Below are 71,722 nucleotides of genomic sequence, written 5' to 3'. Positions count from 1 at the left end.
ATACCTGACGTAAGGTGACCCAGGCTCCCTCGGGGCTGTACCCCTATGCACACCATGCACTGGTGCAAGGAGCATGATGTTTGTGCAAGAAACATTAACTCACTATGATACTCTATAAGTTTCTTTTCCCCCTAGGACATGAAAGGGACGTCTCCAATGTGCTGCTGATATATCCCAAGTCATGTATTGTCTATGTATACTTATATCCCGTGCGTAGCAATGCATGAATGTTGAAATGCTTGTTGATACAACCAATAAGTATTTAATCGGGCCAGACCCCTTTTTAACCTTAAGCGCACAACAGTGGATGGCGTCATTATTAATCAAACGCGTTCGAGAAAAATAGATTACAAAAACAGCAAATCCTTAACGTTGTTTACGTACTGCGCACATAAACTCACAGGATGCAGCTACCAAAATATGACTTCATGTAGTTTGATATATTTGATGACTTGCTAGTATTTGCACTTCATCCCTATGCATTTATCCTCATGATGCAAAAGCAATGGATTAAATCGTTGCTTCTTTGCGAGGGTTATTCGAAACTTTTTTGTACAACTGCATTTTTCTCTCATATATTTAAACTGGCACTAGGCTAATGCATGCACGCACACCTCATGTATTCACTGACATGCCTTTAAACTTTCATCGGTTAAATACATTCCACAGTTTGACATATTCAGATGCGACACGATATAAATCCTGCCACTTTGCAGGAATGTCGCCAAAGTGTAAACGTGCTGAACGATGTGCCCATTGCTCACAACTTTGATTTATAACGCATCTTATAAGACGAAAACCAGCCAACGGTAACTAGTCTTCAATGCCCACTGCAGCTGAACTTGAAAAATTTGCTTTTATCTTACAGTGAGAGGTCTTAAGATGATTGCTTTCGTATGGAACAAATGTGAATGATAAGCAGATTTTATAACACCTTGATACTTGGGGAGCTCTTTCAAGAAATGAATGGCTGTGTATAGTGCCTTATGCATTTGTGTGAAACTCTGATTTGGGCTGGGTAGGGCAGGTGTAATTTTAAACGCATGTGAGTGAATACGTTGTATATGTGTGCCTTGCATTAGGTCACAGGAGGTCTGAGTGCATTCTGATCAAACGCAAGAGCCGGGAAAATTCTTGAGAGGTTTAATAAAGAATGTTATTTTATTCAAAGAAGTGTCATACCATGAAAATTGTCTAAATGCACAATTTAAATTAGCTGTGATCGCTTGCTGCGCGCATATCGAGGTGTTTTAACGTACATGCGTTTTAGAGGGAAAGAGAGAGAGAGAGAGAGAGAGAGAGAGAGAGAGAGAGAGAGAGAGAGAGAGAGAGAGGAGAGAGAGAGAGAGAGAGAGAGAGGAGAGAGAGATGAGAGAGAGAGAGAGAGAGAGGAGAGAGGAGAGATAGAGAGAGAATGAGAGAGAGAGAGACGAGAGAGATGAGAGAGAGGAGAGAGAGAGAGATAGAGAGAGAGAGGAGATTGAGAGAGAGAAGAGAGAGGAGAGAGAGAGGCTGTTCCTAAATTACGTCGTTATTCAATGTTGTCTGTTACGCCTTTGCCAAAGGAACTGAGCTGGTTGTTACGTCCTATCATTTTTGCGTTGACAAATTGCTGCGCATGTGTAGTTGGATTAAAACTTCTGTCGAAAGTTATTAGTATGTTTAAGGAGTGTTCTAAGGTACACATTACATTAAGTACGCATAAGGTCATCTAAGGTACACGTAAGGTCATCACATCAAGCAGTAACCGATTAATCAAAGTCGCGAACGCTCGCTGTGTGAGACTCCTATCATGTGGGGGGGGGGGGGGGGCAGGAGAGGGGTTCAAATAAATGCTGTCCCATCGTCTCCACCGGTAACCTTCTTGAGGTATTCAAAAAACCTTTTATAACGTTTTGAATGGCAATGCACTCCCCTCTGGACATCGAATTGGCAAAATTCCGTGAATGAGGCATCACAAAATTGCCGTCTTTTACAGAGGATGTAGGTATTGTGATCAGAAATGAGATATCGTTACCCAAACATGGACATTATCATTTGCAGCTCGTGGATTACGCTAAATTTCGGCCAAGTATAGGTGCCGGAATCCTATTGTGCGAGAAACAATAAACTAACGCACACATACAATTCCAGGCTACGTAAGAACTGACTTAATGACTACTATGTATAATCCTGATGAGGAATGCGACATGAAGAAATATTCCTAACGGACAGCATAACATCAGACGAGCGTTCAGGCCGGCTTTTTTTGATCCCTCTAAATACTTGCGTGTTATACAACAGGTCCATGTGTAAGCCTGAAGCCTTGAACAGGCCTTTAAGTCCGAAGGCTGCAGGCATGAGACGAGAACAACCTCTCCGTTGTGCAAGACCTAGACAACGAGCTGCCGTGGACGGGTCAGCAGCATCCGACGTGAACAGGTTTGACGGCATAGCAGTCGCGCGATTCATTTGGGTCGTACGCCCTGCGATCCAAGGACAGTCTGCAGCTTCATCTCATAGCGAGCTAATGACGAGAAGCGATAACGTACAAGCTGTCCCACGTCGCCGAGCCGTAAGCCCGCGCTCTCGTCACATCCGCCATGCCGAGGCATGAGTGCTTCGTTTCAGTTCCACGAGTAAATAACGGATGTCATGTAGCGGTAAGCGGACTTGACATTCCAGCGCTGCACGCTCGAGCCGGCTCCGACCGCCTTGCTGGTCCCACCTCCCCGATGCCGCCGCTTCGGAAAAGTTGACCGCACGCCCGCGGGTGGGCCCCAGCCCTGCAGCACCGGCGCCGTCTCGTGCTTAGGCAGGGGACCCGTACTGGGGGCTGATCGTGCGGCGCCTGCGGCCGGACCGGCTTCGTGATTGGAGCACGAAAGCGAAATGGCCATCTCAAGCGCTGGGTCAATCGACTCACGCGCTGGCAACTTAATCAAGACGAACAGTGGCCCCCCGAGTCTCGGCCGCAGTCACAAACGGCCGCGCCGCCCGCCGTCAGTGGGCTGAGCCCGGCGTGGGGCCTGACTGACTGGCGGCGCCATGAGCCAGCCATGGCACGACCCGCAGTCGTGACGGTCTGGCTCCAGGACTAGTTGCCCGCTTTGTTGTGGTTTTTCCGCCGTGGTCGCCGCGATAGACTGCAAAGGTATTGCTCCGAGCGGTAACACCCGGTGTAATGAAGACAGGTGGAGCAGGCGAGGGCCGTAATATTCGACCTCTTTTCTTTTCATGCAACGCCACGAAATATGGGGTTAACAGCAATATTTACTATTTAGCATCAATAAAGCTCCTTGTGGCATGTGATGAGCCAGCTGATATCAGCGGTGAACGGTTTCAGCCATCATTTTATTACAATCATTACGTTGTTGACGTGAATTATCGCACTGTAGATGATGCCAAAGTGTCACACAACCGGAAACCTTTGCGAACTTATAGTATTGTGCCTGGTCAATGCCTTAGAAATTCGAACCTTCACACGATAGTTCAGCAGGCAGCCGTTCACTGACGCAGCGCCTCTGCGCTAATTTCACACATTTGCATCGTCTGGAAATTTGCCCCGCATGGGAGCATGGTTATTTGGCCGTGGTAATTTCAATGAATCCCGAATGGATCAACTTATAACGCTTTACGGCCTTAGTGAATCGAATGGAACCATCAAATCATTAAAAAACACACATGTTTTGAGGTGGATAGTGGTCACAACGATTTGACCTAAACGCATGTGTGTCTGCCATGGGTCGGTATCTTGCTGTTCGGGTCCAAGCGTCTTGTATTCGGGACTGGTTTCGACAAGGGTGGCATTGATCGCTTTCGACCGATTGTCTATCGCTCATGAGTCGGACATGAGTCATGAGTCATGAGTCGCTTCGTGGCATTCGAATGTGCATTCGCCTGCGTCGTTACCGTCGCTTGTGTCGACGTTGCCACGGATGGGGTCAGTGCGGACGAACCCAGTGACGTTTGGGAAGATTGACTTTCTTCACGGTTTGACGCTAACGGCGTCAAACCAGATCGAACTCTTTTAGCCGTAAATTTAACCACGGCGCCCCTTTCCGGAGGCGCCGTGGTTTTCCCTGTACACAACCAAAGCGCATTGCAGCGCTTGTGATCTTCCTTAACCCGCCTGCATAGCCGATGTGTACATAGAACGTTGCTTGGTTCGAGTCTAATGACATCTCCAGATTAGTAGGGGGTGTGGACGCTCCCCTTCGGTGCCAGAGATCAGTGGCTTACCCCGCCTCGCTGTTTGTGGGAAGAACGCGCACTGGTGCACTCTAGCTCTCAATAAACACTCTCAGACTTCGGAGGTCAAGGGGGCACAACGTTTCTGCGGACCGCGGCAAGATCAGAGGCTCGCACGTGATTACGCTGAGAAGCCGTGGCAAGAATCCAAAGTTGGAGCGCATATCTATTTCGAAACCATTTTGTCTAGCTAAACCATGAGCATAATTCCATCTACCCGAAAGCTACTGGGGCGCGGACCCACCAACCCCAGCTGGCGGTGGTTACGCCCATGGAACGCCCGCTGGCGGTGGTTACGCCCATTCCATCTACCCGAAAGCTACTGGGGCGCGGACCTACCAACCCCAGCTGGCGGTGGCTACGCCCATGGAGCTTCGGCTGGCTCCGTCCCTAGCTGGGTCCATGCCTTGTCTATGGCCGATCAAACGCCGCCTCATGGTATGGAATGCCGTCCGACGGGGGATCGGTGTGGAGCCGCCTCCTCCGACCCACCCCGGGACCTGCTCCCCGAGGAGGGGGGAGCGAGACGGCAGGCATGTGAAGAACGGGCGCAGGACAGGCAGGCCGACCTTCTGCTTCTGCTGGTAGGTCTTGCGATCGTGCCTGCCTGATCCTCAATAAACATTTGCCAGTAACAATTGGCCGCCACGGTGTTAGCTGTCAAACGCGCCCCCTTGCACTCCACTCTCCTCCACTCCACTCCACTCCACTCCACTCCGCTTCATTCCATTACATTCCAGTCCACTGCACTCCACTCCACTCCACTCCATCCCACCCATTCCATGCTCGCTAATGGTGTCGCTGTATGCTGCGCCTTTCACCCAATGTAGCTAATGCTAATGGTAGCTAATGCACATACAGCATGCCTTATGTTCTTGCTCTTGCATATGTAGGACAGCCAAAAAAGCAGACAGTAGAATTAATTACTTTTTGTTCGCGTTGCCTGCCAAGGACCCCTTTACTTTCCCTGGCCATGGACGGCCGAGGCCCGGGCCCGTGACTGTTTGTGACCCAGGGCCCCTGAGAGCCGCCGCTGGCCTGAGACCTCTGGGATCTTTTCCGTAACTAAAGACCCCTGAGAGCCGTTGCTTGAAAGAGAACCTTTGGGATTCCGCCCGTGTCCAAGGTCTCCCTTGCCACCCCATCTGTGACCAAAAGTCCCTGAGAGCTCGCCCGTGACCAAAAGCCCCTGAAACCCCACCCGTGACCAAGAGCTCCCGAGACCTCGCCGTGACGAAGAGCCCCTGAGGCCCCGCCCTTTGCCAGGAGCCCCTCAGACCGCGCTCGTAACCGCGGATCTCCGAGACCCCGTTCGTAACCGAGGACCGCCGGCCCGCTACCCCAGCAACGCACTGGACCGGGCGTGGCCCTTCCCATGGCCTTGAGGTCGAGACGGCCCGGCCCGGCCCCGCGGAGCGGAAATGTGCGGCACAAGCCTTGGCGGTCGACCTCGGGCCGGCCTCACCTGCGGCGGCCGCTGACGGAGCGGGGAGGGGCACGAAACCGGGCCGGCTCAAGGGGGGGGGGGGAGCGACGCCTGACCCGGATGGGTGGGCACTGGCGGACACCGGCTCTGGCACGGAGCTGGACGTGCTTGAGTCGCGACTCGTTTTCGGGAGGAAGCTGGTTGTCTCGGTCGTTACAGTGCTGCGGAGGGACAGACGGCGGGAGGCACGAGACATCGAGCGCTCTTCAAACATAATGTACGTACTGTGGACGTGCCCTTCCCAGCCGGTCTGCATCGGACCTGTACGATAAAGACAACCTGTGTTGATGCTATTAACTGCTCAGGTGTTTCGCGGCAGACGAATGGCGATGCACGAGCCCTGTTTTCGTGGCAGACGAAAGGCGATGCACGAGCCCTCCCAAATGACATGCGACCTGAGTCGTGTCGGAGACCAGGCAGCGAGTAACAAAGCGGGGCAAATGCGACGTGCGTGACACGAACGAGAGCACGACGGCGACCGTTCGCCGCTGTCGGCGGTTATAGGGCGGTGAGAGCGAGCCAAGGCTGCCCGGATGACCGGGCTCCCGAGCACCGAGACCGAGGTCACGGTGTCAGGCCGGTCATGATGGGGTAGACGGCGGAGAGGCCCCGGCGCTTTCGTTCGGGAGTAAAGATGGTGCTGCGTCGGCGTTTGTGTGTGGACAGGAGGGACGGCTTCCATGCCAGAAGCGGCAAAAAACTAAGTCTGGAGGGTTAGAGTGTTTGGAGAAGGTGATTATAAAAAGCATAGCTGTGTTTGGCAACAAAACGACAGGCTTCAAAAAATTGTTATTTACCCGCCAGTTCTCCTGGTGTGTTGGCGTTGTGTATACAGAATCGGCAGACTTACGTAGTTATAAATGAAAGGCGCGCAGATCAGCGGAGGGGAAGTACATTAGAATGAGGAGTGCTCCTCAGACCTGCCAAACAGAAGCCTGATTGCGGGCAACCCCCATGAAAAATGCTAAAAGCATGTGTTGCTCAATGCTCCTTGTGTTCTGATTTTACGACAGCTATATTTTTTAGTGGCTGTTTGCGGTCAGTGTTTGCATACAGATGCGTGCATGACAATGTTTATTTTTACATGATCGGTTTAAGACAGCAAACCATTTTCCAACGGTCCGCCATCCCGTCCGTTTCGTCGCAGGCAGCAGTCCTCAGAGAGGGGACTATACTATAATCAGTAAATATAATCAGTAATAAACTATAATCAGTCCTCAGACCAACCACGCTGAGCCTGCCACCCTCCGTTTCAGTGTCGGCCGCGCGCGACTGGCGCCTGCCCCTTACAGCTTCGGCCTGTTTCCGTCCGGCGACGGGTGCGCGACTACTTCGTCAAGTGCGCGTACGGCGACGGTGCAGCCGGAGCTGTGTCCCGAGGGGCTGGCCTACGACGAGGTCAGCCACTCATGCAACTGGCCCGACTTGCTGCCCGAGTGCTCCCCCGGAGATGCTGAACGTAGGTGGCAGCACGAGCTAGGCTGTTTGATATAGGTGGCAGCACAAAGACGGGCTTGCTGGCACCGGTACGCTGTTTTTATCTGACATTGTTCGGGGTTTTCATGCGGCAGCGGCAGCAGACCAATTTGCAGTGGTGGGAAAACCATTTCGAACTATAAAACTATGAATGCATTGGCAATTTTACGCTCCACTATATTGTGTCAGCGGAGCGATCACGCTGACCAATAACCACACCAGCTAGCGTTTGAACCACGTCGTAAAATGCACCGAGCCCGCCGCCACGCCGGCTGGGTCATGGAACTGTCCCGCGACTAAACCCCCCCCCCCACCCCGAACAGAGCTGGTGGGCTACTCCTGCCCCGACAAGATCCCAGCTGGCTCTGCGTCGCTGAGGTTCGGACCTTTCCCGCGCTTCGTCACCGGCCAATGCGACCGGCTGGTGACATGCGTCAACTACTTCCCACGTCTCACCGTCTGCCCCCTGGGCAAGGCCGTCGACGAGGCGTCGCTGACCTGCGTGGATGCCGAGCTGGTGCCCGGCTGCGGGTGAGAATGGGGAGAGGGCTGCGGGTGAGAAGAGAAGAGGGCTGCGGGTGAGAAGGGGAGGACCGCGGGTAAGACGGTGAGAGGGGGAGGGGAATGTTTTAGTGCGTCCGGTACTTTCCGAGATCACAGCGTTGGGATGTGAGACTTTTCCAGTGTTTGGAAATGAGTCTCGATTCTGAATGAGTCATGAATGCTGAACGAATGGGTCTCGGCGATTTCTCTTTGGACGCGAGCATCAGTTATGTGATGTTTTCAGTCAATATTTTCAATGTTTTGTGTACACCGTGTGTTTTTTTTCTGTAGGCGGTACTTGGTGAGCAAATTAGAAGACTATGAAAACATTCAGATCGAAATATTTGGCACCTCATCGTCTTAGAAAGTTGCTCTCTGGGTGCCGGCACGAACCAGGTACCTTGTTCAGCACACAACTAACCAAAGCTCTTTTAATGTGTCCGAAGTTATCAACACCCAGCGTTTAACATGCTCAATCGTTTTCAGGTACGCCAAGTAGAACACAAGGGAGTGATCACTTCTAGAAGCAGGACGATTGGGGGTTGGATCAGCAAACCGTCCGGAAACGGGACTCTGGGTGCTATCAACTTATAGCACTGGCCACATCCGACCGTGCCAGCTGTGTCCTGCGCTAGTTTCAACTCTGGTCCGGTGTTTTGACGTAAATACTCGTGCGTCCTGCGTTATTAAAATCCGCGATGTACAGCATGGCAGGTCTAGGTGGTGTCACCATTGATAGAAGCTCGTGACCATCAAAAACGCTGTCTGCCAGGTCAGGAGGACGGGATGCGTGCAGATGAATTCCACTCCTTCACAGGCCTTGCCGACTGCGGTCATTCTGGTGGTTCGACTGCTTCACCGCTCCAGCCTAATAGACCAATACATGTACATTATTGAAAACGGTGGAAGCACAGGTTTGGAGCTGTCTGTTTCTGTAAAGGAAAATGTTCTTGGTGACGATGGTTGGCTTTTAGGTGTACTCAAGTGATAATGAACTGGTGTAATACACGTTGGTATAAAACAAACGTCCTATTCAGAACGGAAATTTGAAAACGGCAAACTCAGCAAGCCTGCTTAGTACGGGCTGAACATTTTATCACGGAGTGACGGTGAAACAAGACTTGTCAATGCTCCAACAGTGAAGCAGAGCGTGTGATTTTGAAACACACCCTACGTGTTGCATACCGGCTGCATGTGAACAAGCCAACTTTTCATATTTGCTGTGCAAGCTCCACCGCACCCAGCAGGAATTAATGATTACAAACATACGGTTTCTCCTTTCTCCCTCCGCTTCTGGTGTCGCGACAGAACAAGCACGATTCGTATCGCGAACGAAACCAACTCATCTATATCGCAAGTCTGGTCCACCGCGCACTGCTGTACTTTATGAATCGCATTACAGGCGCGCCACTATTTGCTGATTGGGTCAGGCACGCGGAACATCACGCCGACTGTGCGCCTGAAATCAATGGTGCAGCCGTATAAAGGCTGCGATTAGGGGCCAGGCCGGCAGTCGCGCCCACCACCTTTCACGAGGAGGGGGTGAAACTGTCTGGCATCACCGCACGCTGTCATAGCATCAATCCAGAAGAAGTGCTTAAGTCCCAGGGCGCCGGCTTCACCTGCCTCTGGTTCCACATATCAAGAGGTGGGAGTTGCACGGGTGATCGTCTCACTATGCTCTCAGTTCCCTGCTTCTTCGATCGGTCCAGTCTGCTGGTGGTCCTCGCCTTCCTCTGGACGGTCGAGTCCTGCTCGCGGACAGCCTGGAGCAGGGGCCATCTCGGCCCGTCCGCGCTCATCAACATCACCGTGCCCCCGGGCGATGACGGCAACTGCGTCTGTTGCGCCCATTGCCACCAGGACCCAGCCTGCGCCAGCCTCAGCTTCAAGCCATCCACCAGAGAATGCCAGCTGTACGGCAGCGTGGCCAGCTATGCCACCCTGATGCCGACGCTGAATGAGGACTGGAGGTACTTGATCATGCCGCGGCGCTCGCAGCACGGGCAGTTTTGCCTGCGCGACTCGGACTGTCTGGAACATGGCGATGCCTGCCGAGGTCGCGTCTGCACCGACCTGGAGGCCGTCACCTGCCGTGTCATCTACGAGACGTTCGGCGCCGCTGGCAGGTTCGGGGAACTCATTTATTATGTGTTCGGCTGGCTCAACAACAAGTCACTGATAATGGCGTGCAGGATGTCCACCGACATGCCCGGCTTCACTCTTCTGCTTAGTAACCAGAGAACCTTCGTCTTCGACCGCCAAACCGTCTTCTCCTACAACACCGGGCAGAACCCCGACGTCTACGCGCAGTCCATATTGGGTCTGAGAGACAACATCCGGTTGTCTGGCGACGGTGCCGCCTACCAGCTCAAGATATTCTCTCTGAACCCAGAGTATTTCTGGTACTTGTACGAAGTCCCTCGCAGCGAGCCGGTGATGGCTGCAGAGCCACGTACTGGCGTTGCAAACATCACTCAGGGAGGTAATAGCTCCTTTTCCTTCACACGGTCCATGCCGTACATGCCAGCGACGGGACCGTCTATCATTACCATTAACGGGGACAGCGACGCTGCTAAAACGGGGGCTGTGGTGCGAGAGGATGGCGACATCTTCTGGCACGCAGATGTAACCGATTTGTCCATCTACATTCGGGAATAGTCAGGCAAGCCCCGCACAGCCCTGCGGACTGCCACCTCGCTCTGCTTCTCCTCTCGCCTACGCGTCTTCCGCGCGTGATCGACACGGCCCTGAAAAGCGCACGAGGAGGCCACTTTCAGTGGCCAGGGTGCAGCGGTTTGGCATCGCGCTCGCATGTCTCTGATTTCACCCGCGCAGCACGAGCAGTTCCGCCAACACTACTCTGCCTGTCTAAATCCAGTCAATGTCGAGGTCGAGCCAAGGTCAGTCAAGGTCCCGTCAAGGTCGCGTTTGCACTGACCTGCAGACAGTCACCCACCGCGTCATTTACGAGACCTTCACAAACCAAGCCATGTCTCGGATAGTCGGCGCCGACGACAGATACGCTGTCGCCATGGATCGTGCTTACGGCTGATACGACGGCCAGCCGCAAGCGTTACCCTGCTGGAGAGACGCCACCAAAACGGCCCGCACGCTGCTGCTTAGAAATGAATCACGTGGTCCTCGGCGTTCTTAGATTTCGAGGTGCCGTGAGACGAACCTGTCCTGGCCGAGCCCTCCCCCCCTCCCACAGGTGTGGTGGGGGGGGGGGCTGCTCACCCGCCGAGGCTTCCGCGAGCTTAAAACCAACGCCAATCCAACACCCGACGGTTTCAGATGGTTCGGGAAGCGGATGGCCCTGGTGTGTCAGGAGAAGCTAATCAAGCTGGGCGATGTAGTTCATCTATTTTTGCTCGAGTGGCCGATCACGCATGATGCATTTGCAGGTCATGCAGTAACAAACTGGCCGGATACCCGGCTCAAACCGACGTTGTCCAGATACAGCCTGCTGCGCTCGCTTCTCCAAGCTTTGCATAAAACGTGTGGGTTTTTGGTCAATTCGTAATTTTGTGCACCCATGATTCACAATGCAGGTATCGGTTTTCTGTACCAAATACATTTTATTTGGAAACCTGTGTTTTCTCAGAGCTTGCGCATGGGGACCGGTCACTACAGTTAGGAAATGAATGTATGTCTGGCACTTGCCATCATTCAACATAGCTGTCAGCTCCCAGCCTACAATGGTTTGTTTCAACTCAAAATATTATTCGCACCTGCCTACCCTGAATTGTTCTGCGTATACAGCCACATGTTCAACACTGATCAAATATATGCGGAAGCTCAATGCTGTACGCCTAGAATTACTGCTATAGATCTCATACGATGGTGTAGGCCTTCAACAGGTAGCAGTTCCTCAGGGTGCAGGCTTTCAATGGCATTGCAGTCAGCGAAACAGCTTCCATCAAAACGAAATTCTCATGAAAATGGATACAGTCTTGCATACTTGTTAGCTTTACGTCCGCCAACATGCTAGGTCGTTATGTCACAATTTTCATAGTCATCGGAACGACTAATGAACGTTGATCAGAGGCGTTGGTCGTGAGGCAGGTCAAGGCTAGCCGAAGCCGAGCGTCACTCTTGGACGTCTTGGACGTAAAGCCGTGCGGACTGCGGCTTTACCATTTATCTGCTGCTGACCACGCAAACATATCTTACTGAAAGCCACTAAGCAAACAAGTAAGGAATATCGGAATGAGATGCCAGCGATGGCGTAGTCGTCCTAGATTGGGTATTGGAGCACGAAATGCATCGGTGACTGCTGGTTATTTGCGAATGCCCCTCTGCCCTAACGCGGCGAAACGTCCACTCTTTAGCATATTCGACGACAAATCAAGGAGTGACAGTCACCAAAACAATAGATTACATGTGACTATTAAAACACGCTCAGGCGGGGGTTAATTTGACCTCCCCAAAGGTTTTTTTCGAAACGATTTCCAAACGGTTAGGCGTATGCACGTAAACTTTGTTTAGCTGTAGACAATTAAATATAGAATTGTTTGGTACCAAAAGTGTAGGTATGCCATATAAGGTCACTGGCCTCAGGCAGGTCGAAGTCTGGCCGTGGACATTCTTCAGCGAAGACATTCTTTAGGGAATCGTTCAATATGACGCAATAACGGAGTGTTGGACAAAGCCATATACCCCTGTGACAGTTTCGTAGGCAACGCAACAACTGAGTTAACAAATTTCGTTGGGGTAAGGTCAGGGGCGAAGGTCAGACACAGGTCAAAACCAACCTCTTTTATTACTTTAGAGCGTGCTGTATTGGATAGCTTCCGGTGCTTATTTTGAAGTTATTGATAACAGGAGCCGCATTACGCATGCTCCTTTTTAAGGGCAGAAAAGGTCACTAACTTAAAATAAATTGGGCCAATAGTTTTTTAGGAACATGCTGTCTAGCGTCTTCCTTAACGCTTATTCAAACACAAAAATCAAAGCAGTCTTGTATGATTTGGGGCACCATAACATTCAAAAGGACACAAAGGGCCACTGACCTTAAATTAGACCCTGCGATTTTTGCGTAAAGCAGGCATCCAGGTCCACGGTAGTTGAATAAGAGGGTCGGTGTGCACTTTGGACACCAATCTGAAGTTTGATCTTGTTTGACCTTATAGGTTATAACCTAGGAATCTATAGGTTATAACCTAGGAAGGTTATAACATATAGGTTATAACCTAGAAAGGTTATAACCTAGGAATCTTGAGTTGTGACACAGGTGAATTCGAGTGCAGGCCAAGCACCCTGCGAATTTGGTATCTGTAGTTCTCTTAGTTTCTCAGATCTCGGAGGGCCCCCCTACTTGAGCGAGAGGAATTCGACCGTCCACCCAGGCGCGTGTTAGAAGGTTTCTCTATGGTTGTTTTCATGCGTTCAGCCGTACAATCTTCCGAAAATACAAGCAACAGCTAAGGAGGGGCAGATAAAATATAAAGCAATGCCACCATGCGAAAGAGCTTCTGGTAACTTGCGACTCAGTGATGAGTAACTCCAGATGCACGCAGCCATGCATCACTAAACTTGCAATCATCCAATGCATCCTTACTCTGAGTATGCATAACATTGGTATGTATTATCGTTTATGTTATTATGGATCAATGTATTTGTGCCTTTTCCCGTTCATTTCAAAACGTTACCAGGTACTTAAGGTAACGTAACACCTTGTTACCTTCGGGCCACCAATGCTATTGAAAATACAAAAGCTCAAGAGCCATTTTGCATTTTCAGTAAAACTCTCCAGTCCTTGAATCTTCCTTTCAAGTTTGCACTGCAGGACCAGTTTTACCCTGAATTTACCAGCACCGAGAAAGATGTTTGACTCACTGGAAAATGTAAGTGTTGTACAACCTGAACACTTCTCGACTTCCTTTGGTCCCTGGGTCTCAAAGCACATTATTTCATATATATATATATATATATATATATATATATATATATATATATATATATACATAATTGTGTGTGTGTGTTGCGTGTGTGTGTGTGTGTGTGTGTGGTGTGTGTGTGTGTGTGTGTGTGTGTGTGTGTGTGTGTGTGTGTGTGTGTGTGTGTGTGTGTGTGTGTGTGTGTGTGTGTGTGTGTGTGTGTGTGTGTGTGTGTGTGTGTGTGTGTGTGTTGTGTGTGTGTGTGTGTGTTGTGTGTGTGTGTGTGTGTGTGTGTGTGTGTGTGTGTGTGTGTGTGTGTGTGTGTGTGTGTGTGTGTGTGTGTGTGTGTGTGTGTGTGTGTGTGTCTGTGTGTGTGTGTGTGTGTGTGTGTGTGTGTGTGTGTGTGTGTGTGTGTGTGTGTGTGTGTGTGTGTGTGTGTGTGTGTGTGTGTGTGTGTGTGTGTGTGTGTGTGTGTGCCAGGAGAAAAGGAATATAACTGATTTTAAATGTTTTAATGGTGTGAGTGCCTTCAGCGCCAACCGCTCGTTAACCTCTGACGACCAGGGGTGTTGATTTGCATGCTTTTTTGAGTGCCCTGTCCGCTGCCCGTTGCTGACTTGGGTTTCCCACTGCTGTTTTGGGCCGTACAGTGGTGTGGCTGACGTATTACAAAAATTAGTCAAATATCAAACAAAGATTACGTGATTTGGGCATCATTGGATGACCATGACTATGCCACTATTTGTGAATGTAGGGGGACAATGTAAGCAAGATGCAGAGATAAACAAAATGAATTACTGTCAGCCAAACGTAAGTTCGATAACTCTGTTGAGAAACATATTTGGGGGAGCTCAGAGGCTAGAGCAATGTAGGGGAATGGACGATAGTAGTAGATGGGAATGTCAGGAGAGTGAGCTGGCAAGGAGCACCCTCTCCCATGAAGGCGGCAGGTGCAAACCTAGATAAACAGGTGGCCAGACCTCAGGTGAGGAATTTACGGACCAGGTGTTTTCACGTGACAGAATGGGGCCATGTGCCTACGTCAAAATGAATAAAAACAGGCCATCAGTCGCGGAAAGGGAAAAAGCAGAGCATGAAATGCATAGATTTACGTGGCCAACAAGAGGTAAAGCAAATGCACATGAGCCCAAGACAGCAGTGAACAGCAACGACACTGCAATAGATAACATTCCTACTAATGAGTGGTTGAAACGTGTATCATGTCAAATCCAAGCCTCGCAACACCATGTGCTTAAGGCGCCTTTAGAATCACGGCCTGGCTAGCTGTGTCAGCTCTGGTTGGAGTTAATTTAATTTGCTTGATGTGTGCCCAAGTCATCTTTTGCCCGCGTTGAAATGTTAATTGATTAATTCTCAAGTTGATGTTGGAATTGATTCGCTAACGTGCATCTGAGGTGACTTCTTTGTCCGATGTTAGGGCTGTGACTAAGAAAATTATTAGCTTTGTCAGAAGGTTGGCCAGCATCCAACGTTGTCTTCATTCGGAACAGCTGATGGTATGACTCCGTTTGTTCCGCTCAAGGCTGTTAAAAGTCATTTGCCACACCCGAGGTGTGATCGAATTTCCTCCGTTCACTGATTGCCTGGGCACTAGCGTATTGAGGTGACATGTAGGGCACTCACGACCCACATGATGACAGAAGATGGCGAAACATGCGTGAAGCGCGACAGAACAATGCAATGGCCTGTAGCTTTGGCCACCAGTTGCTGACGTGATCATCAAAATGAATACAGAGATAACAGCGATTGGCTTAGGTTGTGCACCTTGCGTACTGGTCCACTTATCCGAACATAGCAAAAGATGACAGGAAAAAATAAAATACGCCCATGGGCAATGCCCTTATACACTCCAATCGTGTATGGAAGCGATACAGAACGCACGATTTTTCGGATGCTGTTTCGGACCTGGCCTACTGGAAATGTCCGCGAGGTGATCCGAAGGTCTTTGTGTATCGATAGTGTGGTACGTTAGCTGAGTTACAAGAACCCGGGCCAAAGCTCAAACACTCTCATGTGTCGATCACCACAAATAAACAAAGCATGCTGCCGTCCATTGAAAACAGCATTGTAAGTTCTACCAGAGCGGAAAACACAGTCCCAATCAAAAACTGCCTTCTACAGCCTGCTGATTGTTGACAAACAAGGGGTATTTGGTAAATCATGGGCTTAGGTGGCCACGCGCTTTTCTCAGTAATTTGTAACTGCAGGCACTAAAGAAATTGGTTGGATTATCGGATAATTATTGTTGGAAAAGCGCTCTATGATAATGTTACAGTGCGCAGGCGTATCAGCTCACTACAACATTGTTGCCAACGACTTGAACGTAAGACCATAACTATGATCATGTTTGTAGCAAGTCGCAATAATAGCCGTTTACTTAGATTAATCCGCGCAGTAATTGCTACGAATGAAGTCATTGGCCAGTGGTTTCGTCAAAGTCAACAACAAAAAATGACATGGAAATATGCAGTCGACGTACGGCTTGAGTAAATTACACATTTGTGACAGCACGAAAAACCCAACACGCAAAACAGGCCCCAAGCGTCAGGAATGAACCACGTCGTAACCTCACCGCAAGAGGGAGACAGAGATTCGCACTGTCAGCACGGCAGCACGGCCGAATCTGTGAGACTGCGCTGTCCTGCTGCCAGAGCAGCCGGATCTGTGAGACCGCGCTGTCCTGCTGCCAGAATGGCCGGGCCTGTGGGACTGCACTGTCCTGCCGCCAGAACGGCCGGGCCTGTGAGACTGCGTTGGCCTGCTGCCAGAGCGGCCGGGCCTGTGAGACTGCGCTGTCCTGCCGCCAGAGCGGCCGGATCTGTGAGACTGCGCTGTCCTGCTGCCAGAGCGGCCGGATCTGTGAAACTGCGCTGTCCTGCTGCCAGAGCGGCCGGATCTGTGAAACTGCGCTGTCCTGCTGCCAGAGCGGCCGGGCCTGTGAGACTGCGCTGTCCTGCTGCCAGAGCGGCCGGATCTGTGAAACTGCGCTGTCCTGCTGCCAGAGCGGCCGGGCCTGTGAGACTGCGCTGTCCTGCTGCCAGAGCGGCCGGATCTGTGAAACTGCGCTGTCCTGCTGCCAGAGCGGCCGGATCTGTGAAACTGCGCTGTCCTGCTGCCAGAGCGGCCGGGCCTGTGAGACTGCGCTGTCCTGCTGCCAGAGCACAGCGCGAGCAGGGGCACTCCTGCTCGGACCACCAATGCTCGGTGGGCGCCCGCCGATCGACGTCTCGGAAGCTCGAGCACTCCGTCCGCCGCGGCACGGGCCTCTCTCGGTGACACCTGAGCACGCCTAACTAATATGGCCATTTGTTCAGGAAAATATACAGTCAATAATTCAAAAAATATGGGCGTAGTGGCGGCGGCCGCACAGATCGCATGCCGCACGTTATAGGACTTAATGCGGTACTGCGCCGGATGGTTGCACTTGGTAGGGTGGTGACGGCCACTGCGACCCCATACCATCGAAGCCCATAAATCTTTGCGGGAAATGGGGTCCATATGCAAAATGACACGCCATGGCCACAGCATTTGCAATAACAAGACGCGTTACATCAGTACTCCAGGCTTAAAACCAGTGGGCAGTATTGTCTGCCTGTGTTTGTTCAGCTACCGGTACTGCTCAGCCTCCTATGCAGACAAAGAAGTCTAGCATTATGTTGAGGAGCCATAGTGGAGGTAGGCGGGAAAGGATCGCAGACTCGGCCTAATCATTGGTGTAATTTCATCATGACAACTTAGGGAAAGGTGCCTGAACCATCCTGCTTACTCCTTTTGTGTGCAGAAGAAGCGTTCTGAGCCCACGAGCATAGCATCGGTTTTTTAAAAAATATCATAGCTCATATCCGATCTGGTCGACGCTCAGAGAGATGCGGATCACTTTAAGAAATGAAAGTGGCCACGGTAGATGAGGCTGCCGTTTCGTTTACATTGTTTGCAATGACATCAAGCAGTGTCATTTCATTCCTGATGGCGAGCTCTCATGTGCTTCGGATGGGACTGTTGTAAGCTACCAGCCTTGCTTCGGACGGGGCTGTTGTAAGCTACCAGCCTTGCTTCGGATGGGGCTGTTGTAAGCTACCAGTCGTGTGCAAGGTCCAAGGACGAGGAGACCATGGGGGGCAGTGGGGGCAGGTCGTCCCCCTTCCCCCCGCCCCAAGAGGGAGGGCTTGTGGAGAGCCCATTTTGGAATCAAATGGGGCCATTCCGAAATGAAAGTTATCCTGAGAGCTTGTAAAAGTCCACTCTGACCTGTCGGGGGATTAACTGTAATCTATTTACGCGCACATTCTGACCAACAGAGGACGCTGCTTTGTCTACTGAGGGTTCAGAGGGGCTGTAGAGATCCCATTCTGATCTGTGGAGGTTAAATTGTGACCTGTAGAGGACCCAGTTGCAGTTTTCGTAAAACCGAACGGCATTGGCAGGTGCAGATAGACCCATACGGCAGGCGCCGACGCGCGAGAACGGCCGACGTGAAATGGCACCCCTAAAGCCCTTTCAAATCCAATTAATGTCATTTCAAAATAAATCTCTGGCATATATTTCACCTGCGCTATTCTGAAGATGTTCTCTAACATATAAACGATTACAGGAATACGAAAAATATAGGTTATATCTTTGCTCTTCCATTTCCACCACCACCAGACTCGAGCTTCATTTTGCGATGCTGTAAATGCTGACCTAGTCCTTTTATCAATCTAGGAGTCCCACTGGTGAGCTAAACGTGAAAATAAATGGCTTAAAGCGTTCAAATGCGTTTGTTCGGATGCACCGTCATTTTCGTCAGTACGGTTGTCGCCGCCTGGGTGGGCCGACGTCGTGTACCGTATGGAGACTACAACGCCGGTGGTCGGTTATTGTTTCCAAGACTTATGAGCGCGCATGCTCGAAATTATTTCCATGATTGTTGTGGTGATCAATTCGGATTGGAGGATTGTCGTCTCCGTACGTTAACATTTACGTCATGGTGGGTTTAGATGACTGGCATTAATCAGACATTTCCAGTTGCGTTGTACCATAAAGGACGCTGCTATCGTCACTACAGTTAAACTCGAAATGTAACTTTGTGTAACATCAGCAGTCCTAGTCATATGTGCTACTTACTGATAACGGAACCATTTCATTATGTTACCCGAAACCATTATTACTTATCAAAGGCTGGCGCTTGTCGGTTCAGGCGTATCTGTAGAAACAATTTTCCTCAATGTGATAGCCGCTAGCAATCACACCTCGAAGGCATCCTCGTAGCCTTCCGTCAGCACGGTTGTCGGGCATACTCGAGTCAGGTAGGCCCTCTCGACGACCACCCTAAGCTGAGCTTCCTCGGCCACTGACAGTGGAGCAGACAGGCCCAGGATCAGGCAGCGGTCGGGCGAAAAGTCAAATGGGGCGGAGCTTACCGCTGACGTCACAGCGAGGCTCCGCCCCCTTGCCCCTTAACCTACCACAGGTGAGTTGCCCTGCGCGTTTTCTAACGTTACGCGTGTAAAGGGAGTTCCTTCCATTTGCGTTTGACGTAAACTAGGTGCAAGAAAAAGGTACCGGTTGCCTCTAAATCATCTTTTGCAACAAAAAAACATGCTTTCTGCCAGCTTGCGGGTTTGAAAGCTATCGGCGAAAACAAAACAGGTTCCCAACCGGTTTGCCACTTACGGCGGGTAAACAGCAACACCAAATAAGCATATGTACACTGGCATTAGTATAGATTCCTCTAGTATAATGCTGATGAATGTGGTGTTGATAAGACTGAAGTCTGAACTTTGATTGCTTATTCTGCCATTATGCTGTGAAATTTATTCGAACTCTTTCTCGCAACAACTCTCGCCGCTCTTCCGTAAGTCCCCTCCGTAAGTACAAATTGGGGATTGTGTGCGGTGGGCAAAATATCACGGCTGAGATTTTCAGATATAGGTAAATTCAAATGCAGATGTGGGGTTAAGAGGGACTGACAGCGTAACATTTCCCAAATGTTTGTTTCTCAACCGATTCTATTATTGTATTTTTTTATTGTATTTCGACCGACAGTATTGTTTGCATCGTATATCAAATATTGCCTTATGTCCACATAGCAATAGTCATGTCTATCGAGTGATGCCCAAATAACTTTGGCTTTTTACCATATCAAGCTTACCCCTCTGTTTTCTTTGAATACTCCAGCAACACCAGTGGATGGGCCCAAGCCAACAGCGGAAAGCCCCAAGTCAGCATGGAGAGGGCGAGGGCAGAAGCCTCGTAAAACAATGCAAATCAACACCATTGGCGCACAGTAGTTGACGTTGCCTCGACAGCATTAGAGTGCTACCCAGCGTTAAAAGGTCTGACTCAACACCCATTGTTTCGCCTGATGAGAGGGACCTATTGGCCTTCGGCCGAAGTGCTCGCGATGGCGGTGAATCCTCAGAGGAGGTATAGGGACAGGCACCATCGGCTCCTCCTATTTGATATCCAACGTCAGTGTAGGATTTGGGTGTTAAGGATTCAAAACGCTGCATTCTTTCTAGATTTGTCCCGACCAGGGTGGTGAAGAACACAGCCTAAGCGAGGGCGGTTTCCAAACGAAGATACCACATGCTAATCCAATTCAGAATGGTAAAAGGTAAGAGTGAAATATTGTTGTAACTGCTCCAAAGGACGAATTTGATCTCTATGACAATTACTGGTTTCTAGAGTAAATTACAAATGTTCATAAGGCTAATCACCTGCGATAGCATACAGTGAAGGCTACATGACTGAAAACTGTCAATGCTACCTTATCATTGGACGAATAACTACTGGGTCAAGCAAGGATGCAGGGTTGACTGAAATGACACGCGACTGCTCCTGATAGGACGTTTAGATACCAAGGCACCTCATCTTCACGGAGGTACTTAAAGCGGGGCATTTCAAGTTGCATGACAGGAGACAAATGTTGATTGGTACCTGCTGTCCTCTCATAATTATGGTTTAATGACTAACTGCAAAAAGGGCCCTGTGTCATAGGCGCCTCAATCCGACACAAATGCGTGTCGGGTGTAAACCGTACCTCATTTTATAGTATAACTGTTCCATTTCGATTTGGTGATCAATTTCATCGTAGCACTCGACGCTGCTCAACTGCTGCACCTAGACTGTAAGCATTACGGTGCTAGACTTCTTCTGTTATGGCAACCAGTCATGAGCCTGGTGTATCAGCAACACTGTTCAGTGGCGGAATATTTTGGATCTAACTTACGCTCGATGCCGCCGGCCTTGTTTGCGAATATCCCTGACGAGTTGGCTTCGTGAATTGATTGACCTAATGCATACAACTGTGGCGAAGTTAAGCAAAGAGCACGTGTTATGTGATATTGTACACCTAAGCAATGCTTTGCGCTTTTAGCCGGCGTCGAGAAATGTTCTAACGTCAAACATCAAGCGTCGCGTCGTGCAGTTCTTTCGCATTGCACCCTGGTGGCTGTCTACATCACTAGTAGTGCTTACATTAGAGATAGGTGGCGCAGCTGCACGGTAAGCTTCCTTTGTTGCACTCGTGAATCCCGATACGGAGGCGAACGGGGGAACGCGTGGTGAAACAGCAAGAGCGCCAAAAGGACGTCTGCAAATTCGAAAAATTTGGAACGGAGACGATTGCTTCCGTTTCCAGTTTAAACCGTAACCCTGTGATATCGTCTTTCCTTTCAATCCGCTATTATTCGGAGCACCCCTGGTTTGTTTCAGGATTCTGTCAGTTTCTGGAGACAGTATCAGTCATAGCATATAGACGTTGCCCGTCACAGTAAGCATAGCCTTCCGCAGTCTGCTGCGGTCATACCGGTAGGGGAACTCGTGGTATCGCTGATCTGATATTGCATCACCGTTTGCGGGGCAAGCAACAATACTCGACTAGGCCGATTGCAGCAGCATTAAACTTCGTCGCAAAGACTATTTCCGGACGAAGAAAATGGGATCCCATCAGCGATGTTCTATGAGACTTACGTGGCTTTCAGCAAAGAATGCGCACTTGTACCACGGCCTCGCGCTTCCCAGGCATTTTGACGACATCCGAGCCCGAGAGCTCGTGGCCCTGTTACCAGATATGGCGTTCACCATCGCACAACTAGACATTGTGACATCGACATGGACATAGACATCGCACATCTAGACTCCCCCGATACACCCCGAGTCTGGAAGGCGGAAGTTTTATTGCTCGATCGTGACTGCGTTTAATTAGTTATCGGCAGCTATCCGTGCAATGGACCCCGCGCGTTTCAAGATCGAGAGCAGAAACCGCGTGATACAAGGACATCTAGGTACCGATTGGCGACTACTCGGCTTTTATTACCATGTATGACCATGTGTATGCTTTTTGTTTCTCGCGGGCGCTATCCACTGGACCCACCGTGCCATGTATTGTCTTGACACGAAGCTCAGAACAGGCATACCGTGTGACACTGTCTCACGATGTGCACAAATACAAATACAAGATACAGATCACGCCTTGATGGCAGCAACATCCAAGGGTCAAAGTCAGGTCAGGTCAAGGTTGTGCCAAGACAAGGTCAGGTTACCCAATAGGCCGTTATTGGTATTAACTTGCGGTTTGCATGAGGCATGAAAGTCACTGGTGTCTAGCAAAAGAGTGCAAAATGCATTTTGGTTTGGCGCTGCTAAGGAGCGCTGCAACCACAGGAGGAGGAGCGTCCTAGGGGTTCGTAGAACCTCCGAGATGTTTGCGAAAGGATGTGTTTTCAGCTACTTCGGCTTTGGCAGGTCAAAATTGCTCTCCGGTTACCCTTGCGGCTCAGTGATATTGTTCGCCAGATAGTGCAGTGAATTTTGGGTCCGCCTCTAGTAAGATAATTAGATAGAACTACAGTCATGAAGTCACTGTTGTCATCGCGGCATCCGCTAGGTGGGTGTTCGTCTGCCTCCAACGCAGGGATTCTATCTGTGGAGCGCGATGAGAGAGGAGGATTGTTTGGGCTCGTTAATGAGGGGGAAAGTCATGCGCACCATTGGCGCCGTCGTCTGTGTATTTACCGAGCGGCCCTTACGATGAGCTTTGACATATTGTGAAAGACATATTGTGAAGACATATAAAGACATATTGTGAGGTTGTTTCGCTGCGAGGGTATGGTTCTCGACATGCTCACAAGGGTGTACTCTCCTTCCTATGTGTTAAGTCCTGACGCCCAAAATGCTGGAATGGACACCCACAGTGGACTGTTGGGGAATCGGACTCAATGAAAAATGCTTGAACTGGCCAAGCAGACCGGCGCGATTTTATGACTTATATAGCAACTCAATGACTTTGAGCATGAATGTGGTTAATACTGATGCCGATTCAGGGTAAACCTCATCACGTAATTTTGTCCTTAAAAATGAATACAAAATTGTATTGAGAAAAGGATCGACGTCCTTTGATACGTGTTAACGCACAGGACAGCCTTTCACCTTGATGTTCGACACCTAAATCTACATCATCCTGGTGTTCCAGTTAAGTCGATATGATACTCTAAGTCCGGGAACCCTAACCAGAATAAATCGTTTAAGCTGTAAAAAGGGTCATGAGGGTCTCTTTCTGCCGCCAGGTATCAAATTTGCAGCTTGTATCCCGTAACTGCCGTTACATAACGGTATTCCTTAACATCGAATCACATTTTATCGTCTTTAGACTCCGTGGTTTATATTGCAGTTGAGTACCCTGAGCGCCTTTGGGGTCCCTTAAACATCTCAGATCACGGCATTAATTGTCTTCTTCTTCCGAGGTGTGTTTTACCACCCGTAGGCCCATAGACTGTCTTGGTCATCGTTAATGATTTGGAGGAAGGCTTGAATATATATGCATGGAAATCGCGATTTCTCTAGGATACCTGACCAGTTCGGATCTACCCGCTTTCTATGGGGAGTCCAACTGTTCCGAGAATGCTGAAAATGTAAGAGCCACCTGACCTGTCCGGGCGTTCGTTTGGATGGCCATACCATTTTGACCCCCAGCTACACTGCAGCAGCCTTCGGGCTTTAATCTTCTTAAGACCTGTCTGATAACCTCCTGATTTTGCTGCATCTTTTAAAAACCTACTTAAGAAGTACAAAGCCGCGTAATCCATTCTTTTCGATCGAAAAAGTGCTTGGTACCGAATGCGGCTCCATGTCACAGGCTCACATACAAGCGGCCTGTCTGGGCAGCTGCTTGTCTATCTCCATTTTCATCTTTGTCACGCATGAGTCAAACGAAAGGACGTGCTGGTTGCGACATTGTATTGAAGCACATATAATGAGCGCGGAAAATGTTCGGTCATGAAGTCGTTGACGAGTATGTTATCGATAGAAAAGTGGAAAATTCGATGAGAAGGCGTCCTAATGATGGAAATGATTGCTACACCATTTAAACGCGCAAAGATATGAGACGAATGGCTATACGCTAAAATTACACGACCGCAATCAAGACATCGCGCTGCACCAAACGAAGGTTGTGATTGCCTCGCTACATGCGTCGACTCTTATGGAAGGCTCGTCACCCACAAAGACTATCAGACATAATTAGGTCTCGCGATGAATTTGCCTTGAGGCAAGCCCCTAACGTAGTGAATCGATGGCATTTAGAAAGCGGTTCACGCTCATAAAACACACGGACAGCTCGTTTCAAAGCACAACCCATATTTACAACAACTACACAAAATACTTCATGGTCACGACGAGATGTGTGTGACAAGGAAGAGGTTAACGAACCAACCAGGGGTGTCATGCACGGAACAACATGGACAGAAGTCGTGCACACAAGCCATGACAACTTGAAATCACTGATATACGCAGAACGAAAAAAATGCGCACCTGGTAACGGCAACCCCGAGCATAATTGGCTAGTGAAGGGAGCTCCAGTCACCTGCTGTGGCTTCCCAACGATATTTGAGATGCATTTCCCCCTTAAAATGGCAGAAATGTGCAAATGGTACGCTCAACGTGTTGCAAGTACCTCAAGCTCTTACAAAACTAAAAGGCAAAATGATTCAATAAAAAATACTCTGAGTAAATTTAGAACGGAGTTAAAACAGAAAAATGAACTACAAACTTCCCGCACAAAATAGTACAACTCAAGTACAAAATATACAAGCACAACAACGAATCAAAATCACAAGAAAGACACCTCTGCCTAGCTCAGCCGACATCAAGAGAAGCGCCGGCCACCTCCATCCATACGCTTTGAACATCCGCATGCCACATCTCCATCAAAACAGGTGGTCCCCGTTCACTGCTGTCGACGCATGCGCAGTGCCGCCCAGGAAAACGCTGCAGTCAGGGGCGTGGGAGTTTGTTACTGGTCCCAAACTGCGCAGTCAGGGGTTTCGTTATCCGAACTCATGCATCTGGGGCACGCGCGGAGTTTGTTACTGGTCCCAAACTGCGCAGTCAGGGGTTTCGTTATCCGAACTCATGCATCTGGGGCACGCGCGGAGTTTGTTACTGGTCCCAAACTGCGCCGGTATGTCTGTATGGCCCGTGCTGACTGCCTACGTCACCTACGTCACCAGCTGAGCAGGCGTCGTCAGCTGAATTTGCAGCGTTCGACTGAAGACTTTCGTGTCTGTTGTCTCGTCAGGAGCCGACGCTGAGATCCGTTTCGAGTGATGAATTTCATAAACCGACAAGTGTGCTGTGTTTGTGCCAGCCTTTTAGGAAGAATACATGTTCAAGCTTATAGAAGGTCATTCAGGCATTTAACATCTATAGATAAAACATGGTTGAAATTTTGTTATCACTATGAGCATACGTAGATGAAAAGACCCGTTCAATTGTAACATGATATAAGAAAAATACAGCAGAAATACAGAGAGGAATCAATGACGACAGCGCAAGCGATGTTCAACAATTACTTAAATACTAACGGAATGACTAAAGTAAACCAAAAAACAGCTGAACGGCTTTAAAACCAATACTTTGTCAGATATGAGGACTTGGAGGTTAAGGTGCTGCATGCGCTGACAGACCTCTCTCCGTTGAAAGTCCGCAGGTCCAGCATGCTAACGACCAAGCGGTCGCTGGGACACACGATGCTCACCAAACTGCATTGTCACACGCTCGCTGACGTCATCACATCTCGGCGACCGTCTCGACGGCCGTCAAGCCGATGGCACTGTCTGCAGAATACAGCGCACCGCACAGTCGTCACAGGGCACTTCAAGTGTCTGCACCACAGTGAATACTAACCATTGGTGCATTGGCCTAGCCCTGGTGCCTGGTGGCTCATTGGCCTAATCCTGGAGACATGTCGGTGTACTGAAAGCCTCCGGACAGTCGACAAAGCAGGAAATTCGAATGGACGCCAGACCACCAGATCCACATCCAATCGACACCTGAGTGACCTTCGAACACCATCACGGCGATGCCCCTGTGACACCCCACCAACACCCGGCGACGGCGCAGCGCGTGCGCTACTGGTGCAAGTGGCCGCCCGCCATCGCGTCCATGGAGCCCTGGTTGAAATAACTCAGCGCCAGCGCCAGCTGCGTCTCGGTCAGCTCCTGACCGGCTCCAGCGACGCTGGCGGCCACGTCCGAGCAGAGCCAACCGTGCGGGGCTTGGCTCGTCGCCGGCGACCCGTGCGAGCTCGCGCCGGCCACGGGCGCCGGCGACACGTGCTGACCGGCGCCCACGTGCGGCGACACGTGCGGTGTGAGGCCGGCCGGCGAGCCGTGCGGCGGCGTCAGTAGGTACGCCGGCTCTGGCTTCACGCCGGCGTCGCCGTGCCGCGAGCCGTAGCCGGCCGGCGGGAAGGCGCAGGCGTCGCCCCAGGCGCCGGGCGGCGTCTCCGCCTGCCAGGCGGCGGCTGGCGGCCCGCCCGAGCTGGAGGAGGCCGGCGACGGGGTGCCGGGCGCGGCGCGGCACCCCGCCGCCGCCTCCAGCCGCTGCTGCTGCTGCTGCTGGTACTGCTGGTACTGCTGCTGCTGCTGGTCGTGCTGGTGCTGGTGCTGGTGCTGATGCTGGAACTGGTACTGGTACTGGTACTGGTACTGCTGGTACTGGTAGGGCGTCATCATGTCCGGCGGCAGCGACGACTGTGGGAACTGCGGTGGCGACAGCTGCGGGAAGTGCCCGCCGAGCGGCGCTGCCGACGACGGCGACGCACGCGGGTACACGGCACCCCCGTACGGCGACACGCTCTGGACGTGGGGCGAGGCGGCCTGAGCGTACGGCGAGACGGCCTGGGCGTACGGCGAGGCGGCCTGGGCATACGGCGAGGCGGCCTGAGCGTACGGCGAGGCGGCCTGGTGGAACTGCGACGGCGAGGCGTGGGAGAAGACGCCGCTGGCGCTGGCGCCGGCGGCGCCCTGCGCGCAGGACGGCGAGGCCTGGGACAGGGCGGCCCCGCCGCACGACAGCGGGGCGGGGCTGGCCTGCGCGCCGCGGCAGCCGGCTGGTGAGGCGAGGCCGGCCGGCGTCAGCTGCGAGGGCGGCGCCTGCAGCGTCATGGAGGACATGGAGCTGACGGGCACGGCGTAGGCGCTGCTGTAGGAGCCCAGCGTCTGGAGCTGGCCGGTGGAGTACGGCGGCGGGTACAGTGCGTCCTGGTAGCCTGCAGGGGACAGGGAGGAAACACGGTGAGGGGGCTGCGAGGCGCAGTGACGTGGCTGCGAGGAGCAGTGACGTGGCTGCGAGGCACGGTGTCGTGGCTGGCAAGCACGGTGACGTGGCTGCGAGGCACGGTGACGTGGCTGCGAGGCACAGTGACGTGGCTGCGAGGTATGGTGTCGTGGCTGGGAAGCACGGTGACGTGGCTGAGAGGCACGGAGACGTGGCTTCTACAAAACGGGACAATTTATTTTCACGTTGGGCTCAACGCCATGCATCAGCATAACGCGCTGGTAGGTATGAAATCCATGGTGTGGACGTGCGCCAGGGTGGCTGTGGAAGTAAGTTGTGTCGCTCCACTGCTGCTTGCAAGAACAGTGCAAAATTAAAGCAGCGGGGCTTTTCTGCACTCGAAGAAAATCAACCACTGAGTATAATACAAGACTGCATCCATGAAACGACTGCGGAAGCATCCTGGATGCCCAGTAGAAATGCGTTTCTGCTGTAGAAGATGGTGGTTCACGTTTTGCCCGTGTCTTGCACGCAGGACATGCTATTATGCAAGCACATTTATATGCATGCTATCTGACAACCTGTGCAAGCTAATGCTTGAACTCAGATAGTTTTCCTCCGAAATTTGAAATATGTTTTGCGTCATACGCCGCCGGCTTAAGTATACGACATTGGCAAACATATTCCCTGTTACATGACTGCCGTGAATGTCTCTCAGAACTTAATGAAATTCATCAGAAATATGTTGTAAGTATGCTGGTGTGATTATTGGTACATAATGATATCGAAAAGAAAACATCACAATTATTTACATTGTGTAGGATCGTGTCCCAGGATTGGTCTGGCAGCACTTCCTGGGCTGTTATCGAGTTAGTTGCTGGGTTAGCTACTGTGTTAGTTACTGAGTTTGAAGAGCGCGTCAGTTGCGTTGGTTATTTGAACAAAAACTACTAAAACTACTAGTTACTAGAACTTTGAACATAACTATGCTCGTAGTTTGTCATTAATGCCTTAGTCACGCTGAAAGCGCGTCAGCTGCGTACTGGACCAGTTAGCGCAGAAACAAGAAATGGTCTACAGACCATGTGGCCCAGCTTCCAATTGTCTGGGTCGCTGAATACAAAATTTGTAGGTCAACGCCTTTGAAAAGTAAAAAAAACTGCTCGCAGATCGATCGAAGGCCGATCCCCCACCAGCCAGGACAGGGAATGTGATTCAGTGTGGGATAACGATTCTGCTTAACCTCGTGGCTGGGGCACTCAGCTGGCGCGTGAGTCACGGACAACGGCGCTCCGCATCTGCGGCAAAGTGGTCGAGCTCCCTCGGAGAGCCGGCACCAGCGCGTCTCGTAAGTGGGGCCTACGCGTAGTCGACCCATTCGTCGGTTCTTTTTTAAGCATGATGGTTTCCATTCGCCGAACTGCGCTTTAAAGGCTCGGAGCTAGTTTGGTCTCCGAATGAAATCGGTATCTAATTAATCCCAGATGCGCTGCCATCGTGTTTTTGAATCACTATAAAATACGTCCCTGAGATCTGATGCTGGTATCTTTTAGCAGGCCAAGCGAAGGCCGGTGGCACCTTGCTTGGCTAAGGAATCAGCCTGTTCGTTGTCGGATATCGGGAAATGTTGGGTACCCAGGCGAAAACGACACGCTTGTCAGCCTGCTCCAAGTAAGCAGTGTGTGTGCAGCATTTCTTCAGCGATTTTGTGCTGCTGACTTGCTTGTCTTAAGGTTACCGGAGAGCTCAAAGAGTTAGAAGATACCATATACGTGGATTCACATAGATTCACTAAACGTAGAGCCTCATGGATAGCGTACAGCTCTTCGCTAAAAATGTAACATTGTTTAGAGAAGGTAAAGCATCGTATATTACTTGACACTAGCCTACATTCTACACTTGTGTAAGTTTTGCAGCTGTCAAATATAAAGCTTAATTAAGCTTAATAAAGCTATTAAATATAAAGCTTCCTGAGCCGGTGCACGTGCCCATGCCTGTTTCGGTTTCCAAACTTTTGTGCCCGATCTGCGGATTTACCCGTGTGGTTTGCGCACCCACGGGCTCGCCCAGTCCAAAGAGTTCTCTATCCCGCACATTCCCTCCTCCCTCTCTCTCTTTCCCTCTCTACCCCTCTACCTCTTCCTCTCTCTCTCTCTCTCTCTCTCTCTCTCTCTCTCTCTCTCTCCCTCTCTTTCTCTCTCTCTTGCTTTTCCTCCCTCTTACCACTTGCGGCACGATTTATCCTTGGCCACAGCAGTCAACCAGCAAACGTTAGCTGCGTGATTGACAAAATTTACGTGCGGGGATTGAAGGAAGGCTTTTAAACTTCGTCCTCTAGCCTCTTATCCCTCACTCATCTGACCGCTTGCCTCAGTCACATATGACACGCCCCCTAAAATACACAATACACGCTCGGGGGGGGGGGGGGGGGGGATAGGACGCGCCGCTGCTGCCACCTGCCGCGCTCGCTAATGCCCAGTAGCCTCCTGTCCGCGGGTGCTGCAGAGGTCCGCGTCGTCAACATAGCCGGGCTGTCTGAGCACATACCGGTTTATGGCCCGACCGTAAACCGGCCTGGTGTCATAACGGCCGGGAGAGGAGAGAGAGCGAGCGAGCGCGCGCCGGGGGAGGAGAGAGGACGCCCCAGACGCGTCGTCCGGCTGGAATGCCAATCTCGCCCCGTCACACACCTAATGTAATTATCGAAGAATTCCAAAACGTCCAGTCGTGATGGCGAATTTTTCGTTTTATGATGTGCCGTGCGGCGCGCGGCGGTCCTGAGAGGCCCCAATAAAACACAGTCGGGACCCCGGCACGCGGCGGGCACGGTCGGCAGGCACGGTCGGCGGACAACGGCCACTGGTCGACATATCCGCTCCGAGGACATCACCCAAGCCGGAGACGCCCCGTCGCCTGAGGCGTGCTGAGGCGTTAGCCGGCCGTGCTGGCACACCAGCCTAGCGCGTCAGGTCGGGTACCAGCTTGGCGCACCAGGTCGGGTACCAGCCTGGCGCGTCAGGTCGGGCACCAGCCTGGCGCGTCAGGTCGGGTACCAGCTTGGCGCACCAGGTCGGGTACCAGCCTGGCGCGTCAGGTCGGGCACCAGCCTGGCGCGTCAGGTCGGGGTACCAGCTTGGCGCACCAGGTCGGGTACCAGCCTGGCGCGTCAGGTCGGGCACCAGCCTGGCGCGTCAGGTCGGGCACCAGCCTGGCGCGTCAGGTTGGGCACCAGCTTGGCGCACCAGGTCGGGTACCAGCCTGGCGCGTCAGGTCGGGCACCAGCCTGGCGCACCAGGTCGGGCACCAGCCGGGCGCATTACGTCAGGTACCACTCCGGTGCGTCATGTCTGGTAAGTAAGGGCTCTGTCTGGTACAGCCTGAGCTGTGCCAGCTCTGATGTACCAGATGGGGCTGGTGATAAGTTATTCACGGTATGATGTCACGGTAGTCACGGCAGTCACGGCATGACGTCACGGTAGTCCCCGTATGACGCCACGCTAATTACGGTAGTCACGGCATGACAGTACTGGCCGATCACGGCCAAGCGGATGGGCTCGGTGAGAACATCCGCCACCGGCGGTCATCGCTACATAGAGCTTAAGCAAACATGGTTTGATTGAGGACACAGCGGTGTGGCGAGCTTTCACTTCGAAAGCCGCGAATATCTTTCTGCTGCGTTCTTCGCTTCTAAGGCCTTGGATGGTGTCTCACCGCCCAGTTCTCCTAATGACGGGTCAGAGATCCATGGCGGTGTTGAAGCCCCGGCAGCCCAGGCCGCCAACTCGGGTGTTAGGAACTTGAGCGTGATGTGGAGCCGTGTGAACGGTACCCCGGCAGTGCGCAACGCTCGCACCGGCCTGGTGGACCCCGTGACATTTTTATTGCGTTTTTCCAGTTTAAAATTAGCGTCATTTTTGTGGCGCCTCTGGATGTGTCATACAAATGTTTTTTTCTGACTCCAGCCATCGGAATTTTGAGCTTTCACAGGGGCTCACTAAAAAGCTCGGAAATTTCGGAAGGAAAACGAACACACCGCAAGCAGAACAGTATCCAGCGTTGAAGACCGCTCACGATATCACTGGTGGTCGTGTGAAAGCGGACTGCGGACGGCAACGCCAGGCGAACATCACGCAAAAAAATAGACAGACGACCCGAAGCAGAGTCGAATCGGTCTGGGGACAGCCCTCCGGAAGCCGACGGGGACTGCTGTCCACCTACAGAGCCTTAAATGTACCACAAATCTGAACCGACGCGGCGGTTTTTAGCGGTGTGGAGCGCCGCGCGCGAGAATGCATCGCCACAAAACCCTGGTTCCCCTACGTGGTGCGCCTTAACCCTCTACGACTGACCGCAGCCCCAACGTGGAAGCGCAGCTCACTGAACCACAAAGTGCGCTGCATCTTGACTGACCATAGTCGTGGCCCGCCTACGACCGCGAAGACCCCCCTCCAGCCCTCCCCCCCCCCCCTCCCACCACTGGCACGGGCGGTGGGTGAAGGGGGGGGGGGGCGAGCGGCCGTTTGCAGAGGCGTCGGAGGCGGGGCGGGCGGTGCAACAAAGGCCACCGCCGCCGCCCGCCGGCCGCAAACAGCCGACGCCTGTCCAAACACGGCCGCCGAATCCCTCAGCGGTTACGGCTGGCGCCAAGTGGCGAGCAAACATGGGCAGGAAGCCATTGCCGCGGCCCGGGCGACGTCGGGCCGGCGAAGGGCCGCCGCCCCCCCCCCCCCCCCCCCCCCCCTCCCCTCCGGTGGAAGCCCGGGCGTGCTGCGGAGGACGGGGCAAGATGACGGGATGACTCCGCGATACGGGGCCGGAAATCAGCCGAGCCTATGGACGGGGACGGGCCGCGGCGCCATCGCTGTTCACCCTCACAAACCGCATAGACTCAATGTTGTATGCCAACTTCCCAAGCGTAGGAAGGAGGCATTCTCGGTTGCCAATATGTATCAGTAGGTCAGAGTATGCCGTTCTATATGGTACCAACGGACAGCGGTGTGGTGAAAGGGAATACTTCTGGGTCATGCCCTCCCCTCCCCCCCCTTTCCCCAGAGGAGGCGGTCCCCCTCGAATCGGAGCCTCCAGCACTTTTTTGGCGTTTAAGACGCCTGCAGGACATCTCAAGCAAACAAACGGGCCCTCGAGGCTTCAAAATGGGATTTCGAGCCTAACAGCGTTCCCCGTGCATAAATAGAGTCCGTATAGCGACAAAGTGGGTTCTCTAGCTGAAAAAGGCTCCCTGAGCCCCGATTTGGGTCCCTCCTGGGGGAAATCCAGGCTATGTCACTGCCAGCACACGCTGGTAAGCGAAATTCTTAAAGGGTGTGGCCCCACATTTGCATGAGGTTTTGAACTGAAATAACCATCTTGAAGATCATTCGATGCAGCTCACAGTTCCGCCCTTCTCAGGATCCAAACCGCTTTAAGGTCTGGGCTAAACGCCCGCGAAGATGTGCAGACTTTTTCGAGGAGACCTTTTCTAGGTCACCGAGGCGTCCATGATGCCATAATGACGTCATTCAAATCATGCGATTCTATTAACCATGCGGCGATCATAGCCAAGAAACCATGTCCAGTCGTTCATATCTGGCGCTCGTGAGCACGATTTCGAAATTGTATCGTCGTCAATTGGCTCTCAATCATTTATATGAAAAGTACTATAACAAAACAAACAATGCCATATTGAAAAGTATATTTACTTAACGGTGAAATTGTGATGTCCAGAGCAGCCTTTCTCACTTAAAGTATTCCAGTTGCTATGAGTGAGCTTATTTCATCATGTCTAATACTCGCCACAAAATCTTCAAATGTGGAGCATTTCCTTCAAACATCATTGGTATCTGTTAGGGGAAGGCTTAAAGCCCACGAATCAATGGCCACGCCAATGAAGGTCGAATTAAGCAGATGATGCAAAGCTATGGTGTTCACTCGGGGTAATCTTACAAGCAATTTTGCTTATGTTTCGGGAAGCAGGCGCAGACGAGTGTTGTTGCTGTGTCTGCCTTTGTCCGTGTCTCCACCATTGAAAGAGAATTTGGCGTTGCCAACATCCTGAGATAAGAAACAAGCACTAACACAGCGTCCTGGAATTTTGGCTTTATCAGCGACGGGACAGTTTTCCACGCTAGGATCTATGATGAGATCGGATGACAGTTAGGCAAAAACATCAGCAACCAGGCTATCAGCATCACGCTATCAAGAAAGGCTCCATTTCGAGCGTGGAATGATGGCCAGGAGCTGTTTCTCCTGGGAGCCAAGCGCCTCGACCCCGCACGGCGGAACGGCACCACTTCTCTGCCCGTCTTCGCCGGTACGCCCTGCCGAACATCTGGACGCGACAACACCTGACCCCCGTCAAACAGGAGAGATCCTGGCACCGCCTGGCCAGACGGCCTCCACTCCCCCACTCCCCCTCCTCCCCAGTGTCTTCATAAAGCGGCGTTGGGCGGCAGCTATTACACCATCGGCCACGTTTGGTGGCGTTGTTTTGACCGGCGCTAATCATTTGAACGCCTCGGCCGATCCCGGATAACGCAGCTAATGACTCCCGGCATCAATTAAGGAGTAGGCTGGGCTCGACCGCTGCGGCCCGACCAGCCACCTGGCCGGTCGTGCTGCAGTGTGCTCCGCCAATAACCAACACCATTCGCTCCGACTGGTCCGAACCCACGCTAATGGCGCCCGCCTCCACCCGACCCGCACAATGTGCAGAGCCCTAATACAACACTTCAATGCAGACGGTCATGGCTCGGCAGTGAGTAACTGGTGTGTTATGGGACCACAATCGAGGATGGACCGACTGAGACATGGACCCGTCAAAGAAGCGGAAGATAATGTCGTGCGTCGTAAACACGGATTGACCAACGACCGGACTGGCCCGTTAGGCACTTCACTTACTCCGTGACTCGCAATGTACGAGACCACATCAGAGTCGCAGTCAATGTTTAAATTGGCTCTTCATGGCGATGCGCTTACGCAATGTTTAAGATGCAAATAAGTCGGCTGTTTATAGACACGCATATAGACACGCGAAGAGAGCCAACAGCGCGCGCGAGGCTGTGTTTGCCGTCGGCCACGCTTGCTGACGTTTAAATTCCGCAGTAAACACAGCCGGACAACAGACAGCATCAATCGGCAGCTACAGTCGCGGTGTTTCGGTACAGATGCGGACGGAATGGCTTTATAGCGGCGAGAACTCCCACGCGGTCGCGCCCGCAGGCGGTCCTGCTCCAGTGCAGGCCCGCTGGCCGGGTCATTACGGGGACGATAGCGCGGGGTGGGGTCAAAAGGTCGGGCTCGCCGCTCGGGGCGAGCGGGACGCTCGCTCCACACGCGCCTCCCGCGTCAGGCGGGAGCGGAGGGGGAGGGGCGGACGTTGGGCGGCGTTGTGGGGTCGGACCAGAGCCAGCCGGCTGCCGGACGTGGCTGTGGATGTTCCACCGGGCTGTAAGCCCCAGCGCTAGAGTGAGACTTCTGAGTCGTCGTGTTCCGCGGCAGGAGCAGGGCCTGAACTGCATGAAAATGGCAGGCGAGGCACCAACAAGGTGGACAGAGGAGGAAAGCGAGCTTAGGGTTGAGGAGAACCTAGATACAATAGGAGGAAGTTGACAGTTGAAGCCTCTGTGGACTTTCTTTGAAAACAAACGTCAAAAAATTACCCATCATTTCTGTTGAAAATGTGGTTTGACTGAAAAGAACGTTTGAAGATTGCCAGCCGGTCGACAAGTAATTCAGTTAGCGGCATTGCCTCAGGGGTAGGGAGAAGATCGTTTTTTTTTCTCGAAAATCCCGGGAATCTTGACCAAATTTCAACAAACCCTCCCCGGTATCAAGTTCCAACCCATTGGCTCAGGGGGTGAGGAGGGGGGGGGGGGGGGGCACGGCCGCCTTCTGATCTCCCTCAGCGACGTCCCCTCCAAATGGCAATAACGCAGATCGTCGAAGCTTTCCGAACGTCACGCGTTGGCCCCCCAGATACAAACGCCCCAAAATACGCGCATCAACGCGAATCAACACTCGACCAATCGGGACGCCCATGCAGTCAATGCCCGCCTCACCCGCCCGCAAAGAGGGCGTGGGTGCATAACCAGGTATGACCTCCAAGGAAGGGGCCTCCCTTGGCCATCCGGCTACGTCCTAGAGGGAGTGTCGGGGTGTCCAGGGAGTTCCGGCCGTGCAGGAAGAGCGTGTTGGCGTCATCGGCGGGTACTCACCGGGCGCGTCCTGGGTACGGCACGAGTGCTGCACCTTGCTCCTGGGAGAGCCCTTCTTCGGGCCGCTCGAGCCGCCGCCCACGCGAGGGTACGGGTTGAAACGACCTGCCGGCGCCGGCGTGGTAGTGACGGACCGAGACAGGCCAAGGGAGAGAAAACGAGGAAAGAGTGGCACTGAAGGTGACGTGCAGGTTTCGACGTCATAAAAATGCAGAGATGGTATAAAGTGTTCAGTTAGCACGTAGTTTTGTAAAAATTGCACGGCGTGATATGACATGGACGTGTTGGCAGCGTTATTGCTGGCACATGCGAGGCAAGGCCTCATAAAGTAGCAACTACTATACGCACATTCGGCCGCATTTGCAGCGCATGATACAAGTCGCGTTCCACATTCTCGCGTGGTCAGTAACTATGCTCTGGCCTTTGGCGACGGAATGTGGAGGAGGGGGGGGGGGGGGGGGGGGGAGGGGGACACCTCTCACGGATCAGCACAGAGGCTATGGGCGATACTTAACGAGAAATGATTGTATACTCTCAATAACTGATTCAGGCTAAAACGGTAAGTTGGGATGGTTTAGTTAGTTCGTTTTCTGCATTACCATATATCGTGCGAGCACGCCATTAACACGCTAAGAATGTGAGATCGCTAGAGCACCCCACCCACCCCGCAAATGTACCAAGTGCTACACCTTACGGAGGCTGCGGACCAACCCTTGTCGACACCAGGGTCGGACCACACCACTTTGGTGCTAGTGTACAGGTAATTTATTCAACGCCCAGTAAGCGCGTACCAGCCGTTGTCAGTGCTGAGGGCGGCCTGCGCACGCTGCCTTCATCCCCCGTTGACGGTGTAGTGCCCCTGCCGACGGGTCAGCCCCATCTCACTGTACCCACAGCCCAGCGGCCGCGACAGACAACCGAGACGAAGGCGAGCAGCCCGCCCAGAGCCGTGTCCAGCGGCCGCGCACCGCTCACTGCCGGCGCTGGGTGAGTGGCGCGTGCAACACGTCCCCAGCGGCTTTGTGCTGACCTTTGCCGGCGCTGGGCGGCCGGCGCGGCTGGCCCTGCTGGCTGCTGGCCAGCAGCTGGCCGGCTTGCGCCAGGCTCAGTTCGAAGGCGGCCAGCGCCGATGCCGAACGGTTGAAAGCACGCGCGAACGGGTTGTTCTCCACCTTCAGCGCCGTCACCTGCGGCGAACAAGGCGGGGTCAAGTGTGGGACCAGACTTTGTTGACTTCGATTTTGAGGCTTTGACTTGAGACTTTGAGACTTTGACGTGTTACGGCCAGAAGGGCATAGCGTAACATTGGGAAAATATTTGTACGGAAATCTTTGTGCTGCATGCAAAGAAACGCGTAGACAACTACCTCGTGCTCACTAAACCACGATGACCTGAAACTGCTTCCGCAGCGACCCTTACGCCCTTCCGACCTCTATTGGTCATCTGGCGCTGCCTCCCCCCCCCCCCCCCATCTTCGCGTATGTGCCGGGACGTTATCGGTCTGAATAAACCAATCTGAGAGGGACATAAATACCGGCAGTGCGTTGATATGCTTCTCACATGAGTTCGCCGCAACCATCAAGTGGTAATAAAGTGATTAAGTGCACAGATTAACCGGAAGCTGTATCACACCGCCTTGAAGTCGACGCTCGTCATGTTTAAATGACATCAGAAGGCCACGCAGACCTTAACAACGCCAAAACGGCGGGTGTGAATCAGAATTCGTCGAAGCCTCCCTCCATCCAACCAACTCTGTGGCTTGCGAGCTAGGATGATCTTGAAGAGGAACATTCCTCGCCATTCTTCAGCGGCGTCCGCGCTGACACCCAAAACCCTGACCCCGCGACCTCAATGCCTGTCGGGCCTTGACCCGTGGCCGGTAACTGACCTTGTCGTTCTGGTAGGCGGTGACGGCCACGAACTGGGTGACCTGGAGCCGCTGGGTCATGACCCCCACCGCCTCTAGACCCTGGCCGGGGATGACATTCACGCGTACGATGTGCAGCCGCGGCTCGTACATGTGCATGGAGTTCAGCGGCATCTGAGGACGCAGAACCGTGGCGGCGTTAGGACGCAGATCCGTAGCGGCGTTAGGATGGAGATCCGTAACGGCGTTAGGATGGAGATCCGTAACGGCGTTAAGACGCAGATCCGCGGCGGCGTTAGGACGCAGATCTGTAGCGGCGTTAGGATGGAGATCCGTAACGGCGTTAAGACGCAGATTCGCGGCGACGTTAGGACGCAGATCCGTAGCGGCGTTAGGATGGAGATCCGTAACCGCGTTAAGACGCAGATCCGCGGTGGCGTTAGGACGCAGATCCGTAGTGGCGTTAGGATGGAGATCCGTAACGGCGTTAAGACGCAGATTCGTGGCGGCGTTAAGACGCAGATGTGTAACGGCGTTAGGGCGCAGGTCCGTAGCGGTGTCAAGACGCAGATTCGTTGCGGCATTATGACGTAAATCCGTAGCGGCGATAGGACGCAGATCCGTAGTGGTGTTAGGACACAGATCCGTAGCGGCGTTAGGACGCAGATCCGTGGCGGCGTCAGAAGCAGTGCGGCGGAAACGGCGCCGGCAACGGTAGCGTTCCATCCCAGCTGAGCTAGTGGCTGGAAGTAATCAATCGCGCCAAGTCGACATAATGTCATGGCTTGGTTTGCCGTATGATTTGACGCTAAAGACGTGTCCCTAGCTTTTCTGGTTTCAGAGTAGCGCCGGTTTTTGAGGGGACAATGCACGACGATCCACGCCGGCGAGGGAGGCGGGCAGCAGTCGGCGAACCCGTGGACCGCGCGTGGTGAGCCGAAGCCTTCACGTTAACGGAGTTATACGTCAGATTTGTATGCTCAAAACACAACAAAAGAGATACAAAAACGTATTATGTACAGTCCGGGTTCGCGTTAAGCCTCGCCTTGATTCACCCCTTTTCACAACGTGGTTTGATAGGGGAGAGGGGGGCCGATGGGACCCGTTGCCGTTTGCCAGACTTATAATGATTGAGCCTCGCGGAAGGGAACAATGGCTTGGCCTCAACGAGGTTTTACGACTGGCTCTAAATTTTTATTTTTTAGGTCAATAGTCGATTCCATTATACCAAATAAAAAATGAGCTTTGCCGAAAATCGCCTTTTTCAGCATTACAGGTCCATATTTATAAAAGCACGCCACGCAGCAACATGAAGCTTATACAGGTGTGCTCCTTGCTCACTTCGAAGTACAACTGTATGCATTTGTGTGCGCTTTGGGCATACAGTTATGACGTATGACTAGGTTAATGTGACAGTGTCGTCTCGCCACGCGTGGTCCACGGACCCGTCGGTTACTGCCTGCCGCCTGCGCCGGCCGTGGGTCGTCGTGCAGTGTTCCACAAAAGCCGCCGAAAAAGGCCGAAAGCCAAAAGCCGTACAGCCAGGGGCACATTTTTTCGGCGTCAAAACCTACGCGATGCTCCATAAGAGACTGAGGATTTGAACGCGCTTGCCCATTCTCAGCAATCTCAACGGGGGAGCATTCACATGAATTCCTTTTAACAGGGCGAGGGTTAGTGTATGGAGGAAGGCCGCTTCGAATTGTTCCTCATGCGCACCAAAAAAAAAACGCGACCACTTTTACCACACTTGGCATCTCAACAAGCGTGTTGGAGCAAGAGCCCGGACGTATTTTTATCGCGATCATAAAATTCCAGCGCATCAACCCCGACAGTAACTCAACCTTACATTCAATATAATTGGACGCGTGCTCCGCACAGGCGCGCTGTCCCCTGTCCCCCCCCCCCCCCCCCCGCTCTCCGAGGCAGGTGGGACACCTGTTCTGCCGCCGTCACCCGGCGTTAGTGTCACAGGTGCGCAGGCGGGACCGGGCGCTGACGAACCGTGTGAAAACAGATTACTGGCGGCGACACCGTGCCGGCGCTCCGTGGCACCATACCGCGCCGTTTATGGTGTGTGCCGCCGTCACAGGAGCCGGCCGGCGGCACCTCTGAAGTCGACCCGGCTTCAGACGGCGCACGGGCGGCGCCAGGGGCGGGGAAAGGGAGGCGGTCGTGGCCGCACAACGCAACGGTGACGGATGGAGACGTGGAATGGAGGATGCGCAGCAGCCTCAGAGGCGCGTGGTCTTCACCCCCTCCTCCGGTGTAGCATTACTGACTCCGCCCCTGCGCAGGCGGAGACGCGCGCGCGCGCGCGTATGGCGGCGCACGCGCACGCGATGTGAGCGCGTGCGTCTGTCAAGCTTCAATGGGGACGGCGCCTTTGATATGTTCGGTGCAATTTGAAACGTCAAGATCGTGGAAAAGGACGTCACCAGAGCTGAAATCCGACATCAATGATCCGCCGTCAATGATCCGCCACCAAGGGGCCAACAAGCCACCGGCGTCCCTCGGTGCTCAGCGCACAGCGGTGTTAAATGGCGTATTGGCGTAAACCTTACATTTCCGTGGAAGAGAGAGATACGCCTCCAATGTACGTCAAGCAGGCCCCAGCAAGAGAGGAGCTTGAGAGGAAAAGGTGAGCTGGTTCGATGTGTGTGTGCCGAGTAAAACATTCCGTTTATCCGTCATGGTAATGACAAGCGCGTTGAGCGGATATTCACCTCACGCCGACTAACCACACATACCAAACACGACCGAAATACAAGCACCGCAACTGTGACGCCGCGTCCAACGGCACCGGCCAGCCTCCGGCTACCTGTCCGTATGCAGCGTCCCACATCGGAGCCGCGTTAATGCAACAGGTGACTGCCGCGCCCCACAAACAGTGCCGCGCGCCTCACGATGGCTTTATTGCACCGCGTCACCCGTGCCGTAATGGCCCAGCAGCGGCAGCGGTAAGCCGTCCGTACGCTGGTGGAACACGGGAGCGCGGCTCATAAAACGGACATTCAGAGTGCGCGAGCTCTCGCCAGGCTTTGTGACGCGTCTCGCGCGGGCCCTGCACCGAGCCGTAGTCGGGACTTGGTCTGCATACAGCGAGGACACGGAGGCCTGAGGTGGCGAGCCGTCCTACTTGCAGTGGAGCTGGTGTCGCGCTCGGGACCTCGGTGCCCGTCCCAGAGCGCGCTTGGTTTTTTGTGTCGGTATTTGGTCCTGTTCTGGTCTTGGTTGATGCCTCGGCCGCTGCCTCGGTCTCGGAAACGGTCCATCTCTCGGCTTCCCCATCTATTTCCGTCCACACTCCGTCTTGGTTCATGTCTCCGTCTCCGTCTCCTCCTCCGTCTCCGGCTCCGGCTCCGGCTCCGGCTCCGGCTCCGGCTCTGGCTCCGGCTCCGGCTCCGGTTCCGGCTCCGAACCCGTCCCCGTCCCTGTCCCTGTCCCCGTCTCCGTCCCCGTCACTATCCCTGTCCCCGTCCCTGCCCCCGTCTCCGTCCCTGTCACTATCCCTGACTCCGTCCCTGTCCTCGTTTCCATCTTCGTCTCCGTCCCCGTCCCGCCTCCGTCTCCGTCTCCGTCTCCGCCCTAGCCACGCCCGGGCGCCCACCGTCCCCGTGTCCCGCCGGGCGCGCCATTAGGGCACGGCCCGCCCGCGCCGCGCCGCGTTGGGCCTTTAATTCGGCATTGTCTCCCGAAATGTTTAAATGGCGCGCCGTTTACGACTCCGCCGACCGGCTCGGTGGCGGCGGTGGCGCGCGGCGCGCCCGCCTATCGTCGACACACAGTTGTAAACCGCATCAAAGGATGCCGCCGACGATACCGATAAATCAGGCAGTAGATTTTTTATGACAAGGGAATCCGCGTACGGGCCGGATTAAAAACAATAAAAGCGGCACGGCCATTTGGCCAGCTGATGCGCCGTGTCATACCTGGCGCATTAGTGCGCCGTGTTTGTAATCGGCGGCGGGCGGCGCGATCAAACGCGCTCCCGTCTACATTACCCGGCCACAATGGGCCGTAAAGCGCGCCGATCGCGCCCAGAAGCTTGCCGCCTGCCCTCCCCTCTGTCCGCTCCGTCGCTCTCTCCGCCGCGCGGGAAGGGGAGGGGGTTCGATAGGCCCGCCGCACCGTCTGAGGCGGCTCGAGTCAACAGGGCGGGGGCGGGGGCGGAGGGGCAGGGAGGGGGCGCCGGAAGTCGGGCACGGTATCGGCAGGTGAGGGAGGGGAGGGGGTCATGCGTCAGGGAGGCCACCGATAAACTGCCGACGCCCCGTCTACCGCCCCGCCCGAGCGACCGGCCGCCGCTGATGGGGAGGTGGGGTGTCGGCCCGGGGTGGCTGCCGGGGCCGAGGAGCCGGTACAAAGAGCGGCGCGATGACATAATAACAAAACAGGTCACTCTGGGACCTGACGTGGTGATTTAATCTACTGATAATAAGAAACAAAGGCGTTAGAAATCGGTATACGAGGCGGCCATTGCAGCACTTGTACACATCGCAATGAATCCCTTTAAGGTGTTAAGAACTTGAGCACATATCAATTTAGTTTGGCCACAGGCTTTCCATCAAAAAACTGTGAGTCATCGAGCCATTCCTCAATATTTATAAATTTGGCATCAGTCCAGCCCACCGCCGTAAGTGGGCGATTTTATATTTCCCAACTTAAAAAATCCCATATTTCCCCAAAACAAGCTCATAACGAAAGGCAGGAACAAACATCGACTGCAAGCAAGCACTTAGAGCATACAACTAATTTTATAGGAAATAATATATGTTCTGGAATTACACCAGTCGCAGCAAAACCCCATGTTATCAGTTCATCCATTCTCACCCGTTAATCTCATTCTCATTGTCATTTTGTCAGTTCCATGCAGCGGAACCTCACAATCAGCCCGGCGGGAAAATGTGAGCCGAGTGTGCCGCGCAGACCGCGCTGTTGGCACTTTCCCGTGGTAAGGTATCGCCAGTAGCCCGGGTCATGCTATCATGGTCGACAGGTGTCGCACCTATGCACGGTTACGGTACGCTTATGTGGTGAGAACAGTGGAGTCTGACGCCGAACAAAAATAAGGTTTGTAGTGGTGACCTTTCGGAGCTTTACGCATTGTTATGTCTAATTGAGCTACATCGGTGGTAGCCAAGTGGACCAGTTACGTCCAAAGTCAGCTCCTACTTCACAAAAAGCAAGTTATCACGTCCCGCAGCCACATGTAGTTGCCTTGCCACCACAACGAGCGAACAAAGTGGCCCAATCGGCGAGATTGACTGCCTGGTTTATGGCGGCGCTGGCATCAGTCCGCCGCGCTCGAAGCCGTGATTATGGCTGACCCTAGCCGGCGGCAGCGGTGACACTAAGCGGTCAGACCGCAGCGGTCAGCAGGACCAGCAGCCAGCAGCCAGCAGCCAGTCCACCGCGCTCGAAGCCGTGATTGTGGCTGACCCTAGCCGGCGGTGGCGGTGACACTAAGCGGTCAGACCGCCGCGGTCAGCAGCCAGCAGCCAGCAGCCAGCAGCCAGCAGCCAGCAGTCAGTCCACCGCGCTCGAAGCCGTGATTACGGCTGACCCTAGCCGGCGGCGGCGGTGACACTAAGCGGTCAGACCGCAGCGGTCAGCAGGACCAGCAGCCAGCAGCCAGCAGCCAGCAGCCAGCAGCCAGCAGCCCGAAGCCAGCAGCCAGCAGCCAGCACCGGCTGCTGACTCTGAGCGCCCGTAACGTCGCCACAAGCCACCCCTTCACTGGCTGGGTACATGGGCGTGATACCAGCCACGGCTGGGGAATGTTCTAGTTCACTGTTCAACAACTGTGTCTTGCTAAGTCACAGTTTAAAAATTACAAAGAAAATATTATTTGCAAGTGGATCAGTCTTGCCGCTTTTCCTGCTGCTTAATGTTTCCTATCACGTAATCAGACGGTAGTATTGCTGCTTGGCTAGTGGATTGATTGCTTCTTAAACTCTCTCATTCTATATGGGAAAAGCCGCATTAAAACCGCTCGGCGAAGCCTGTCAGAAAGGTGTTCTGTAATGTACTAGCTAAATCACACTTACAAGTTGCAACACCTCTTAGCAATCTCAGACAGACCCGCCGAGGAAATGTACAGAAAGCGTTGCGTTGAAGCTTTGGAACTTTTGAAAATCCCTTTGAAAGTTTGGAACTTTTGAAACTTAAGCTAACTCCCTGCTCCTCACCAACCGTCCGTTTTCTGACGTATCTACGCCCTGTTGTCATGGGAACCGCTCCCGGCAAACCAACACCTCCAAATAGTTGTCATGCCTGGATGCAGTTCGGCGCCGAGCATCATTGTCCAGCTCTCTGACCGACCGTTTTCATGTACCTAGCATACACAGCGCTGGGAGATCTGCGGGCTGCCCCCCCCCCCCCCCCGCCCCTTCCCCCTTACGTTCCGTCCACCGCCGCCGCCGCCGCCGTCCCGCTGCCGCCGGTGGGCCGTCCAAACACAGCCAGCCCGGCCGCATTGGCCGGCTGGCCGGGCCAACATGGCCGGCCTGGCCTGGAATGGCCGCGCGGCCCGCGGACGGAGCGGAGCGGCAGAGGAGGACAGAGCGGAGCGGCGGGAGGCAGATGGAGCGGAGCAGCGGGAGGATGGGGCGGAGCGGCGGGAAGAGGACAGAGCGGAGCGGCGGGAGGAGAACGGAGCAGAGAGGCGGGAGGAGGACAGGACCGACCGGCTAGAGGAGGACGGAACCGATCGCAGGAACCTACGGAACACCAGCAAACAACCGGCACGCGCAGCCCGCCGACGCCTCTCTGCGGCGACTAAAAGGCACACATTCTTTGGAATCACGCTCAAGGAAGGGTGATGCATGCATGGTCTGCTCCGGTAGGGAAAGAACAGTTAGATGCCCCGACGGCTTTCTTTCCTGTCTTTCTTTCTGCGGATGATTCTTTCTTAGCTTCAAGATCGCAACAACTAACAGCATAGCAATGCAAATAACAGGATCACAACACTGTATCCCAGACCGATACACTCGTAAGCAGAACTCAAAGACACCACATATCTCATGCCTGTAGCAGTGGGATTCGCACTCATCTCGAACAAACTTCAGCAAACTCGCGCAGCTGATTTCAACCTAGCCGAAGAGAGCAAAGCTTCACTTCTCTACGTCCGAAAGTGCGTTCTGCCGGACGGCCAGACCGTATGTAGCTCTTGATTGGTTATATGTGTGCACGCACGTTGTCAGCTGACTGTACGCACGTTGTCAGCTGACTGTTGACACACATGGTCAGCTGACTGCTGACACGCACGGTCAGCTGACTGTTGACAACGCCGGGACACTCACCATGGCCGGTCCGACCGTCTTGTCGTTGGTGATCTTGACGTCGTCGAAGCAGATGGGCTCGTTCATCCAGAACTCGCCCAGCTGGTACGACTTGGGATGGACGTAGCAGGCGGTGAGCGGCGGGTCCGCCCGAGCTGTGGCCGTCGGCTTCCAGTCACCGTGGATGTAGCGGAACCTGGCCACGGCACGGCCGGTCAGGGGCGGGTCAGCGCAGGGCTACCGGGAGAGCACTGCTCCAGAGCACTGCACTGCTCCGCTGACGGCAGAGCAACGGCCTCCGGTGCCAGGAGAGGACCGTGCTCCGGTGACGGCAGAGCAACGGCCTCCGGTGCCAGGAGAGCACAGTGCTCCGGTGCCGGGAAGCACCGTGCTCAGGTGACTGGGGAAGCACCGTGCTCTGGTGTCGGGAGAGCACCGTGCTCGGAACGTGACGCTGTGCCGGTGTCGGGTATGCGATTGTGTTACGACATTTATCACCCCGTTTATCACAGACACATAATGATCACAAGTACATCGGACTGCTTTCATCTTACGATCGTGTGTTGTGTCATTGCAGTGAAGTTTCGTGACTTGGCCCCACGAGACAAACGGCTGGACGGTGCATGACATCAGAGGTACAAGCTCGAGGCTGCTATTATCACGCACGCAGCGCTGCTATAATCAAAGTCATTTAAGATGTTCTGTTACCTTTTGGACAATGTTGGCTTCCCAACTGCCGTGTTCCGATTATTTTCACCGCTCCAAACAAAACGCAACACACCCGCCTTCGGTCCGTTGATTTGACTGGATGCAAAACAGTGATGGTGATTTGTTATTGGAGTTCTAGCTGTGACGTCGGTTCATCAACAGCCAATGAACGGACTTGTTGCCTTGCCATCAGCCTAACGTGGTGGCACAGTAAGACACTGAACTGTGAGAAAGCTAGCCAGGGCCAGGTTTTCCGTCGGAAAGCATACTGGTTTCCGACGGTGCACAGGGGGGCCCACCATCTGTAAAGGTTTCTTTGCATCGTTGATTACGTTCAGATTCACCCGAGTTGAAGAGTTTGGGCCCTCCATGTGGCGAAAGCGGTACGTGAACAAACAAGAAAGTTCCCTGTCTCCTCAAGCTTCTCACGACCTCCGTGCCCCATGTCTGTGTGTCAAGAGCATGTTTGAATTTCAGTCATAGAGTTCCGGCGACGGAATTGTGCGTGCATCGAATTGCATTGCATGTGTCGAAGTGGAGGCGGAGGGTGCCAGCTGAATGGGTTGTGTGCGATATCTGTCACTTATGCGCATGCGCCGCACGCTGGAGCCGAACGCCCGTGTGCGCCGCACGCTGGAGCCGAACACGCGCATGCGCCGCACGCTGGAGCCGAACGCCCGTGTGTGCCGCACGCTGGAGCCCAACCACGGTCAGCCGCCGCCGGGACTTACTTGATGTCGTAAAGCTGAGTGAATTCCAGTACCATGGCGTACAGACAGGTTTTCTCGAGGCCCTCAATCTTCAGTCGGATGGTGGGAAACATCTTCCTGGAAGCAACAAGTGTTTGCGGATGACACGTGCAATGTGCATTTCGGCAGAGAAATACGAGACCTTATTGCAGGAACTTTGGCAACCTTAATTAAATTGACAAGCGACGGGCACAACGTTCATATCAGAGACAGCGGAATAATACAATGAACACCGTATAAGCTACCAGCACGCGTCTTTTTGAAAACAATGCCTAACCCACAGCCACATATTGCGCAACATGCTCATGGGATTGCGGAAAAGAGCATACGGAATTGATCCGGAGCGACCATTGTATATTTGTCCCGCTTTGCGCTCCTAGAACGTTGCCAACTGACATCGGCACTTGTCAGGTTTTCGTCGTAAGTAATCGTAGTAGATCCATCTGATGTCACGTTCTTTGGAACTATGGTGTTCTTTGCCCATTCTGCTACGAACGAAGAGTAAGTAGGGTAGACGTGGGTGCAAAATGAACTCAGCAGTTGGCGCACCCTAAAACTCCAATCAACAACAACAAAGAGTAGGTATCAAGCGCCTGTGAGTCTTAGCGACGTGCAGAAAAAAAATTTGGGCCTTCCGAACGAAAACATTTGTTCGCTATCCTTTATAAATTTACTCCCAACATTTTGATTGGTGGTTTCTGTCACCTTAGTTCGCGCTAAGAAAACCCCGTTCTGCGAACCTTGACCCCGCCGTCCATCATGATATTTTAGTTCAACGGCAGAATTTGGTGGCGAAAGTTTAATGTGCGGCAATGCTCAACATGATCCACCCACCTTTCGACCTGATACCTGACCTTGGATGGGCTGCCACCGGCCGCAAGCAATCCCAACCAAGAGCAAAAGCCGGGCGCAAAAGCGACCCGAACCCATCCACCCAGTCGCGGGTGGTCTGGGTGGCAGGCGCTCTGGCCAATTCAGCTACGGGGCCAGCCATTCTCGCGCGACGATTTGTAACACGGTGTGACATCTCTCGCTTATTTGCCAGGAACATCGCTTTTTGTGAGCCGTCCGTCCCTTTCTGTTGAGATTCCTCTGCTGTCAGTTGGTTTCACCTTCAGGCAGGCGGGGGTACAGGCCCATGGTGGGTGTAGCTAGCACCTTAGTCGCTTGCGTCCAGGGAAACCTTTACGGAAAAATGCGAACGGCAAGGCCATCGCGGGCAACATCTGCTGCCAATTCGGGACAGTGTAAGACTGCAGTGTGAGAAGCGTGAAAAGTGTGAGAATGCAGTGTGAGAGGCGTGAGAAGTGCGAGATTGCACAGCACGTCGAGGCGGATGGCATTCCAATGCATGCAACCGGAAGCCGGCTGCTGAAAATTGGTTGCTGTTGAGCCTTGAACCGTAAGTTATTTACCCCCCTCCCTCCGGGTTTCGAAATGTTGCTAACATACAGTGCATCATAAATGACACTCCACTGACGAACCTTCAGTCTGAGAATGAGTTTAAAATGACTCCATTACATAACCAGTACGACACTTTCCTTCATGTGAAATGAGCGGGGTGGTAGCAGATGTGAGCGTTGTTTGCTGTCATCATACAGACGGTACGGAAAACCAAGCTATAAAGCCTGTCACCTCTGGCATCCCACACCAGTTGGTTTTACCAGCGCGTTGCATAGCACCTTTCATGATGCATAACAGGTAGAGATCCACTGCAGAAGCACTGGTGCGTTAATTCAGCACAGCTGCTCTTCAACAGACCCGCCATGTCTCGGCAGGCCTGGTAATTGTAATCGGCGCCGATAAATTATTCAAAGCGATAACGTCGATCGATTTGCAACCATTTGTGGTTTAAGCAGCTGTGACCAAAGTGGCATGATAACTGCAAAAATGTTGAACGGATGCTGGTTATAATGCATACAAAAGCTCGTGCATGTAGTTGTCCAGGCTAAGTCTCTCGAGGCAAGGGCCACAGTCTCTGGCATTCGAGATGGATTTCGAAAAACGTGACGTTGTTGGTCTCCTAAGTTGTAACTCTAAATTTGCTAAGTTGGTCCATTTCTGATCAGTTGCTGGCGTACCCGTTGGTAGGACAGCTTGAAGACTCGGTAGTGAGCCGTAGTCAGAGCATTCAGCTACACCGTGCAGGTACCTTCATGTCAGCATCTGCTTTAGCTGTAAAATCTGACGTCAGTCGCTAAAAACGCCCCAAAACAGGCGGACCTGCTACTTAGGCGCGACAGCTCATGCTGATCTGCATGCATGGACACAGGCTTTTGTCAGTCGGATTTTCCGTCTTCTGCCCAGTAAGAGTGACTTGATTTCGTGTCTCGGCGTTGTCGAGATGTCGAGATCTGGAACGGTTTCGGCCCGTGTTCTTCAGCCTTTCAGCGTTTGGGTAATTTTGTTTTTTCCATTTTGATCGAATGGTGAGGTGTAGTCGTGTTCATAATACAGCTTTGTGGGACAAAACCTGTCTTACCAAATATTCTGGTTGCAAATGCCCTGCAAGTTGAAAAGAACACTTACCCAGCACTGTGCTTCCTGTGTCTGAAAGCTCCGTGAAGCGAAGATGGGAGTCTGCAAACATTTCGGCTCCTAGAAAGCATTTCAGCTGGGCCAGACTGCTTAGGTTGAGAATTGTCTTACAGTACAATCCCCATGGTCTGCATTCTCAACCAGAAAAATGGCCGTGGCGGTGCTTCCAGTACGATACAATGGCAATGCCTTACCAAACTTAAGAGCCCACTTCAGTACCTTTTTAGGTATTTCATACTGGTAGTAAGTATTTCATAACTTTAGCTGATAAGAAAGCTTCGATTGTTGTAACGCATCTAATGCCTTTCATAGCTTCAGCCTAACCTAGACCACGTTGTCCCATGCATCTGCTGTGAAACACTCATTTTCTTTTCTTTCAAACATATACATCATAACATGTGAGTCCGATAACGCTTATTCAGCCGCTTTTGTCGTTTTCCTCATTAGAAACACGCCTGGCAACGCCTGGCAACACACCGAAAACTTGGGCTTCAAGGCATGCCTGAACCATTCTAAGCCAGTGTTTTCGGCTAAGAGTCTTGGACTAGAACCAATATCCAGCTTTCACTTTGACCAGAGCACGACATTTTAAGCCACGTTGCTTGGCATCGCCACCAGATTTCAAACTGAGGCATGCCAGTGTGTATTGCATCGACACGAGTCAACATGGTACGCAATTCATAGTTCTAAACGTCATATGAGAGCTTAATTAGCTTGGGAGTACGTGTAAAACATGTATAGACCATTGCCATGCATCTGTCTGCACGGTCAGGTCCGTGTCAGTGCCTCAGCGACCCCCAGAGGGCCAGCGCTGCCTTTTAATTTTAAGCGATGGGACCACTCTCATTCACAGCCTATCACTTTTTAATTTGGTTCTAGTCTTCAGCATCACGTTCATTGCACACACCCTATGCCGTAAAAAACATGTTAGTGACTTCTAATACAGGCGTGTTATGTGCTTAAGTGTGTGATATGTCATAAAGCCACACAGGCACACAAACACGTGTTTATGTGTGTGGGCTTAAGATGCAGCCAACATGAACATTTCGGATTCCTCGACCAATTACTGGACTACATCCTCCATACTGATCGGTCATTGACACCTTCCGATGCACCCGACAGCTCAGGCTATATGACGTCATCTGCCTCTGACCCTGGAGGAGGAGGGCGGCCACCGCGGTGATCCGAGCCCCGTATCTCTGGTCTCCCAAACACTCAGTGAGCCCGCTGGGCTGCCTGCATCTTTATCTCTTCCTTCATCGCTGAAGTGGTCGTGTGGTGTACAGCTATACGGCACGGCTACATCGAAGGCAAATATATATATATATATATATATATATATATATATATATATATATGGATGTTATGTATATATATATATATATATATATATATATATATATAAATTTCCCTCCCACAAAGGGGGTCGGGTCGAGTTATTGCATCTGCAGGTCGTTGTCGTTGCCGTGACGTCGTGATGTCGTTGCAAACCCCAAGTGGTATTACTGAAGCCTGACATGAAATCGGGCTTCCTATATTGCTCCGTTGTGTTGAATCCACCGGCAAAATGCAGCCAGACGTATTCAAAACCATAGCTATGTTTGATGGTGATTGAGGTTTTCCACTACAATGTATGTCAAACTAGAAACAGCACGAATCTGTTCATCGGCAAATAACGGGATATAGATTGCACCGCAATGGTCCGAAAAGTTGGCATCATTCGTGGATGCAGCGCAGCACGTAAGAGCTACGTTAACAGACAAAAACATCGGATTATGAAGCTGGAAATCAGACAGGTTCAAACCAAGCCTCTGTTAAGTGAATAATGCAGTAAAGCGAATGTAACGAGAATGTCCACCACGCTGTTCAGGAGTTCGCAGTTTGCATCAACCGCTCACCGAAAACGAACGTTCAGTGTCCGTCTGAGCGTGCTCACATTTTTCGCTTTGCAGCCAGGCTACGGTGAGGCCATTGCCACGATCACATTTTTGAAGTGCTGAAGTATCGGAATAAGCCCCTGGATGTCCTACACGGCGCTCATGGCAATTTAGCATGTTGATCAATTTTCATGATGTAGGAAAATCTGGAACTGACTGGGGTTGGTTTAGGATTCCGTTCTTACCGAGGTTTCTGCACGTTTTACAGCGCTCATCGCTCCTGGAATTTAAGCGTGCGGTGCAATGAAACTGTGTTGCCCGGTCCTTCACGAACTGAGGGCTCATGTGGGAAAACTGGACATTTTTCTCAGAAGGTGGAACGGGGATGTCGCACGGAAATAAAAAGCTCAAAAATTGACCGACCCTGTCCCCCAATATTTCACGGTTTCGCTGCCGCCGCCAAAATGCATCGCACAGTCTACGGGCCACGTGCCGCATGGTTAAGTGCAAAATATTTTGACATGCAAGTACTTCGAGCTATACAGAAGTTTGTCGGAGTGCGCTCCCGAGCCGGCTTAAACTGGCGCCGCTGACGCAATTCAAATCAACCATCAACGATTGCTTTGCCCGCCGCCAACGACGACGACCATTTTACACACATCACACACAGATCACATCACCGGCTGGTGTAATGCTTGTGACACATCGGTCACATCACACATCACATCACTGGCTGGCGTAATGCGTGTGACACACCGGTCACATCACACATCACATCACTGGCTGGCATAATGCGTGTGACACACCGGTCACATCACACATCACATCACTGGCTGGCGTAATGCGTGTGACACACCGGTCACATCACACATCACATCACCGGCTGGCGTAATGCGTGTGACACACCGCTCACATCACACATCACATCACTGGCTGTGTCACTCACCGTCCCTTGCGGGTCACGATCATCTCATTGGTCCGAGCGCAGAACGCCTTCCATAGGGCTGCCTTCTCCAGAGTAACGACCACGTTGTCAGGCAGCCGGTTGGCCAGAGGCACCTCCGTCTGAAAGCGGTTAGGCACGGGTGTTACGGGACGGGAAGTCCCGGTACCGCAGAGGGCGAGCAGTTTCAGGTCTGGAGGGGGGGAACTGTGACCATCGTACCGAAACGGTGATAGAAGCAGGGATTTTAACCCAGATGCTTGGTGTTTGGTTAACAGGCTCAATCTCTGGTCATGTCTCCTAAGTTGCGATGTTGGCTTAGCTTCGGGAGGGAAGCATAGGATACATATAAATCGCAGGGGACGAGCAATTACCAACCACTTGCGGTAATCATTCTAGTGCTAAATGCCGCGGTTCCAAAGAGTTCTGGGCCAAAAAAGAAACACACGGGTTAGAGAGAATCATTCTGACCCGGTCAGGTCTTCGTGAGTGCAGCACTCAGCGCGTACGAACAACCCGGCTCAACAGGGGTATTGTTTCCTTTTCTGTTGGTGTGGGGGTGGCTTCAGCCTACCAACTTGTGCCCCCCGTTCTCCTCCAGTTTTAAGATGAAAGACGGCCAAATCCGTGGAAAAAAGCACTTGCTGGGTTATTCTTTGGCATGTTTGATAATTTTGCGCATTCCAACTCACAAGGCAAAGCAACGCTTCTGTGACGTAGCATTATCTCTTATATTCCAGTGAGTAATAATTCCAGCTTTTATCTTGATTCTCATGCCAAAAATCGAGGCTCTACAAACAACTAAATATGCACCAAGTTATCCAAAATCTTCCAAGCAAATCTGGATAGGGGAAAAGAGGCTGCGTGCTTCCTCGTGACAATTTTGCTGGCCAAACTCTGCACAGATTTGGAAAACACCGCGAACAGGCGTCACGGTTTCTCGCGTAGTGCATCGGGATTTCATGAGAAATCCTCCTGGATGTGAAGCACGGTTGCTTGGTATTTCCACGAGCAAAATGATGTAACATTGTGCAAAGCAAAGGCTAGTTACAGATAAATCGTAGATTCTGCTTTTCTGCCGTGTGGATGTGCACACAAAATTGGTCAGGCGCGTGGGCGCATAGCACCCGGGGAGGGAGGGGGGGAGGGGGAGGGCACACTCCCTTACCAAATTTACGGAGTGGATTAATGCAACGTGACTTGATGTTGTCGGTTCAATATATCAGGTGGACACGAACAAATAATAAGATCGAGAGCACACCCCGCTGTTTTACGATAAGCAAGAAACTTAACGAGCCTGTATGGTGATTAACTCGGTCGTCAGCAAAAATTTTGCATTGCGACAAGATGTCTGTAAAAAGACCAGTAAATCCGTCTCTGATTGGCGTAGGTGGAAAGCACTTTGAGCTCACAAAGCCAGTGACGACACCAGCAGTAACAGAATAATTGACCTGAAAACCACCGGACTCTTTCAATACGACGCTTTTGTATATATATATATATATATATATATATATATTGTATGTTAATCGGTTCTTCGTGATACGTTTAAGGCCATTGGGTTGAAGGGCCCATCCTTGGTCGAGATATCGTTGCAATTGCGCAAGCGCAGAGGAAGGCCTCTTGCGGCCTGCAGTCCTCGGGGTGCTGCTTCTGTCCTGTTTCCCTCCCTTCCCCTGGTGCCCTCCATCACTGTAACTCGGCCTGTCCCCAACAGATGGCACCACACGCCGAACGACACAGATGCTTCTAACTCGGCATTCATGCTGCAATGCAGTGCTCTCCCGGGACTGCGGTGTCTGTACCCGCCCGGGCACGCGGCAGAGCAGCCCATGCAACGTGTTTGAGTGAAAGAGCACTGGGTCAACGTCTCCACAGGAAAGCGGCCCGGCAAGCACCTGCCGTTCTTTGCACATGCTTGAAACCGTATGACCATGGGTCGTCTGCCCGCGGGTCTGACGCTATTATCAAGCTGGCCGTATCATAGCATAGACTGCTGTCAGAGACGCCGACATTTATTGCCAACGTCAGCAAATAATTTTTCACGGGGCTGTGGATGGTCATAGCAGAGTCATTGCGAGGTTCATTGTTGCAATTGTAATAGGGACGTAGGGTAATTGACGCCAAAAACAGCGAATCAGCCCCACACATCCTGCACCACGCGCTGGATACCCCGAGTCGGCTCCTGCTAGCCGCGGGCAGAAGCTTCCAGTTCTCGGCAGCGGCGTGGCCAGGATTTTGCACGGGAGGGGACCAAATCGGAGCCTAGGGAACCGTTTCGGTCAAGGGGCCACTTGGCTGTTCTCTGGGCCCATGTTTAAGGAGGTGGATTTTCAGACCCGAGATCCCATTCTGCTCACTCGAAGGTGGTTTTAAATGCTCTAGCATTCCGGTGTTGATGATTTGGACTTTGAGATGCTCCAGTAGTCCAACGGGCGTCTTAAACTACCAAAAAGTATTGGAGCCTACGCTACCAGGAACCCTGTCCCAACCTACAAAAGGCATGACCCCCAAAGCTCGTCCCTCGGCCACGCTACTGGCTCATGATGCAGCCAAACCCATACCAAACCAGAACAGCGGTCGGAAATTCGTGTCGCGCAAAACTATGCTTTGCGACAGAGTGCTCTCAGATCATCGTCCACACCTCTGACGCAAAAAGAGAAACGACACATTGAAGTGAAACAGCCGCAGCCGCGTCACTTCAGGGAGCAATCACGTCGCTTCGAAAAGCATTCCCCATCGTTCCGCGTCATTGGTGTCGTGCGGCAAGAGCGGTGAGGATGACCTGGCGTTGCGGACCGTCCTTCACTAGTCAGAGATGGTCTTAATTGTACCACTGGACCGAGGGACCTGGAGCCGCCCCTGCCTAACCAGCCCCGAGGGCTGATGGCTGGACCGAGAGGGATGAACTCGGCACTTTATCGGCCATGTCATGACCGGGATAGACGGTTTTCCTGTTACCGCCAGTTCCTGACCTTGTGCCAATGAACGGTGCCCCTGTTACTCACCGGCGAGCGCTATGAATGCAATTATCGCTCAAGCATAAACAAGCGAAATCAAGCGGGCTATCAAATCAAACGAATCACTACCGAACAAATGCCACCAGATTCTGTGAATGATGTATCGTGGTCGATGCCACGGTCGTCAAGTCTGGCGCTTCAGGCGGTCCAGCGGCAGCTCACTCACCCTTCTCAGGAACGGGGCCAGCACGGGCTCCAGGTAGAGGTTCTCATCGGCGAACGCCTGCCGACGGCGCGGCGGGGCTGCCTCCTCGACCATCGCGGAGTCTAACGGTCGAGGTGAGCCCGGCGCCCTGACCTCGACCCGCCGGCGAGTCACGAGTTCACGGCCCAGCCCCCGACAGACTCCGGCCCACTCAGTCTTGGCTCGAACGCGCGCTACCAGTCCAGAGCTCGGAAGTCACGCCGCGCCCTGCACGTTCTGCGCACGCACTGACCCAGCCGACACAACTCCGGTCCCCGCCAGCCGTGGGGGCGGAGCCTAGCGCAGGCCGACCAATGGCGCCGCGGCGGTGACACGTGGCTCCGCCCACTAAAGGCAGATTAGCGAAGCGGGCCTCAAAGAGGGCGCCATCGCGCACAGCGGAAAGGCTGATGCTTGCAATGACTGGCAGCAAACACACCTGCCGACCAACTGGCCACGAGTCAGCAGCCAAACTGCCCAATGGCAATCGCTAATGCTATTGCATACCGCCGCCGACATTCGGCAAGTGTGCGCTGTTTAAAGTGACCAATCACATTCTTGACTTCGTGGATGAGGATGAGATAGCGGGGTTTAATCCCCTGGATTTGTGCAAGTGGTGTGATGTCATCGCCCACTTAAAAGTCATTGAGCAGCGCCTCTGCACGGCATTCACTCAGCTCGGCTCGCAAGATGTTTGCAAATGCACTCTGATAGGTTTGCCTTTTTAACGCTCCTCGGCTTGGTCCAACGACCTCTACCACCGAGGGATATTTTCACAATTTTCGGGGCTGAGCTATTGTTCCCCACTGCAGTTAATCAGGGCACGGGCCTCGAGCCGCTGATGGGCACCATCTTTGCCAGTGGTGCAAGCCTGTCTGTCCGCTGATGGCTGCATCTTGCTCTGGCAATATGCATATCACACCCAGGGTTCTAGCAACGCGCGTTCGGGTTTGACGCAAGGAATGTACGCACTTTTCAGGCGTTTTAAATTGGAGCTCTCATGCTGAAAATGCTCGACCCCCAGCGTACCAGGAGTCACTGGTTAAACGGTATTAGTTATCAAGTTAACTAAAAACAAACAGACGAAGGCGAACGCGGACCTTACCAAGCTGCTTGTGCTCGAGCACGTAAAATGATGCCAATTGTACTCGCGCACCACTCCATGTTGCGGCCAGCGGACTGTCCAGCTGCTGGGCGGCTGAGACACGGCTGGGCTGGCACGGCAGTGGACTTCCTACCGCGGCGGCAACTTCTTGTACCTGGCGGTGTTCTCTGCCGGTGGCTGCGTGACGACCGGGGTGCCAAACGGCATCCATCTCTCCTGCCAAGATCGTCCGCTTGGTTGCGGTGCCGCGGCTTCTCCATACTGGCTACTTGCTTTCTGGTGACTGGTTTACTAGTTTACTGGTTACGGGATTACTTGTTTACTGGTTACTGATTTACTTGCTTGCTGGTTTACTAGGTAACTGGTTTACCGGTTACCGGTAATTATTTACTCTTTCTACCGCTCGTAACTACAAACGAGCTGACTTACGAGGCCTGCGAATGTCTCTCGAGCCAGCCGAGATCCTCTGCACGGCTGTGGTGCTTGCTTTGACCACAGGCGAGCCAACTTCTGCGGCCCTCGGGGTCGCCAGCGCCATGCGGCTGGCGTTTTATTGACAACTTGCCGGTAGATGGCATTGCAGACTTGGTTTACTCTTCAATGGAGACAGCGGTATGCAATCATTATGCTTCACCGTAGCTCGTGACCACATATCCTGATCATGTTCCCACCGTAGCTCGTAGCCACATATGCTTGTTGTGTTCTCACATGGTTACTTGTATGTGGCAAGCAACCAAACATCCTGATCATGCATAATATGAAACACTGCAGGTAATTGGCATATATCCTGATCGTGTTCCCGCTGTGGCTGTTAACCACATATTCTGACGATGTATCCACTGCGACTGGTAATCACACATCCTGGTCATGTCCCCACCGTGGCTAGTGAACACACATCCTGATCATGTTCGTTCTGTGGCTAGTAATCACATATCCTGATCATGCTTTGACAGCGAGGTACACAGGTCATTGGGTGACAATGAAGCTGCATACAGCCGTACGAAAACAAGCATAAAAATACTGAGAATGAAGTTCATGACAAATGGACAGTGTCCAGACTGCAATGTCACAAACACTTTGTTATAAGTACGGTATGCTATGTGACTTTATATGCAACCCTAAGCGGTTTTGTTGTTCGTAAAATACATCAGGTATCTGAATTCCTTCTCTACAGGATGACAACCGTGAAGCGCTGAGGGACCTAGAACAGCAAACTTATTCAATCGCACCTCCGCAACAAAACTCACCTGCCCCGGGACGAACCGAGGCTGAGACAATCCGTCTACCTGTCTGCATCGCAGCGTTTGACGTGCCCGATCAGCATGGTTTTATCGCAACATGAAACACAATTAGGCTGTTCTTAGTCGGCTTAAATGTCCACAAAGCTTGTACCACGGGCAATATAAGGCCTTGCATTATCTGTGAGTTTGCCGATCGGGTGACGACATCGCTCACAACGATATGAAAGTTTCCATTATTAAATGGACTTTTCAGGGGAGGTGCAATGAGGCTAATCTTGTTCCCGTCTTTGTAACAGGTGGCAGTAAAAAGCCAAGTGATTATTGAGCTATACCACTCTTGCCTTTATTTGGCAGGATCATCGTGAGCCGTGTAGTACGACGGCTTGCTTCGCCTTGGGGGCTGATTCTCGGGCAAGCAAGTCGGGTTTTACCCCGTCGCTCGTGTGACACTGATTCAGCGTGCATGTTGGACACACAGTCCATGATATTTAGGCTGACGTGCTGTACTGTACAGAGGCTAGACAGCCGCGTGAGCTATAGACTACCAATACACAAACGGAGGTAATTAAACGGCAAAAATGTCGCGCTGTGCTCTCTTCCCCTCCCCCACCCGCAATTGCAAAATGCCGCATACGGTCCCTGCAGTCCAGGTTCATGAGACCCTGTATCCAGTCAAGTGTCCTGTTAGATTGGGTTGCATTGGTTTTCTTTGCTAGACTAGACGTTCTGCTACTCCGGGCAGCGGCTTGTTTGTGGACAGCAGTCGGCCTTCATACAAGTGCTGAACATTTACATAACCGTAACGAATTTGGCATCTTAATCGAACATGCTTTTTTGACTCAGCTGTTCTGTCTGATGACTTGCTTTCTTACTCCGGAATAAACTAATCTTTTCAAAACGGCAGACTTTGGATTAGCAGAACTAAGGCAGCGCTCTTAACCCTGTTTTTATGCAATGGTAATGCCACTCCGGCCTGTCCCATGCTTCCTAACCTCATCGCCAAGCCATTACACTTAGCATAACAATGACGGCATTAAAAGGATGAAGTTGGGTGAATTTCCCGCGCAAAAGTTATGACATATCTTGACAAAATTTGGACGCCATGCATTGTGCTGAGGGCAGCCAAGGTTCCATCTGCGGTATTCATGCCAGAAAGGCAAGGCCTTTTCAGAGTCATGCATTTATGTATATCTGACCAAAGGATGCTGACGTTCAACTGAAATAAGCATTTACTTTATCTGGTTGTAACAGGTGATCATTGGTTAAAGGCCGTCCTTCTAAAATACCCCCGCTGTTCGTCTCGTTTGCTGCCGATTTGACGGCGCTAATTCTGTACGGCACAGATTTTGTGCCGCCATAATGCTGCTTCATTCACGAATATTTATCAGGGTGTAGTAACACCAGAACATGTGTTATACTGCAAAAGGACTTTGAGGACTCGCTGAACACATGTAAGACTACACAGGTACGGCACAATCGCATGACACGCTGACGCTGACGCTAACACTGATAAGCCCCACTGGCTTGCTCACATAAAATGGCTAAGACAGTGATAAGTGCATGCGTAATGAAACGCAGCACCACATTTCTTAAAGTTTTAGGCCCTTTTCGTGGCCCATATGGAGCAAGCCTCTACCCAAGTTGTAGCCTTGACAAGCCATCGTGGCTTGCTGTTCCCACTGCCCAAATGGATTATTAAGGGAATTGTATGCAGCAGTTTGATCACGCGCATTCACACCTTAATAGGGCTGGTATTTTGGCAAGAGCGTGCTAAAGTAATGTATTGCACTCGTACACTCCACAGCATAGTCAGTGCTAGTATTCTCTATGGCTTATCCACATCATTTCAGTTTTTCACCTTCAAACGATAACAAAAAGAGAGCGGCAGGGACCGGTGTTCCACATTTCAATGAAACTACTTGAACATAAAGGACGCGACGAAACAATGTTCTCCCTCAGCAGCACACATTTGGTACTTACACCCTTCATTACAACAAAACAAATCCAAATCTGTCGGTACACAGCACCGCAATGATCACACCTGTTTTAAGCACCTAATTTATCCAAGCAGGTCACAGCATGTTCGGATGCACAAAATCAAGCAAGCATGTTTCGGATGCACAAAATCCTCACCTTTCTATTTCTAAAAAAGACGTCAGCAGGAGAAAAAATACTGGTTTGTCTGGTGGCTCCTTTACATCATTACAAATAGCATACAGTTCCTTTTTTATTTGTCTGCCGTTTCATTTGCAAACAGTCACGGCTTTTTGTCGTTTAACTGGAAGCCTCAGCTCTTCAGAAAGCTGGGCTGCCATAGGCCGATGTGGGGGTAATGCAAGGAGGGCGATGACATGATAACGTGCTTTTATTTCGTTGCTGAAATCAGTGCATGCACGCTCGTTAGTATAAAAGATCAGAAAATCAACGACGACGGTCAACTTTGGCAAACCGACGCGACAAAAACAGCGACGGTCAACTTTAGCAATCCGACGTCTTCTCACTTATGATGCGGCGACATTTTATTTCGATCTTGCGATACGACACTGACTTATTTCTGTATAAAAATTCAACCCCGAGGTCGGATGATGCGCATTGACCCTGGTTTGGGTTTGACCCCAGGGCATCAAACAAGCCGCAAACCTCATTGGTGTGAGTGTCACTGTCGATGTCAAACCGGATGACACGGTCTGGTCTGACGTCATCGGTTCTGACGTTATCGGAATCACTTCACAAGTCCTGGTCCTAGTCCGAGCCTCAGGACTCTAGGCCGAGCCAAAGTTCGTTAACTCCACAGTTCGAGTCACAAGATCTTGAGCTCTAGACAGATATCGTCCGTTATGTGTGAATCATTGAAGTAAACATATCCAATGATAAAGTTCGTCTGTTCTAATGGTCGTCGGGGACAAGGACTGCAACTGGTCATATCCTAACATAAATCAATGCATCAAAGAAGCGTAGTAATGACTCCAGACACTAACTAGCTGTAACTACTTAACTAGCCGCAGATGACCACTCCTTAATTAGCCGCAGATGACATCTCCGTGACATCTTTATCCCGTTCCTGATTTAAAATGCGATCTTGATCTCATGGCTTCTTCAGTTATTGCGATAGGTTGACGTTATGTTTGTTGCCGGCTTCTATCGTTTGCTTTACTTTATTGTCATTATTTTTTTTAAAATTTAGTTTTAGCTTAGTCTCGTCAATTTGGTTTAAGTCTGAGTGCAAGTTGGAGTCCAAAGTGGACAGAATCAATCCATGAGGCCGATTCTAAAGGAATATGCTCAACCTGACCTGGTTTGACTTGCTCAAACCTGCTCAAACCTGACCTGACCCGGTTTTATCTAAAGCCAGTCGCTTAGATCGAGCCCATACGTGGAGCTAACTACACGGACCAGCTGGTCCTACACTGGAATATCCGACCTTACGATGCATAGCCTACCTTGACCTGACGTCTCGCAGGTCAGCGCACTGGCATGTGAATCGCCGCAAAGGACACGTGGGTCAATGTGGCCGACGTCAAACCAGACGTGCCACAGCCCAAACCGCTTCATCAGCTGACGTCAGCGGCTGGGCGTTGCATGAGGCCGCGCCCATGCCCAGTCATTCCGTCCTGTAGATTGGAAGGGTAAGTCAGGATGGGGTTTGGTATGCTGGAGCAGAACCGCGTTTTTAACAGAGAAGATGCGGGAGCGCTCACCTACTGGAGACCTGAGTTGCTGAGCCAGTGGCCTGTCTTACCAGCATTGCAGGGGGCATGATCCCCAGTGGTTTGACTCAGGGCGCGATGCTAAACCTAAGACAACGGAGGCAGCCAAGTCAGCCGATACTAAACCTGAGGTAACGGAGGCAGCCAAGTCAGCCTAACACACCACAAACGAGCCGAATCTAGCTCAGGCGAAACCAACCAATCCAGCATTAGCCACTGAACCTAACAGGCTGCCATACCTGCAATCTGTAACCCAACCATGTCCCTCTCAGAGCATGCGTTTTCTCTCAATATGCCCTGAATGGATCAGTTATAATCATATTTATTCGGGCTTGATCCAGCTATGAGCTTAAAGCGAGGTGCATTAAGAGGCTCAAAAGGGGTTGAGTTCTTTGATAACCGCGTTCTTCCGTGCTGAGCATTAATTCATCTAAACTGAATGTAAGTCTGATTCCAATTCCAAGTTTACAGAGCCTCTCAGTCCTATTCAGACCCACAATTCATCATGCTTGAGATCAATCATTTGTAGAGATCTCTCTCTTACTACACCGACGTTCGACGCAATTACCCGCCGACGCAATCGATGCAATCGCCCGCCGACGTAATTGGCGCCATCACCCGCCAACGTAATCGATGCAATCACCCGCCGACGTAATCGATGCAATCCCTCGCCGCCTCAGGAGCTGGCTTTCCGTCATGGACAGACACCAGCAAACACTGAAAGTGATCCAGGAAGCAATGCAACATCCGAGGGTGTAAACCGCCGCGACAATGAGTTGATTTTTGACGGCCCAAATTATCTGTCTCTCCCGATCTGGGTGCCTGCACAGCCAGTGTGAGGGGCAACACCAGCAACTGGGAGCATGAGGTTCCTCCCGAGGAGGAGTCGGCGGTCTGCAGTCGCACGGCTGGCAGGTGACCCGCGAGCCGCGAGCAGTCTCTGGACTTCATCGATGATGCCCTGTCTAGGGGACGCGAGTCGGGTCGGTTTGGCGCCGGCGCGCGCGACCTCCAGGCGCGGGCTCGTTTCATGCTCGGCACCGGGCCGTCGGCGCTCCTGCGTGTCCGGCTCCGTCGGCGGCGAAAACCACGTGCGTGCGGCGGGGGGTGAAGTCGTTCCCTTTGAAATGAGGCGTCCGCCGGCCGGCAGACCCTTTGATGTCACCGCCCGGCCGGGTTTATGCGAGACGCGCTCGCGATCCCCTCCCCCTCCCCCCACCCCGGGACCTAAGGCCGGCCGCCGCGCCGCCGCCGTCTTGGCGGTGACATGGCAGGTCTGGCCTGTCAAAGTTGGGGAAGACAATGAGGAGGATCTGGGGGCGGGGGCATAGTTAGACGAGGTTGGCGGCGGTCAGCAGCTTTGAACGCAGCGCAGATTATGAACTGTGGGACTTGGGACGCCAGTCTACCCGGAGGTGCAGGTCAGCTTCAAAAGGTGTGGGGGGGGGGGGGGGGGTTGGGAAGGCAGCGCTAATTCTGAAGTCGATACTTTTCATGCATCTGTGTGGGAACAATGTAAAGCATTCAGAAAATCTGGGAGCCATGCCCCTTCCCCCACTCGTTCATACACATACGGGTTTTACAACGGGCGGAAAAGCGTAGGGTACAGCAACATGAGGTCTGTACTGTACACTCCAGTGTCTTGCAATTGGCCATTGCTTCTTTTAAACACTAGGCCGGTGGAGATGAGTTTTTGGACGAAATGTGGAATAAGTTTAAACACAAGCACCCAAACCCCAACGCTCGTGATTCACCAAATGCCGTGGGGTTTATGGTGCGCATGGCCGTTTAGATGCTCGCAAGCAGGCCCATAGAAACAGAACTAAACGAAAACCAATCAGGGGCAGAAGAGACTTGGGTGCCTGAAGTCTGTGGCACAGCAGGGGTAAGTACTGGCTGCCTGTCATTCATGTTCCGGAGTCAAGTGACTCGTCTGTATCGCAGGAGAAGTCTACAATGCGTCTGCCACCGTGAACTGACCCTACCTTGATATCTGCTACCGCGAACTGACTCTACCATTATATCTGGTGCTGCCCCGACTCGAACGCCGTGCATTTACTGCCGCGTTTTATAGGCCGCGAGCGCCACTTTCATCTCCGATATAAAAGGCAGATTAACACTTTATTGTAGAGGGACTGGCGTCGGCTTGACCGCTGTATGAGTCACAGGAAACCAGGGCGAGGCTTCTGCAGCCACAGGCGTCGTGACGTCACGCGTGACGTAACCAGCGCTTGCTCACCCAGGCTAGGGTATCGCTGCTCCCGCTCAGGTGGCGATGTTGGAGGTCTGCACGCCAGACTGGGCTCAACCAGTACTTGACCAACGTCGATGATTTTCTGGAGCGTCCTGTTTTCGTTTCCTTTTCCTGGAGTGCGAAGTACAACGCTGACGTCGACAGCATGCATCTGAAAATTGGCTGCAAATGTTGCGCATCAAGCGCCGCACAAACACACACTGGAATTGCTCGCGCTTTGTTTCTCTTTGCAGGTTCCCGCCGCTCACTGCCAGGGATTTCTTGCGTAACCAGTTCCAGGCCAAAATCACCAAACAGACGCCAACTGAATAAAATAAAGCGAAATTATTTGTGCCGCGAGATATCTGTTCTTTAGCCCACCAGTAATCATATTTATGAGGCCCCACCCACCGTTACCATTTACTAGGGACTTGACCTCTGTCACTCGCAGCCGACTCCGCCCCGCCGGCCAGTCAGGGTGGCATCAGCACCGGACGCCAGCCTGCATGGCCAACGACGTCCCGCCCCCACACCTCCCGACCCCCACAGCAGGAGGGAGGGAGGGGGACCCCGGTCCGACGACCCTCCGACACCTGACCGCCTGCTGGCTGCTGGAGTCAAAGTCAGAGCCGGATGCGTCAGATGAGCCAGAGCCAAAGCCGGGTTGTGATGCTGCGTTTGACGGGCGCCGCTGGTCGTTGTTGAGGTCGGGGACGAGCCGCCACATGGACCAACGAGTGGAAACGACAGATGCTGGTCGTAAAAAGTAATTGCCGTACCGTGCGCTGACGGACTTCGCTTCGCCAATGATATCCGGAGACTCCAAGAGCAAAGTTTTTTACCCCAGACTCAGACTCCAAAGCCGATGGCAGCAAGCAGCTAAGCCACGCATGTTGATTTCGCTTGAACTCAGGATCACGATGCATCGAAAACGTAAATGCGCGTCTGCATAATGAGCTGAGCATGAGTTAAGCTTCCGTCATCAGTGAACAGATGATGGCTCATTTGCCGCACCATTTTCGATTCGCTCAATCACTGGTTTGATCATTACGGTCGCAGTGGTCATTAGCCGAACGTGTCGTATTTCAACCCCTTGGCCGCCCCCATCCCACCCCGACGTCCGAGCGTCGGGTTTAAACGGGGGGAGGGAAGGGGAGGGGTTGGGGTGGGACATTTGATTTTGGCGTGTGGACTTCATGCTCTATTGTCCGGACATATGACACGTTGCGGAAGAGAATGATGGTATCTTTTCATGCGCGACGCCCTCTTTGGGCATAGCTTTGAAACACACAAGTGCGAATTTGCCGGTGGATGGGTAGGAGGGGATCCCCGGTGATCTTTGAATTTAAGACCATGCGTCTGGTGTTGCATGAAAAGAGAGTCCACAAAATGCGTTATGAATGCGTACCAATCCCTCACCCGTCCAACCCCCCCCCCCCCCGTCAACGGCCATCAGCCGGACAGGCAGCTCTTGTAAGTTTGAGATGGGGTATACCGAAAAAAGATCGTGAGTGACTTCAGTCTGCCTTAAAAGCACTTGTTTCATTGTACATAACAACGATGTGCATCGAAATTTGAGGGCAGCCGAATATTTCTTTTATCAAAATGGAACTTTCAGCAAATCAGCGCCTGATCCCGAACGCCAGCTGCTTGTTTTCGCAAAAGCAACGATTCACGGAGCGCGTCAGCGTGATTTGCTCCCAATGCATTGCGTTTGACTTGCAGTTTTATTCAGCTTTACGTCTAGCTCGCATTGTAGTGGTCACACTGGCCAGAACAGGACAACACGACGTCGTAAACAGTGTAATTATTTGTGTTGGATAAAATTATGTCATAGGCGAATCCTAGCTCGCTTCTCTGGATATTAAAACCGTATAGATTGCAAACATTGTTATTTTTACTGTCATGTCTAGTTTTATAATACATGCATGGGAAGGTATATATATATATATATATATATATATATATATATATATATAACGTACACATACTAGGATGAAACCACAGCTGTATGTGCTTATTGGTACCTGACCAATGATCATACATTTATTGGACGCTGATCAATATCACACTTCTTTTCTGTGCGTAGGTTAGGAGAGTTACACCTGATACCAATGAACTTAATCATGTGAGAATACTTCCTATATTATGTTAAGAGCCGTTAGTGGGCGGCGCCTACGCTCTGCAAAGCACTGGATGGACAACGCTGTGCAGAATGTCAGTCTCGACACATTTGTCAAGCCCGGGAACGGGTGATTGCCAAACCCATCATCCCGAGATGAGGTTAACACCACCCCGCGATCTCAGGATGTCCTAACACTTCAACAAAGCTGTACATGAGACGCGCTTTAATGAATTTGTACTGAACCAAAACTGCACGCATTGGCAATAACTGAGACCGAGCTATCACTTGCTTTCAAGGTGCGCAAACTTTGGACGTCTTTCACACACAGAGATAAATTATTTCAGGAATCGTAAAACAACATTTGGAGGAGCAAGCGGTGCACAACTTTTTTCTGCACTGTTTCATTCACGGTGTAACCCTTATTAGTAACGCACCATGTCGTCACTGAGAGGCTTTGTATCTTGGCACTTCTTATCCGAGCTAGCGAAGCCAATGTTTGCGTCGCGTTTTACGCTGTGTTGTTGCGGAGCGACATCTGCATGTATGACGTATTCGGAAGTTGGACCTCTAACTTCTGTTCGAACACACTCCATCGCATGATGCACATGGCAAGTTAGTGTAAACTGTCTGGCTCCGCGTGATACCAGATGTCATAGTCAGATCAGGAGCAGGGACAGACCAGGGCGCCCTTTCTGAATACCGCTAATCCCAAAAGCAGTCCCGACAGTCCTGAAATAGTCCCGACAGCAGTGCAAACAACGGTCCCGACAGCAGTCCCGACAGTCCTGAATAATCCCGACAGCAGTTCAGACAGCATTCCCGACAGTCCCGACAGCCTGAAAGCATGGAGGCAGCGCGACGTCTCTGAGAATATGTGCCGACCGGCTCGTTTAGCCATTTCGCTGAGGACCCCATGGTACGTATTCTACGCAGCATTACACAGGTTTTAAGCTGTACGCAGATGATTTTTTTTTTGGGGGGGGGGGAGCCTGGTGGGCATGCGACAAAGTGACGAAAAGCTTTAAATGCTGACAGGTAAAGGGAAACGATTTGCAGCACGAGATGTGGTAAACACTTATCAGGCTACTCGGTGCTTAGAGGGAGTGTATCAATTTTAAATGGGGTTTTGAGATGAACTAGCCAACTTGAATATCTTTTAGTGATGTTCACAATCCTGTCCTTCTTAAAACCTAAGACTCTCTAGTTTCTGAGCTATACGCCCGCAAAAATGGCGAGAGTATTTCGTGGAGAGTATTTCGCAGTCACCTTAGCATTTATAATACCATAATAAGTCATTCAAATCTTGCCATTCCATAAGCTATGCGGCGATCAAGGGCAAACAAGATTCTTGAGACGTTCATATCTGGCGTTTGTGGGAGCGATTTCCAGATAAAACGGCTGTCAGTGGGTCTCAATCAATGCTGTGCAAGGTACGACGAACTAATCAAACCATGACACAATGGGGAGCATATTTGATAAACGTAGAACTGTGCTATCTGGAGCAGTCTTTTCCACTTAAAAAACATACCGATACTTATAACTGAGCCTGTTTCATCATACCTGATGCTTGCTTTAATATCTTCAAATGTGGAACATTCCCTTTAAGCGATTAAACGCACAAATCTGCCTGATGCGATAAAATCGATTCCAACGTTAGTTTTCCAAGAAACCAGGCTGTTGAAATATGTTCAAAACATCGGCATCAAAACTGATTGCCGACATTCACTCACCAGCCGACCTACACAAAATATCTGCGCAACATGTGCCCGCCTAGATCCCAAGCTGTCCTAAGCATTAGTCGAACGCACCCCGGCTTCCGGACATTGGTCGAACGCACCCCGGCTTCCGAACATTCGTCGAGCGCACTACGGCTCGCGGACATTCGTCGAACGCGCCCCGGCTCGTGGACATTACTGGAATGCACCCGGGCTCCTGACTCCCCAGTCGCTCACACGCATTCCATAGGTAAAGAGAATCGTGCATACCTAATTATAGAAGAGATCATGGTGCTATGTAAAAAGCAGACTGGTGAGGTTGATCTCACAGTGCTCTCTTCGATTTAGAACGGTAAAATGACGGCCATTGCAAGGATCGGATCGGACCATTCGACTCATGGATTCATAACCATGCGACTCAAACGCCCTTAAGCACTCCCCACACCCATCCACTCGAGCTCTGCTACGGTGGGGTATGTGCAGGAGGCGCCGCACTTGACCTCTCGATCATGGTGTTTGTGGCAAAACTCATGCCGCCATAGCCATGGTGGTTGTGGTGGTTATGACGTCATAACCACCGCACCGCATCGTACCGGCCTCCCTCCAAATCATGAGGTTTAATGGACGATCGGAGCACCTGGACAACACCGAGCGACGAGCTGGTCCTGAGCAGCCACCATGTCTCCGTCACACCAGTGACGGGCCTCGAGGAGCACCGCAGTGACGCGGTGCCAGCTGGTGGATACTGATCAGTGCAAACACGCAGTCCGGAAGGGTGGGCGGAAGGGGAAGGGGCACAGGAGCACGTGTGTCTTCTTATGAGACGGTTGGCAGACATGTAGAACGCTTGCGATATATTTTGAACGCGTTTCATGCCCTTTGGAAATCGGATTGTGCCCCCTTGTTATAAAAATTTCCAATTCCTCTCTATGACCATGCATTGAGCCATGTGTTCACGCACGGGGCTGTTTGTCTGTGTTTGGAGCAGCGTGTCCATGTATGGAACCATGTGTCCAGGTAGGGAGCCATTTGTCCGCGTGTGGAACCATGTGCCCATGTGTAGAGCCGAAGTCCATGTATGGACGACAAATCCATGTGACGGACACGTCTTTCGGTGCGGAGGACTCTCCTCAGAGGAGAATCCTCCCATGCGGAGGACGTTCCTCAGAGCGGTCGACGTTGCCCGGACCCTGGTCCGCCATGGTCCGCGGCCGGTCCACCCGTCCAGTGGTGACCCCGTGACCCTCCGGTGGGCCCTCTCGGACCCGCTGACCGGTCAGGCCGCGCTGCGCGGCCCGACCGTGGGAGAGAGCCGTCTGGCGCGCCGCAGGCCGGCCGCGGTCATTATGGCGCCACCCGACACCTCCGCAGCTAATCCAGGATCGGGTACACAGCGACGGTGCCACCCCACCCCACCCGACCCGGCCCGGCCCAGCTCGGACCAGACCGGCATGGCCCAAACACGGCGCCGGCGCCTAATGACAGGGATATTTGGATGGCCTTACCAGCGGACCGGCAGATAATGAAGGCCGGCGGCACCCGGCATCACTTCCGGCAATGGCGCACTTAGACGCTTAATGCGTCGGAATGATTTAATACGGTAGCTGGCCGGTGGCCGTTGGTGCTCAGTCGTGACATGTGTCGCTTGTTTTGTTGCTGGATTGTATTACCTTTTGGATACAATAGCGAAGACCTGATTCTGAATAATTCGGAGGCTGGAAGTGCGGCGCCTCTAGCACTATCAGCAATTCATATATTTTTCAAGCGATCTATCGTGTTTTATAGAGAAGACCGGCAGCTTGGACTGAAACGAATTAAGGAAGATATTCGAGGTGTGGGCACAGCAGAAGTTGTTCTTCACTCACCCATGTGCCCTAGACTCGAAAGTCGTTGCGCGTCATCTAACCACCTTGTTCCAGTTAACGTGATTGATTTTCGCCTGCAAATGACATTAATAAGCTGATGCTGTTTTTGTGTTCTTTGCCCTGCGAAACTAATGGTATATCGTGCGTCACGGCAGCTATTGGACCGCCAAGGTTCTCATCGTTCTCCGCCGTTGATTTAACCGAAACTTGTTATAGCCGCAAGGCGCTCAGTTCACGGACAAACGAGCGACACTTCAGCAGGGCACAGCTCTATCGTGTGAATCACGTCCAAAGGAAAGCAAAGTTCACCTGAGTCACGGCTAAAGCCAAGCCATCACGCGCGGCTTGCGAAATGCGTGGAGAGACAGGGGTGGAGATTACAAGGCAAGTCTTGTTATTCGTCATAGATGGGAAACATCATTCAATGAAAACAGACACTGACAGGTACGAGTGAAGAACGCCTCTGGACACGCAGCAAGTTAGCCTGGCGGTCGAAGCACAGGGAAGCCAAAAAAGAGAAGAAAAATGAGTAGCGAAATAAAGGCTACTGTTTCCATGCATCGACATAAGGCTGGCATCAGAGTGGTGGAAGTGCCCCTACCCACCCTGAGCCTCTGGCTAAATAACACAGAATAATTGTCATTTTTGCTGTTTGGAGGTAGCTAATGCCTATCTCGCTAAAATCAATTTCCATCAAAATACTGCTCACATGCAGCACTTCCAGTCGAGACTAGCGCCTTTGTCCCCTCCGATTTTCTTCGACATTGGTTCTGTTTCTCCCCGCCTCGCCGTCTTCTGCGTTACCCCCCCCCCCCCCCCCCAGACGCGGCGTGGGCAGCTGCCGAGAGAAAGGCGAGGACATCTGAGCAGGGGTAGGCCCGGCAGCAAGCAGCTTAGCACGTGATCATGCCCGAGACCGCACGCGGCGCCAGGGGCAGATCAGGAGGCACCGCGCTGCCTGAAAACATGGTTGATGTGAGGCACAGCCCGGTTGCATTTCGTGATGTTTGGTTAGAGTCGACTCGGTGATGAACTCTATTTCCGTTGATTCAGGATGAGTAGATTTCTTTAAAGTTTCGCCATAGGTTTGACTCGGGACTGAGTGAATTCAACCACGGGTCAACCGATTCCAGTCGAAATACAAGTAGCACCATACATTCACATCAGCTAATAGATGACAGCATGTAGACAGTCATGCATATAGACATATGGACAGCATGGATGACAGCGAATTAGACAGTCATGTATCGTAATATGGTGAACAAGATCATTGTTCTATGCAGGTTGATGACCACACATCGAATTATTTTCCGTTTTTTTACGAATAGAGTTGGCATTTTTGGATATTGCTTCTGGAATTGAGCCATGCATCCGCTGAGTAAGGTTGACTCAATTATTCTGCCGTACCGCTTAGAGTCGGGGCCTAAATCAATGCCAGACGCCGTGAGTCCGAGTCAGAATCGACTCCGACAAACCTTTGAAGCGAAATCAGGCGTTAAGGCAGATGTGTAATTTCCTATTCGGTAAGGCTGGGGGAGAGGGGTCAGCCCGCAAACTTGGGCTACCTCCCCCCCCCCCCCCCCAACTGTATGATGGGATTGGCTCAGCTGAGGGAAAGAACTCGTTTGTTGGTGAATTTCGGATTAGGTTCTACAATTTGCCACAGTTAAGCCCCCCCCCCCCTAACCAAAACGAAACTACGTCCGTGCGTCAAGGCCTATTACTATGCAAGGCACACGGCCCAACAACCATCACAAAGACGGACAAGGATGTCACACGCTTCCATCCAGCGTGCTCCGCGCTAACTCAAACTGATTCGTTTCCTCACTTCCCCATCCGACAATTAGCATAAAACAACCCGGAGGGGGGCTTAGTGCGCGTTGATCACGTGTCTATGCAGCCGTTGCATAGCTCATCGGTAACGGCTTGCGCCGGGCGATCATCCGCGAGGTCCCCGACCCCCGGTCTGGGAAGGGCGATGCTCGGCCCCCTACACAACGGCGCCTGATGTGAATCGCAGAACACTTGTAAGTTGTCCCTGATCGGCACAGCGGGAGCTGACGTGCTGGTTATTCGAAGCCGCCCCCGAAATATTCAATACATCGCAGCCAACTCGGCCTAGCTCCTCCCACGTAAATGTGCATTGCCTGCGTCAGGCACATTATCAGGGGCTGCGATCTTTGATCGTCGAGGTCATTTGAGGCCATTCGAGTTAAAATAGCACAAGGCAATAGCAAAATAGCACAAGCATAATGACGCCCCCGGAATCCCGTTCTGCATTGCACAAAGCACCCAATCAATGTTATCTATACCTTGTAGGATAATTTTTCTCTCAAAAAGTTACGATTTTTGACCTATTTGGTTGAAATACTATTCGGGTGGCGAGGTCTCTACTATCTTTTTCAGGAAGCATTTTAGGGAGCAGGGAGCATTGCCACTCAATTCGTCAACTCTCTTCCACTCAATTCAGTTAAGTTCCATTTACTTATCCAATAACACCCAAGAGTCTGAATTTTTCAGAACATTGAGGGAGGTTCAACGCCACATTAATATTTATTTATCGACGCGGTTTGGCTGCTTAACATCCAACTGGCAATATAACCATAATATGGAACTGCGTGCTATCTGTAGCGATACGGATATGCGCACATGCTATATATGATAACGCACATAACGCAACGCCATAACCCACGTGCATGATAACGTACAGTTCCAACTCAGTTCCGACCGCGATTGCAGTTCCAGGTGTAGATCGTTAATTTTAGTAAGGGGCCGCTCTACCTTCCGACCTAAGAACAGGACAAATTTTTGCATATTCACCGTCCCATAATGCTGCGCCACTTCTGCCAGACACATAAACCCTGTTGAAGGACCACAAACATGGCCATGGATCGTTCTCTAGCTCGGCGACAGCCGAATTTATACACCGTTTCGTCAAAAATAGCGTGCCTCTTGTTACTGAGACTGCCTTTAAACGGAATGAAAACCTTCGATGCTTCCGTTAAAAAAATGCATGTAGCATGTAGTCGTGATGCCTAAAAGGTTTTAAAAGCACGCTCTGCAACCTCGTACATACCAGCTAGTATCCTCAAGACAATGAGCATATGCGTGGACGTGAAAATACCCAGGACTGAAAACACCGCTGAAACACAAAGCATCGTCAGCTGAAGAG

General features: G+C 52.1%; 2 protein-coding genes across 2 annotated transcripts in view; one reads left to right on the top strand and one right to left on the bottom strand.

Annotated features, from left to right (window-relative positions):
• The window catches only part of LOC119095275 (protein obstructor-E-like), a 16,281-nt gene extending 7,526 nt beyond the window's left edge, over window positions 1–8,755 (top strand). The window contains exons 4-7 of the mRNA XM_037218134.1: window positions 6,973–7,055; window positions 7,097–7,175; window positions 7,516–7,723; window positions 8,222–8,755. Of these exons, the coding sequence (XP_037074029.1) occupies window positions 6,973–7,055; window positions 7,097–7,175; window positions 7,516–7,723; window positions 8,222–8,234 (383 nt within the window). The 3' untranslated portion in view covers window positions 8,235–8,755. The remainder of the gene's footprint in view (window positions 1–6,972; window positions 7,056–7,096; window positions 7,176–7,515; window positions 7,724–8,221) is intronic.
• Window positions 8,756–25,686: 16,931 nt separating this feature from the next.
• LOC119095274 (T-box transcription factor T) lies at window positions 25,687–54,674 on the bottom strand. The gene is made up of 10 exons (XM_037218133.1): window positions 54,542–54,674; window positions 51,359–51,477; window positions 45,980–46,075; window positions 44,562–44,736; window positions 37,279–37,431; window positions 36,421–36,577; window positions 35,391–35,495; window positions 27,033–27,169; window positions 26,590–26,924; window positions 25,687–25,729 (listed from the first exon to the last, which is right to left on the bottom strand). The coding sequence occupies exons 1-10, from the start codon at window positions 54,632–54,634 to the stop codon at window positions 25,687–25,689; spliced, it is 1,413 nt and encodes a 470-aa protein (XP_037074028.1). The 5' UTR covers window positions 54,635–54,674.
• Window positions 54,675–71,722: the final 17,048 nt, after the last annotated feature.

This window comes from Pollicipes pollicipes, unplaced genomic scaffold (assembly GCF_011947565.3).
Source record: "Pollicipes pollicipes isolate AB1234 unplaced genomic scaffold, Ppol_2.1 Scaffold_4219;HRSCAF=4965_pilon_pilon_pilon, whole genome shotgun sequence".
Lineage (NCBI taxonomy): Eukaryota > Metazoa > Arthropoda > Thecostraca > Pollicipedomorpha > Pollicipedidae > Pollicipes > Pollicipes pollicipes.
The sequence above is the reverse complement of the archived record's forward strand: the minus strand, read 5'-3'. Positions and strand labels throughout refer to the sequence as shown.

Excerpts from the sequence above, each read along its gene's own strand:
- LOC119095274 (XM_037218133.1), bottom strand. The coding sequence starts at position 54,634 with ATGGTCGAGGAGGCAGCCCCGCCGCGCCGTCGGCAGGCGTTCGCCGAT. Across the intron at positions 26,925-27,032 it reads CGCCGCCCTCGCAGCTGACG|GGCGCCGCCGGCGCCAGCGC; the intron begins CCGGCCGGCCTC and ends TCCTGCGCGCAG. Across the intron at positions 25,730-26,589 it reads CAGTACCAGTACCAGTACCA|TGCCATCGGCTTGACGGCCG; the intron begins GTACCAGTTCCA and ends TTCTGCAGACAG.